General features: G+C 41.6%; 3 protein-coding genes across 6 annotated transcripts in view; all 3 read left to right on the forward strand.

Moving 5' to 3' along the window:
* The window catches only part of TCHH (trichohyalin), a 7,049-nt gene extending 5,338 nt beyond the window's left edge, over window positions 1-1,711 (forward strand). For 3 of the 4 annotated variants that reach the window (XM_040230630.1, XM_040230631.1, XM_040230632.1), the window contains one exon: window positions 4-1,711. In XM_040230630.1, coding sequence (XP_040086564.1) covers window positions 4-687 — 684 coding nt within the window. In that variant the 3' untranslated portion in view covers window positions 688-1,711. The remainder of the gene's footprint in view (window positions 1-3) is intronic. The other variant, XM_040230633.1, reaches the window with a different exon arrangement.
* A 20,624-nt stretch (window positions 1,712-22,335) lies between these two features.
* TCHHL1 (trichohyalin like 1) lies at window positions 22,336-26,249 on the forward strand. Its single transcript, XM_040230641.1, has 2 exons — window positions 22,336-22,488; window positions 23,196-26,249. The coding sequence occupies exons 1-2, from the start codon at window positions 22,351-22,353 to the stop codon at window positions 25,677-25,679; spliced, it is 2,622 nt and encodes an 873-aa protein (XP_040086575.1). The 5' UTR covers window positions 22,336-22,350; the 3' UTR covers window positions 25,680-26,249.
* A 26,466-nt stretch (window positions 26,250-52,715) lies between these two features.
* Window positions 52,716-59,834, forward strand: part of LOC120855853 (repetin-like) — an 8,582-nt gene continuing 1,463 nt past the window's right edge. Inside the window, exons 1-3 of the mRNA XM_040230642.1 lie at window positions 52,716-52,775; window positions 57,375-57,539; window positions 59,134-59,834. The exon at window positions 59,134-59,834 is cut by the window's right edge and continues 1,463 nt beyond it. Coding sequence (XP_040086576.1) covers window positions 57,399-57,539; window positions 59,134-59,834 — 842 coding nt within the window. The 5' untranslated portion in view covers window positions 52,716-52,775; window positions 57,375-57,398. The remainder of the gene's footprint in view (window positions 52,776-57,374; window positions 57,540-59,133) is intronic.

Consider the following 59,834-nt stretch of genomic DNA (forward strand, 5'->3'; position numbering starts at 1 on the left):
AAGTTCCGTGAGGAGGAACAGCTCCTGAAAGAAAGCGAAGAACAGCTCCGCCGCCAGGAGCGCGACAGGAAGTTCCATGAGAAAGAACACCTCCTGCGAGAAAGGGAGGAACAGCAGCTGCGCCGTCAGGAACTTGAGGGGGTCTTCTCCCAGGAGGAACAACTGAGGCGCGCCGAGCAAGAGGAAGAACAGCGACGTCAAAGGCAGAGAGACAGGAAATTCCTCGAGGAAGAGCAGAGCCTCCAGCGCGAGCGAGAGGAAGAAAAGCGCCGCGTCCAGGAGCAGGACAGGAAGTTCCTCGAGCAAGAAGAGCAGCTGCACCGCGAGGAGCAGGAAGAGCTGAGGCGCCGGCAGCAGCTAGACCAGCAGTACCGGGCGGAGGAGCAGTTTTCTAGGGAGGAGAAGAGGCGTCGTCAGGAACAAGAATTGAGGCAAGAAGAGCAGAGACGCCGCCAGGAGCGGGAGAGGAAATTCCGGGAAGAAGAACAGCTCCGCCGCCAGCAGCAGGAGGAGCAGAAGCTTCGCGAAGAGCGCGACTTGCAGCAGAGCCGCCGCCAAGTGTGGGAGGAAGACAAGGGCCGCCGGCAGGTCCTGGAGGCTGGCAAGCGGCAGTTTGCCAGTGCCCCAGTGCGCTCCAGTCCGCTCTACGAGTACATCCAAGAGCAGAGATCTCAGTACCGCCCTTAAGAGATGCTGCCCAATCCCGACACCTGCCGAAGCTTCGAGCAAAGGAAAATGAGAATCACTAAGTACCAAATGACTCTGGTTGTGGGAAAACTCTGGTGTTAGAATAACTCTTTTTTACAGAATCTTAATCTGTACTTTTTCATGTGCTTTGTACTTCTGCCTTTTATTCTTCCGTAAATAGTTCTTTAGGATGTCTTTGCTCTTTGGTGCAGATGTGGTGTGCATTTTTAAAAAACATAAAAGCCATTTAATTTGTTTAAGGAATTTTGTTTGGGAAACACGTTCATTCATTGCTTTCAGAAGTAACAAAAATATTGTGTCCATTTGAGATTCAAAAGAATGGGTCAGCTTTTTTATTGTTGACCCATCTTATAGAGAGCTCAGATATTTTTTATGTTCAAGTTGATATTTCTTCCTGGGCCTAAATTATGTTAATATTTATCTCCAAATAGCCTCCCACTTTTTGTGGCATAATTAGCACAGATTCTGCAAGGGGACCGAATTTTTCCAAGAACACCTGAATAGTGCAGGAGGAATGGCTTCTCCAGAAAAAGTCACTGAATTCAGCCCATAATTGGAAGAAATATCTTTAAGACTTGGAATTAGATTTCTTTTACATTTAATTCCATAAATACTTAAAATATCATGAAGCAAAAAGCAAGGCGTTTCTCAAACAACTCCAGAGTTCAAACTTTAAAACCATGTCTGCTGTAGTCTGTAGCATTCAGTTCCTTTCCCCCAGTCTTGGATGAGCTTGAGAATATTACTGCCTTTGTTAATTTTAGCTGAGAAGGGAGCTGCTCAGGATCCTGTAAACATCTGTCTTGCTCTAGAGCCAACAAGAAATCACAGAGCATTTGGGGGTGGGGAAAAGGGAAGTTTTGTGGACAGAAGGGCAAGTCCCTAGAGGCCTTTGACAAGCCCTGTCAGCCCACAATCCTTTGAGCCCTACTGATACTACCTTGGAGACATGTTAAAATAATTGGACTGTGTAAAAACTTAATAATAAATATTTTGGCAATTATTTTTGTCTGTTTTAACTGTGCATCAAACTGTAACTCAAGATTTAATGGTCTGGGAACTGACATAACTTTCCAGTCATTTAAGGGTATTTGGTTACTATTATTGATGTCTAATTGTGAAAAAGAAAAAAAAAAACTATTCTCCACAACCATTTTTTTCTCTATTAGAGTGAATGCTATATTATTTCCACCCTCAAGTTAGGATTCTTTTTCCAAGTATTTTTATTCTTGACTCTGCAGCTGTCTTTGTTCTTTTGAAATGGAACATGTCCTACCTTTTGCCTGTGGAAAACTTTGATCAAAGGAGTTTAATCAGAGAAATGAGAACACATAGAAACAAAGGACAACAGTCAAAGGAGACCAAATAATCATAAGGTAGTCAATAGGTCAGTTTTCATTCCAAGCCAAAGAAAGGCAATGCCAAAGAATGTTCAGACTACCGCACAATTGCACTCATCTCACATGCCAGCAAAGTTAATGCTCAAAATCCTCCAAGCCAAGCTTCAGGTCAGTTCAGTTCAGTTGCTCGGTCGTCTCCAACTCTTTGCAACCCCATGAATCGCAGCACGCCAGGCCTCCCTATCCATCACCAACTCCCGGAGTCCACCCAAACCCATGTCCATCGAGTCGGTGATGCCATCCAGCCATCTCATCTTCTGTTGTTCCCTTCTCATCCTGCCCCCAATCCTTCCCAGCATTAGGGTCTTTCCAATGAGTCACCTCTTCACACAAAGTGGCCAAAGTATTGGAGTTTCAGCTTCAGCATCAGTTCTTCCAATAAACACCCAGGACTGATCTCCTTTAGGAAAGACTGGTTGGATCTTCTTGCAGTCCAAGGGACTCTCAAGAGTCTTCTCCAATACCACAGTTCAAAAGCATCAATTCTTTGGCATTCAGCTTTCTTCACAGTCCAACTCTCACATCCATGCATGACCACTGGAAAAGCCATAGCCTTGACTAGAGGACTTTTGTTAGCAAAGTAATGTCTCTGCTTTTGAACATGCTATCTAGGTTGGTCATAACTTGTCTTCCAAGGAGTAAGCGTCTTTTAATTTCATGGCTGCAGTCACCATCTGCAGTGATTTTGGAGCCCAGAAAAATAAAGTCTGACACTGTTCCCACTGTTTCTCCATCTATTTCCCATGAAGTGATGGGACCAGATGCCATGATCTTCGTTTTCTGAATGTTGAGCTTTAAGCCAACTTTTTCACTCTCCTCTTTCACTTTCATCAAGAGGCTTTTGAGTTCCTCTTCACTTTTTCTGCCATAAGGGTGGTGTCATCTGCATATCTGAGGTTATTGATATTTCTCCCGGCAATCTTCAAGCAGGGTGACAATACTTGACGTACTCCTCTTCCTATTTGGAACCAGTCTGTTGTTCCATGTCCAGTTCTAACTGTTGCTTCCTGACCTGCACACAGGTTTCTCAAGAGACAGATCAGATGGTCTGGTATTCCCATCTCTCAGAATTTTCCACAGTTTATTGTGATCCACACAGTCAAAGGCTTTGGCATAGTCAATAAAGCAGAAGTAGATGTTTTTCTGGAACTCTCTTGCTTTTTCCATGATCCAGCGGATGTTGGCAATTTGATCTCTGGTTCCTTTGCCTTTTCCAAAACTAGTTTGAACATCTGGAAGTTCACAGTTCATGCATTGTTGAACCCTGGCTTGGAGAATTTTGAGCATTACTTTACTAGCATGTGAGATGAGTGCAACTGTGCAGTAGTTCGAGCATTCTTTGGCATTGCCTTTGGGATTGGAATGAAAACTGACCTTTTCCAAACCTGTGGCCACTGCTGAGTTGAACCAAGAACTTCCACATGTTCAAGCTGGGTTTAGAAAAGGCAGAGGAACCAGAGATCAAATTGCCAACATCCACTGAATCATAGAAAAAGCAAGAGAGTTCCAGAAAAACATCTACTTCTGCTTTGTTGACTATGCCAAAGCCTTTGACTGTGTGGATCACAATAAACTGTGAAAAATTCTTAAAGAGATGGGAATACCAGACCACCTGACCTGCCTCCTGAGAAATCTATATGGAGGTCAAGAAGCAACAGTTAGAACTGGACATGGAACAACAGACTGGTTCCAAATCCAGAAAGGAGTATGTCAATTTGTGTATTGTCACTCTGCTTATTTAACTTGATGCAGAGTACATCATGAGAAATGCTGGGCTGGAGGAAGCACAAGCTGTAATCAAGGTTGCTGGTAGAAATATCAATAACCTCACATATGCAAATGACACCACCCTTATGGCAGAAAGTGAAGAGGAACTAAAAGGCCTCTTGATGAAAGTGAAAGAGGAGAGTGAAAAAGCTGGCTTAAAGCTCAACATTCAGAAAACTAAGATCATGGCATCTGGTTCCATCACTTCATGGCAGATAGATGAGGAAACAATGGAAACAGTTAAGAGACTTTCTTTTCTTGGGTTCCAAAATCACTGCAGATGGTGACTGCAGCCATGAAATCAAAAGATGCTTGCTCCTTGGAAGAAAAGCTATGATCAACCTAGACAGCATATTAAAAAGCAGAGACATTACTTTGCCAACAAAGGTCCATCTAGTCAAAGCTATGGTTTTCCCAGTAGTCATGTATGGATCTGAGAGTTGGACTAAAAAGAAAGCTGAGTGCTGAAGAATTAATGCTTTTTAACTCTGGTGTGGAGAAGGCAATGGCACCCCACTCCAGTACTCTTGCCTGGAAAATCCCATGGACAGAGGAGCCTGGTGGGCTGCAGTCTATTGTGTAGCTAAGAGTCGGACACGACTGAGCGACTTCACTTTCACTTTTTACTTTCATGCATTGGAGAAGGAAATGGCAGGCCACTTCAGTGTTCTTGTCTGGAGAACCCCAGGGATGGGGGAGCCTGGTGGGCTGCCATCTATGGGGTCACACAGAGTTGGATACGACTGAAGCGACTTAGCAGCAGCAGCAGCAGCAACTCTGATGTTGAAGAAGACTCTTGAGAGTCACTTGAACTGCAGGGAGATCTAACCAGTCCATTCTAAAGGAAATCAGTCCTGAATATTCATTGGAACGACTGATGCTGAAGCTGAAGCTTCAATACCTTGGCCACTTGATGCGAAGAAGTGACTCATTGGAAAAGACTCTGATGCAGGGAAAGACTGAAGGCAGGAAGAAAAGGGTACGACAGAGGATGAGATGGTTGGATGGCATCACTCACTTGATGAACATAAGTTTGAGTAACCTCCAGGAGTTGGTGATGGACAGGGAAGCCTGGTGTGCTACAGTCCATGGGGTCACAAAGAGTCAGACATGACTGAGTGACTGAACTGAATCATGGTCAAGGACCTTTAATTCCTTCTCAAGAGTTTTAGATAATATTCTGAGCCATATCCTGTGAGCTGTATTATAGATACCAAAATCCCCACCAGGTAGAGAGGTTAACTACATGATGACCAGACTTTAGCCATGACATAAGGTGCCACAATTCTGACAACTGCCCTCAAAGAAATGGAAACAAAGGGATCCTGGATTTGAAGATAACTGTATCTAAAACAACCAGCATGATGCTGGTCAGACCATCAATGCCAATTTGAAGATGACTGTCAGAGATGACTGTGCTGTTCTGCATATACTCCCCTCACCCCTCACTTCTTCTATAAAAGCTCTTGCCCCAGTGGTTGCCAGTGGGGGCAGTCGGCCTTTGGACAGATGTCCACCACCACCCCCACCCCCCCGCCAGTTGCCAGAATCTGAAAAAGAGCAAAGTTTGCTTTCTACCAACCTGGCCTGTTTATTGGCTTTTAAGCAGCAAGCAGCCATATCTCACATACCTTTTAGTAACACTTTCTGGTGGTGACACACTGCTCATGACAAATAATAGTACTCCCAGTATTTGTTAATATTTCCTTCTAAGAACACAGCAGCTTCTTGGCCTCTGACGTCTGATGAGCCAACAGAAGAAAATGGCCTGAAACTTCAGCTCGGCAATACAAAAATTAAATGACCTCTTGATTTAAGCAACACAATCCATGAGGTGACTTAGTCAGAAGGTGCTTACTAATAATCAGGCCAAAAGCATCAGACTGTCATCTAAAGATCCAAACACCCCTGTTCCACCTGCTGGAATCTATATTTAATAGTCACACCTTGGTAACTAGGAATAAACCCAAGAAGGCCCTGATGTAATTAGTATCATTTCTAATTTTGAGGGTCATGGTTGAGAAGATTTCCTAAGATAGACACAACATTTTGGTCAATGGTGGAGACAAGAAAGCTAAGCCTTTGGCTCCTGAGTATCATTCTGATAGAGTAAGGTGGCACTTTTTTCAAGGAGCAAGAGCTTCTCTCTCACTTTAACACAAATAGCAGATGTCCACTAAAGACAAATCTTGGGAATCCCCTCGTACTATCTTGGAGCACCATCTCGTTCAAATGATTTCTAACTACAAAAGTACTTTCCTCTTAAGTGTATGCTTTTACTTACTAAGAATTGAAGAATCTAAGCTACTCCATTTTGTTAACAGAAAAACCCCATTTTGTAAGGTTCCAGGAAAAGAGCCTTTGGAAATCCCCTGACCTCACCCCATCACCCACGAGCCAATTGGACCGCAGACCAGAATCTCCTGACTTAACGTTCAGAAACTTGTGGTCTACCTAGGTATAGGGACCAATCAAAACCAACACACAACCCTTCGAAAAAAAGTGACCAATCAGACGTCCCCCTACCTAGAAATTCTTTTTTTTCATGAACACTCCCTAAATAAGCAATGTAATCCAAAACCCAGGGCTCCTCCCTATAGCCGCTGGGTCGGTAATGGTGGGAGCCCCTGCTCGAGCTTGGTAATAAAGACTCTCTTGCTTTTGCATCGGATATCGGCTCCGTGGTGGTCACTGGGAGATTTCGTGACTTGGGCATAATAGAATCTTCACAGAAACCCTGGAAAGAGCCTCACTGGCTTTCCCCAGGGTCCTCTCAGTAGACACTCATTCCAGAGCCTCCTTATAAATCCCAACCCCAGAAGGCTTCTGAAATACACACTCATTATCTAAGTGACAGTTTAACATAATAACCATAATAAAAATAATCAAAGTCCTTCACACTTCTTGCAGCACTTCACAAGATGAGGAAAGAGCCAATTTCCAAAGAAGAAAGTATTGTTTCACAATTGTTTCACAATTATAAAAGCATGTACTTTAAAACAAAAATCAGCCAGCCTATGCCCTATGGCTCTTATTTTAGCATACTGACAGGAGAACATGCTGGTAGGCAACCCTCCTGCTCCACCAGGATAATGTACATGCATGGGAAGAACCTTGAGGCTTTTGGGAAATTGGCTGCTTAACTGATAGCTTCGGAGAAGGCAATGGCACCCCACTCCAGTACTCTTGCCTGGAAAATCCCATGGACGGAGGAGCCTGGTAGGCTGCAGTCCATGGGGTCAATAACAGTTGGACACAACTGAGCGACTTCACTTTCAATTTTTACCTTCCTGCATCGGAGAAGGAAATGGCAACCGACTCCAGTGTTCTTGCCTGGAGAATCCCAGGGACAGGGAAGACTGGTGGGCTGCTGTCTATGGGGTCGCACAGAGTCGGACACGACTGAAGCGACTTAGTAGTAGTAGTAGTAGTAGTAACTGATAGCTTAAGGTGAACAGCTTCAGATTCCTGAACTCCAAATAAGATTTAACTTCGGGACCAGGGACCAGGCTTGATCACTCAAGAGCTTTTGTATAGCAAAGTTTTATTAAAGTATAAAAAGGGACAGAGAAAGCATCTGACACAGACATCAGAAGGGGGATGGAGAATGACCCCCTCACTAGTGTTAGCTAAGGGAGTTATATACTTTTTAACTAGTTATTACAATAAATCAAAAGAATGTCTCAAGGTTGTAAAGATCTTACTAGACCCACTCCCATAATTTACATTTTAAGATAACAGGATTAGCCAGAAGGTTTTCAGGAAGGAGAAACTGTCCTCAAGCAGGATACATTGTTTTTACATAATCCTTAGTACAGAGTTTAAAATGAGTTGTTTGTTTTGTAATCATCAGTTCCTGGCTTAAAGAAAAAAAAAAAAAGTTTTATGTGACTAGGACTAAGGAACATAGAGAAAAAAATGTTTGTCCTTTCCTTCTCCTTGAGAATTCCAGACCCCTATCTCCGCTTTGAGAGCCCCAGACCCCTTTCTCCTCCTCGGGGACCCCGGACTTATCAACCTGCTTTAAATTGACTCTTATTAACTATAAACTGGGAGCTCTATTAACATCACCTTGGCTGACGCTGGAAATGGGGTTGAGGGTTTATTATGCTGTGTGATGGAAAAGTTGGTCTCCATGTTTTATGAATTATGTCCACCCACCAAAGTTTCGAATGATGAAGTCCCAAGCTTCAGTGCCTTAGAATCTAACCATATTTGGATATATAGTATTTAAATAGTAATCGAATTAAAGTGAGGTCAATAGGTGGGGCTTAATCCAATATGAATATTGAGTGTCCTTATAAGAAGGGGGAAAATGGACACAGACAAAGGGAAAATGATGTATAGACACAGGAAGAAGATAGCCGTCTACAAGCCAAGGATCAGTCAGTCAGTCAGTCATTCAGTTCAGTCGCTCAGTCGTGTCCGACTCTTTGCCACCCCATGAATCGCAGCACACCAGGCCTCCCTGTCCATCACCAACTCCCGGAGTTCACTCAGACTCGCGTCCATCGAGTCAGTGATGCCATCCAGCCATCTCATCCTCTGTCGTCCCCTTCTTCTCCTGCCCCCAATCCCTTCCAGCATCAAAGTCTTTTCCAATGAGTCAACTCTTTGCATGAGGTGGCCAAAGTACTGGAGTTTCAGCTTTAGCATCATTCCTTCCAAAGAAATCCCAGGGCTGATCTCCTTCAGAATGGACTGGTTGGATCTCCTTGCAGTCCAAGGGACTCTCAAGAGTCTTCTCCAACACCACAGTTCAAAAACATCAATTCTTTGGCACTCAGCCTTCTTCACAGTCCAACTCTCACATCCATACATGACCACAGGAAAAACCATAGCCTTGACTAGACGGACATTAGTTGGCAAAGTAATGTCTCTGCTTTTGAATATGCTATCTAGGTTGGTCATAACTTTTCTTCCAAGGAGTAAGCGTCTTTTAATTTCATGGCTGCAGTCACCATCTGCAGTGATTTTGGAGCCCCCAAAAATAAAGTCTGACACTGTTTCACTGTTTCCCCATCTATTTCCCATGAAGTGATGGGACCAGATGCCATGATCTTCGTTTTCTGAATGTTGAGCTTTAAGCCAACTTTTTCACTCTCCTCTTTCACTTTCATCAAGAGGCTTTTTAGCTCCTCTTCACTTTCTGCCATAAGGGTGGTGTCATCTGCATATCTGAGGTTATTGATATTTCTCCTGGCAATCTTGATTCCAGCTTGTGTTTCTTCCAGCCCAGCATTTCTCGTGATGTACTCTGCATAGAAGTTAAATAAGCAGAGTGACAATATACAGCCTTGACCTACTCCTTTTCCTATTTGGAACCAGTCTGTTGTTCCATGTCTAGTTCTAACTGTTGCTTCCTGACCTGTATAAAGATTTCTCAATAGGCAGGTCAGGTGGTCTGGTATTCCCATCTCTTTCAGAATTTTCCACAGTTTATTGTGATCCACACAGTCAAAGGCTTTGGCATAGTCAATAAAGCAGAAATAGATGTTTTTCTGCAACTCTCTTGCTTTTTTGATGATCCAGCAGATGTTGGCAATTTGATCTCTGGTTCCTCTGCCGTTTCTAAAACCAGCTTCAACATCAGGAAGTTCACGGTTCACGTATTGCTGAAGTCTCGCTTGGAGAATTTTGAGCATTACTTTACTAGCATGTGAGATAAGTGCAATTGTGTGGTAGTTTGAGCATTCTTTGGCATTGCCTTTCTTTGGGATTGGAATGAAAACTGACCTTTTCCAGTCCTGTGGCCACTGCTGAGTTTTCCAAATTTGCTGGCATATTGAGTGCAGCACTTTCACTGCATCATCCTTCAGGATTTGAAATAGCTCTACTGGAATTCCATCACCTCCACTAGCTTTGTTCATAGTGATGCTTTCTAAGGCCTGCTTGACTTCACATTCCAAGATGTCTGGTTCTAGATGAGTGATCACACCATCATGATTATCCGGGTCGTGAAGATCCTTTTTGTACAGTTCTTCTGTGTATTCTTGCCATCTCTTCTTAATATTTTCTGCTTCTGTTAGGTCCAGACCATTTCTGTCCTTTATCGAGCCCATGTTTGCATGAAGTGTTCCCTTGATATCTCTAATTTTCTTGAAGAGATCTCTAGTATTTCCCATTCTGTTGTTTTCCTCTATTTCTTTGCACTGATCGCTGAAGAAGGCTTTCTTATCTCTTCTTGCTATTCTTTGGAACTCTGCATTCAGATGCTTATATCCTTCCTTTTCTCCTTTGCTTTTCGCCTTTCACAGCTATTTGTAAGGTCTCCCCAGACAGCCATTCTGCTTTTTTGCATTTCTTTTCCATGGGTATGGTCTTGATCCCTGTCTCCTGTACAATCTCATGAACCTCATTCCATAGTTCATCAGGCACTCTATCTATCAGATCTAGGCCCTTAAATCTATTTCTCACTTCCACTGTATAATCATAAGGGATTTGATTTAGGTCATACCTGAATGGTCTAGCGATTTTCCCTGCTTTCTTCAATTTAAGTCTGAATTTGGTAATAAGGAGTTCATGATCTGAGCCACAGTCAGCTCCTGGTCTTGTTTTCGTTGACTGTATACAGCTTCTCCATCTTTGCCTGCAAAGAATATAAGCAATCTGATTTCGGTGTTGACCATCTGGTGATATCCATGTGTAGAGTCATCTCTTGTGTTGTTGGAAGAGGGTGTTTGCTATGACCAGTGCATTGTCTTGGCAAAACTCTTATTAGTCTTTGCCCTGCTTCATTCCGTATTCCAAGGCCAAATTTGCCTGTTACTCCAGGTGTTTCTTGACTTCCTACTTTTGCATTCCAGTCCCCTATAATGAAAAGGACATCTCTTTTGGGTGTTAGTTCTAAGGTCTTGTAGGTCTTCATAGAACTGTTCAACTTCAGCTTCTTCAGCGTTACTGGTTGGCGCATAGACTTGGATTACTGTGATACTGAATGGTTTGCCTTGGAAATGAACAGAGATCATTCTGTCATTTTTGAGATTGCATCCAAGTACTGCATTTCGGACTCTTCTGTTGACCATGATGGCTACTCCATTTCTTCTGAGGGATTCCTGCCTGCAGTAGTAAATATAATGGTCATCTGAGTTAAATTCACCCATTTCAGTCCATTTTAGTTCGCTGATTTAATATTGGGCACCTACTGACCTGGGGAGTACCTCTTTCGTATCCTATCATTTTGCCTTTTCATACTGTTCATGGGGTTCTCAAGGCAAGAATAGTGAAGTGGTTTGCCATTCCCTTCTCCAGTGGACCACACTCTGTCAGACCTCTCCACCATGACCCGCCCGTCTTGGGTTGCCCCGCGGGCATGGCTTAGTTTCATTGAGTTAGACAAGGCTGTGGTCCTAGTGTGATTAGATTGACTAGATTTCTGTGAGTATGGTTTCAGTGTGTCTGCCCTCTGATGCCCTCTTGCAACACCTACCATTTTACTTGGGTTTCTCTTACCTTGGGCATGGGGTATCTCTTCACAGCTGCTCCAGCAAAGCACAGCCGCTGCTCCTTACCTTGGATTGAGGGGTATGTCCTCCCGCTGCCCTTGCTGACCTTCAGCATGGGATGGCTCCTCTAGGCCCTCCTGCGCCCAGGCAGCCACCACTCCTTTACAAGCCAAGGATAGAAGCAAGGAACAGACCCTTCCCTTATGGCTTTCAGAAGAAATCAACTCGACTAACACCGTAACTTTTTATTTCTAGCCTCCATAACTTTGAGAAAATAAATTTCTGTTGGTTAAGCCAACCAGTCTTTGGCACTTTGTGATAACAGCCCTAGAAAACTAACATACCATGGAAAGTGAGATTATATTTCTAGGGAAATCTACCTATATTGTGATACTCTTTATCCTTTAACACTGTGCAGGTACAACCAGGTCCTGCTTGCTCAAAGACACTCTTTTTTAATTAAATCTCCCATAGTTTATATGGTACAGTGGAATGATTGCTACAAGGAATCAGAAGCCTGGGGTTCATTCAGTTATTAGTTGGGCAAATATTTAGGGAGCATTTCCTATGTGCCAGGCATCATAAGCAATATGCATACAGTGGTGAAGTAGTCATTCCGGTCTGTTTCTTCACTTTACTATCCATGTGTTCTCTTGCAAGCCACTTAAGTTGTCTGGGCCTCCACTGTTTCATATTCCAAACTATGAGACTGAAATAGCCACCACCAAGGTTATTCTCAGGACTAAAAAAATTACTTTTATTCTAACATTTGGCTTATTCAGCTGTAACTCTCAAAGCAACTCAAATAATCCCTCATCCCAACATCTACCTTTAGCTAACAGAAAACAGGGAAAAGAATTAACTGATGAAGGTGATCATTAGACCCTAATTTCAGCATCAAGTTCTTTTCTTTCTAGCCAGTCAGAACTGATCTCTCATTTGTTTCCCATATTCTTCCAGAGCACCTTCTTATCATCCCAGGTTTATTCAATGAGGGAGAAGACTCTAAACCTACCCCCATTTTCTGTGACCCTAGTACTACCCAAAATTATTGTCCCCTCGTTTATGAAATTTACATATGCATTTAATTAATCCCACTCTTTTCTGAGAAAACAAAGTCCTGGAACTTGGTTCCACTCAAACTAAAAGTCAGTGGCCATTAGTTAAATATAAAGCTATCTGTGCTCCATCTTTTGCACTAACTACACATTGCTAATATTTTCATTCAGTCATATTAATTATGAGTTTGTTCAGCAAGTGTACTGGGACTGTAATCTGCTGAAGATTGTGATCTGTGTAATATGTAATAAGCACTTGTTTACTTGTTAGTAAAAGAGCTGACAGTCACATGCAATAATCTGGAATTAACCCAAGAGGTAGATTTCTGAGCGAAGTGAAGTGAAGTGAAGTCGCTCAGTCGTGTTGGACTATTTGCAACCCCATGGATTGTAGCCTACCAGGTTCCACCATCCATGGGATTTTCCAGGCAAGAATACTGGAGTGGGTTGCCATTTCCTTCTCCAGGAGATCTTCCTGACCCAGGGATTGAAGCCAAGTCTCCTGCGTGGTAGGCATTGTAGGCAGACGCTTTACCGTCTGAGCCATCAGGGAAGATTTCTGAGTAGGTTATCATTTTCTGAACCCTCGTGACGTCAATGGCAAGCACTCAAATCACCAAAAATTTTAAAAGTCTGATTTATGTTTGTCATCACTCCCCCTTTTTTAAAAATATTGGCATTTTCTGAAAGATAAAATCTGAGGTCTTCAGCTTGGCCTTAAGGCTTTCCACATTCTAGAGATAAGCCACCTTTTATACTCTGACCCCCACAACACTCCAAGAGCTAACCGTATGTTAAACCAGACTAGACTATTTGTCATAATTAGGACATCCTATAACTGTCCTTACTTTAGAGACTTATTAGCATAATTTTATCTGTTTGGAATGCCTGTCTCCTTTCTGTCTACCTGGATAATTTCTATTCAGTTTAAATTAAGATAATTTCTACTCAGGTTTATTCCCACATTTTCCCTAAATCGTTCCTAATCTCCCCAACATACATGATCTCTCTCTTCATTGATTATAAGACTTTTTATATTTACTCCTCATTTATTGATTATAATAGTCTACCTTAGTTGGCTTTATATTTGCTTCATCTGCCAAATTGAAAATATCTTGAAAACAGAGACTACAACTTGGGGTTCTTTATTTTGTATATTCTTTCCATAACAGACAAAGAGTGATAGAGTTCTACGATATGCTGATGGAATATGTGGACTGTCTTGCTAGAAAAATAAACACTCTCAAAATTTTGCCTAAAATTTCAAAAGTTCCTGGGGCCTATGAAGCCTTCTGAACTGCATGCAAAGAAACTTGGTTCAAGGAGCTGTGAGAACTAGATGTATAATGTAGGCATTCAATAACTATTTAGTAAATGAATGAATTAATATAACCTTAAGAGCTCTTTTTGTCCAAGACCCCTTATCCCCATCTAAAACGCCATCTCCCCCTTCTGAATATTGAAGCCCTAAGTCCTTTCTTATATATTGAAAATTCCTCAATGTTGGGCATTACAGAATTTCATGATTCTTCCCCCTCAATTTTTTCTGATGCTTCCCTGGTGGCTCAGAGGTTAAAGCATCTGTCTAGAATGCAGGAGACCTGGGTTTGATCCCTGCATTGGGAAGATCCCCTGGAGAAGGAAATGGCAACCCACTCCAGTACTCTTGCCTGGAGAATCCTACAGAGGGAGGAGCCTGGTGGGCTACAGCCCATGGGGTCGCAAAGAGTCAGACACGACTGAGTGACTTCACTTCACTAGTTTTAGTATCTGTCAGTGACCCTAGTCGGATAAGAATGCACGGGTAGGTCAAGGGAAAGGCAGATGGTGGTCCCATGGTGCTGGGGGTGGGGTGGGGAGATGTAGTGAGAAGCAATGGTGAGATTCCCATTTAAGGCTTTGGCTGGTTTTCTCATAGGCATTTGAATTCAAATACAACTCATCAGCATGAAGATTGTTTTCATTTTGAAAGCCTCCTTCTCTGGTATATGAATCAACTTTATTCTTCCTATTACCATTACTTTGAATCTATTTCTTATCAAATAATAACCTTGACCTTATTATGCTGAGTGCCTGTACCTCCCTTTTTCCTGTACCTCCCTTTTTCCATGGAGCACCTTACAAAATGTCCTCACATTAGTTTCATGAGTTGGTCATGACCAAGCCAATCCCCAGATTTCATTTCTGACCATGGGTGAGGAGAGAAGATGGTTAGAAGTGGGAGAAGGAAACAAGTGTCAGACTTTCTGCTCTAAGTGCTAAGGTCAGGAAAACACAGTTTATGAGAACAGCAATATCTTCTTACTCTGTTTAGCAGGATCAAGAAAAGCTTTCCCAAGGGAACTGATGTTTAAGCTGGAACTTGAGAATAGTTAGGAATCTATCCCACAAAGAGGAAAAGAAATAGCTTTCCAGATAGAGTGAAATTCTTATTCAAAGACTGGAGGCAAGAGAGAGTACTATGGGTTCAAGGAAGTCAAATTAAATCTGACTAGAACTTAGAATCCCATGGACGGAGGAGCCTGATGGGCTGCAGTCCCACCAGGGGTCGCTAAGAGTCGGACACGACTAAAGCGACTTAGCAGCCGCAGCAGCAGAACTTAGAATATCAGGGATAAATGGTAAGAGATAACGCTAGAAAGGTTACAAGGGCTTGGTAAGCCATATTGTATTTATCTTGAGAACAACAAAATATTATTGTCTTTTTAAGCAGGGGAATGATGAACCAGATTGACAGTTTATAAGAATCATCTGGCTCACATCTTTTTAACCCCAGTCCCACTCCTCAGAGAAAAAAGTCTCTTAAATATATTTTTAAGATATTTCTGGCAGTAACTTCTTGCATAAAATTTATCAGTTTTAAATGATATTTCCACTATGAGAGGTGATGATTTAAATGATTTCACTACCTTTCTTCTCCTCTCCCTTTGTCATTATTTAATATTTTCATTATTCTAATTCCTGTTACCTTTCCAATAAAAGTATGTTTCTTTTTCTAGCAGCTTTTGACAGTATCACTTACACTTTTACATTTCTGGTGTTGGTGGTATTAGTCGCTCAGTCATGTCCAACTCTTTGCGACCCCATGTATTATAGCCACCAGACTTCTCTGTCCATGGGATTCTCCAGGCAAGAATGCTGGAGTGGGTTGCCATTTCCTTCTCCAGGGGATCTTCTGGACCCAAGGATCAAACTCGGGTCTCCTGCATTGCAGGCAGGTTCTTTACCATCTGAGCCACCAGGGAAGCCCACCCTTAACAATAACTGAGTCTGCTAACCACAACCAAATAGATCATGCCTTTTACATATACAGACTCTAACACTTGCGAATGTCTACATTGTTATGTCAAGCACACAGGTATAGTAGCAAGTTTGCCTGAAAGCAAAAACTGGGTTTACCACTTACTAGCTTCGTAGCCTTGGGCAAGATACTGGACCTTCCTTTTTCTCCTCCTTGGTGTTCTAAAATTTCCAAGGATATATGTAGATGAATATTTTGTGGCTCTTTTAAGATCTGAAGTCTCTACAAAATCTATTCATTCCTTGACATATTAATCTTTTTTTATGTCTTATCTTTCTGAGGTTCCTATTAGTTGATAGTGGGATCTCCTGAGTTGATTATGTATATTTCTTTTCTTCCACTGTTTACATTTCTTTTTTTATTTCCATGCTTTATATTCTAAAACTATATTGTCCAATATAGTAGTCATGAGCCAAATGTGACCATTTGTGTTTAAATTTAAAATTATGAAATAAAATCTAAAATTTAGTTTCCCAGTCACACTAATCATATTTTGAGCTACATATAACTAGTGGTTATCAAATTGGACAGTGCAAATATCTAAAGTTCTGTTAGATGATGCTATTCTAGAAGTTTTTGTCAACTTGAGTTCTTAGTTTTATTGCTTTTTGTTCATCTAAAAAGTTATAATTAATCTAAAATACTTTTTATTCTCTTATTTTTGTTTTCTGATTGGTATTCAGAACATCCTAATCTAGTTTCATTTAATCTCTTAAGAGATATTAATTAGCATTTTTAACTTCTCTTTCACTTCCTGAATTATTATCTATTTCCTCTGGGGTCAGTTTGTCTGTTTATTTCCTTCTTTCTCTTTTGTGCTACTGATTTATTCATGGCTTCCCTTGTAGCTCAGCTGGTAAAGAATCCACCTGCAATGTGGGATACCTGGGTTCAATCCCTGGGTTGGGAAGATCCCCTGAAAAAGGTAATGGGATTTATTCATATGCCTAAATGTTCTTACTTACCCCTTTATATCAATAAAATCTTCTTTTGCATAAGTAGGTCTGTTTACACACCAGCTCTCTTCCTTGAATGGAAATTTATGGCAGGATAGAGGAGAAGCCTATCAATTTGCAAGTAAACGGCCATCAGACTGCACTCAATCCCACCCCTCAATACAAATGACAACTCAATCCCACCCCTCAATACAAATGACAACATTTTCCTGGAGCATTAATTTTTGTACTAGACATTTTAGCTTTCAGTCTATTGAGTCAACAGATATCAACAAAACATCTACTATAGTCCAGGTACTCTTACAGCTTCTAGAGATAAAGTGGAAAAGTAGATATAGAGTCCTGCCCTCAAGGAGTCTACATTTATGGAAGTTTGTTCAGTTTCTTTAGAGACCAATCATGTAGGGTTTTGCTAGGAAGATAGAGCAATATATGGCCAAATGTCTATGCTCTATGTTTTAAATTGGAGGAAGGGTATGGGAATGACTGCTGGGACATAAGTTCCTTACATAAACATTCAATTGCTTTCCTGTTTAAAGCCCTACTTCTTACCCCCACCTCCTTTATTCCTACTAATTCCGAGTGCAGAGTTTCCCATATTTGGACAGTCAGATTTGCCATCACTGCTTCAAAACACATTCTGGGGAAGGAGAGTGGCCAAGATGGTGGAATAGGAAGACCCTGAGCTCACCTCCTTCCACTAGCACACCAAAATTGCAACTATTTACAGAACAATTATTGGTGAGAATGACAGGGTAGGCAACTGACAAACAGGAGGATAATCAGAACTGCAGAGGTTCTCTCCAAGGAGCAAATGGTCTCAGACCCATGTCAGGCTTCCTAGCCCCAGGGTCCTAAACCAGGAAAATGAGCCCCTAGAGCATAGGGCTTTAAGACTAGCAGGGCTTACTTTCAGGAGAGCCAGACAACTGTGGGAAATAGATAATTCACTGCTAATAACCACATCCCAAATTTCACATGCTCCAGGACCCACAGCAGAAGCAGTAATTTGACATGACCCTGGATCAGACCTTCCTGCTGGTCTTAAAGAGCCTCCCAGAGGGGCAAGAGGCAACTGGAGCACAGCCTGGGGACATAGACACTGGCAGCAGCCATTTGGGGGTGCTTGTTCTAACACAGAGACACTGGTGCTGAGAAGCACTATCTTGGAATCCTCCCTCTAGCTTATTAGCTCTGAGATCCAGCCCCACTCATTAGCCTGTTGGCACCAGTGCTGGGACCCCTTGGCCAGCCTCATTTGTCAGTGGGCCAGCACTAGCTCTGGAACATCCTGACCCAACAGCCAAGATGGTCTCAGGAACCGGCCTCACTCACCAGCAAGCTGCTGACACTGGATCTAGGAACCCTGGCCCCACAACTACCCACTTTAGAACCTGGCTCTACCAACCAGTGGGTTCTATAGCTGGCTGCTTCATGACACACTTCCAACCAGCTTATGGCAGCCTTCACACAAGGCAAGGCCAACCAGACCAAGGACTTGCAACAGCTACCAGACCACCCATAGCAGTCAGCCTGTCACACCAGAAGGACCCATGCAGCCCACATAGGGACACCTCTGAGCACATAGCTCTGATGACCAGAGGGGAATGTGCCTCTGGACACATAGGACATTTCCTACAAAAGGCTGCTTCTCCAACTTCAGGAAACATAACCAACCTACCAAACACAGAGACAAAAACAGCAAATTAGACAAAATGAGGCAACAGAAGATAGACTTCCAAAGAAGAAACAAGATAAAACCTTAGAAGAACAGCCCAGTGAAGTAGAGACAAAGAGTTCAAGTAATGATCATGAAGATGTTCAAAGAACTTGGGAGAAGACTAGATGAACACAGTGAGAAGTTAGAGGTTTTTAACAGAGTTAAAAAATATAAAGAGGAACAAGGATGAAGAATACAATAACTGATCATCTCTGTTTGCATCCACATTGCTTTAAATGGCATTATTTTGTTCTTATCAACTATACTTCAATTTAAAATTTTAAATTCAATAACTAAAATAAAAAATACACTAGAAGGAGTCAACAGTAGATTAAATGATACAGAAGAACAGATGAGTGAACTGGAAGACAAAGCACTGAAAATCACTGAACAGAAGGAAAGAATAAAAAGTAAAAAGAAATGAGGACAGTTTAAGACACCTCAGGGACAACATCAAGCATACTAACATTCATGTGTAGGGGTCCCAGAAGGAAAAGAGAGAGAGAACGGGGCAGAAAAATTATTTGAAGACAAAATAGCTGAAACTTTCCTAACTTGGGAAAGGAAAACAGACATCCAGGTCCAAGGAAGCAAAGAGAGTCCCAGACACAATCAACCCAAAGAGGACGACACCAAGACAAGGCATACCCAACCCTGATTTTCCAAATAGAAACTGTAACCTAAAACCATAGACATTTAGAGTTGGAAGAGTTCTGTGTCCTTCACTGTACGCCACTTCAGCCTCACCTCTTCCTTTGGCAGGATTTCTCCTAAAACTTGGTCAGTGGATTATGATAATACCTCTATTCAAATAGGTCTAGTGGCAGCAATCTCACTACTTTATAGGCAGCCTACACCATTGTCAGACAACTACCCCTTAAAAAGTTCTTAAGAATTAAGTCTGCTTTTTTAAAATGTTATTTTATATTGGAGTGTAGTTGATTAGGGGCTTTCCTGGTGGTGCAGTGCTAAAGAATCTGCCTGCTATTCAGGAAACCTGGGTTTGATCCCTGGGTCAGGAAGATCCCCTGGAGGAGGGCATGGCAACCCACTCCAGTACTCTTGCCTAGGGAACCCCACGGACAGAGGAGCCTGGTGGACTATAGTCCACAGGGTCACACAGAGTCCGACACAACTGAGGCAACCATGCAGCAGGCGCAGCATAGTTGATTAACAATATCGTGTTAGTTTCAAGTGTACAGCAAATTGATTCAGTTATACATATACATGTATTTATTCTTTCTCAAATTATTTTCCATTTAGGTTACTTCAGAATATTCAGCCGATTTCCCTGTCCTATACAGTAGGTCCTTGTTGGCTCTCCATTTTAAATATAGCAGTGTGTACATGTCAATAAAGTCTGCTTTGTAGAAGGTTTCAACCACTGATTCTAGTTCTATTATTCCCTGGCATTACACAGAATAAGGAACTCAAGATGATGGAGACAGCACAGGCTCAGAGAAATTTAGTCTAGAAGGGCTTCAACTCTGATTCAGGCTTTGCAATTTACTTGGTACGTGACCATGTGCAAGTTACTTAACAACTAAGAGTTTAGCTTCTTTTTCTGTTAAAAGAGGATAATGACTACCCAAAAGGACAATGACGATTACGTAAAACAGCCCATGTAAGCACCTGACGGGTCATAAGTGTTCAGTGAATGTTAGTTCCTTTCTGTCCCTCCCCATTTCTCATCCCTATGGAAATATTTCAACTATTTCAAAACAGTTATACTTCCTCCCCCAAGTCTTCAATTCAGCCTTGAACATAATGTTTCCTTGAATCCTTTCTCATGAGGCTGGCTCCTGAACTCCAGGACAGGGACATAAAACTTACTCAACTTAAAATACCCCAGTGGCTGGCATAGTGTCAGAAACAGCTGGTACTCAGGGGATGTTGACTGATCAGAATTAAGATGACATTTGCATGACCTCCCAATTCTTAGTAGAATTCTTCTCCCTTTTAGGGGAAAATGCTAATAAATACTTTTTATAGGTAGAAACTATCAGTATGGATTTGTTTCAACCCAACATTTTTGCCTTGTTTATCTTGCTTGCCGTGTTTATGTTTAACATTCTCCCTTGTACTTGTCTTGTTTATCAAGAAAATCAGAACAAGGTTTTGCTCAATATCAATGCTTGCCTTAGCCTCAGTCTTCTCTTATAATTATCTCTATCTCCACCTTTCCATTATCTTGGGCTTTGTCCTTTACACTTGTTTACATGAATCTATTTCTAAAATCCTTTTGCAAGCAGAAAGAGTGTTTTAAAACATCCTCTATTCTCTTTTTAAGTATCAAAAAAGCTGAACCCAGTTCTCCTGTTAAATAAGTAGTCTCCACTAAGAGGGATGCAGATATAGGAGGTAATCCCAAATTTGCCAGCTTAGCATCTTGGGCTCTCTCCTACCTGTCAGCTTGATGGTTTCTGTCTCCCTTTCCCTTTAACAGAAAGAACACAGTAATATGGATGCTCATTTCTAAGTTCCTTGGATTGTAAAAGTGCCTTTAAAGAGTAGATATCAATCACATTTTTAAAATAGCACATCTTAGGTAAGCAAAATTCTGCACACTCAGATTTTTTTCTAATGCTGCCTTTGGGCAAGGAGAACAGAACTAGAAACATCTAATTCAACTGGTATCTCCACTTTTGTCATATGGCGAACTGGAGCCTCTATTTTTAAACACATGATTGACACTCATATGTCCAGGGTAGGTCAGATACAGTCCATCCTGTGGGCAGAAAGAGGAATCATGACTTCTGAGGTCCGTGCCAGCCCTGTGATTTGTCAAACAGAAATGTAATTGTGTCTTTAGGTTAAGAAAAATAGCCAACAACCACCCCAAAGATTCCCCAAAACTATAACCTGCAAAAGCCAATAAACAAAACAAGATAATACCCTTTCCCCTTCCTTCAGATGAGTCTAAAACCATTACTTAACTGAAGGTGCCTAAAGAAGAAAATAAAAATAAAACAAGTCGAGAGTAGAGAAGGAGGGGAGACTGGGTTTGGTGGTGATGAATCAGGGCTTTAGACCCGGAGGGTGTCTCCTTCCTAACTGTGCAATTAGAGACTCAATAAAAGGTTTGAGCACCTCCTGTCAGCTCACAGCCACTGCCCCACATTCCACTTGCTCTCACTCAAGAACAAGGTAAGTCTCAGAGACTATCTGCTTGACCATATTTAGAATCTCGGCTGCTATTCTTGTATGAGATTGTATGAGAATTTCAGAAGAAATACACTCAACTCTAGGTTGACAATTATTAATAATAAACTGAGAGCTCCAGATACCCAAATGCATTTTTTTGCCTCAAGAGTTTCATAGATTATTTTCATTTTAAAAAACTATAAACTATTTGTATGACATAGGTATGAATACAATTTAATAAGACACAGGACTCAGACCTATATTAAAATATAGGGTCATTTAAATGATGGGTAATGACTAAGGGGTTGAGACTCTGTTTTACCAGTGAGTTCATGGAGCCACATCTTCTTGGTAAAAACATGTTGCTTAGCCTGCATAAATGGAGGCTGATTTTCTGTGTTACTTCTCTTTCCTCTGGAAGTTTTTCCTAACTTAAAAGTTATACTTTCCTACAATGAGGAGCTAGATTGAGCCAAGGTGGGAGGAAAACAGGTAGCCAGTCTCAGATGATGCTGAAATGATTAGTACCACTCTGTTGGCTTCATTTGTACATTTTAGTACTTATATTTGAGTTCTTTTTCTACTCTCCTTTTATAATAAAGCTTTCTCTGAGCACATGAGTGTCTTTATTTTCTGCAGGGTAGAGAGAAGTATCTCTTCTAATATTTATCTGTGCAAAAATCCTACCTCACCACATTATCTGGCATAAATTTTAAAGAATAGAACAGACGATGTCAGTGGAGCTGGGGGAGGGACAGAAGGAAGGGCGATCTGGTATCTCCTTCCTGAAGGACCTATCCTAGAAAGTGGGTTGTGTTTGTTCTTTCTTACAGTCTCCTGAATTTGTAAAGATGCCTCAGCTCCTGAGAGACATCCTCTGTGTAATTGAGACATTCCGCAAGTACGCCAGGGAGGATGGTGATGCAGCGATGCTGACCTGCACAGAGCTGAAACAGCTCATCCAGAGCGAATTTGAGGACATTTTTCAGGTGAAGTGCTCTTGGAGCTAAGGAAATTCTTCTCTACTTGCCATTTCTCCAAAATACAAGCAAGATGGGCATATGTAATCCCTCCCCATTTTACATCTGGTTACCAGCTTTCAGTACCCATTGACTTTTGAACAAATTTTTTTTCAATCTCATTTCCCTACTCTGTGCAATTGCTTGGTCATTAATTCTAGGAGGAAATGAGGTTTTCAACACTGGGACTATTGCTTCTGTAAAGTAGGCATCTGAGAGGAGTCATGAGCTTAGATGTATCTAAATGCAACTCACAATTCATATGAATGCTCCTTCTTAATGATAGTTCTCTGATCAAAAATGGTAACAAGAATCAACCTTCTTTGGGGAGGGTCTTACCTTCTTTGAGGAGGGTCTTCCCAGGTGGTGCTAGAGATAAAGAATCCACCTGCCAATGCAAGAGACACAAGGGATGTGGGTTTGATCCCTGGGTAAGAAAGATCCCCTGGAGTAGGAAATGGCACCTCACTCCAGTATTGTTGCCTGGAAAATTCCAAAGGAGCCTGGCTATAGTCCATGGCATTACAAAGAATCAGACATGACTAAGCACACACAAACACACATTTGGAGGAAATTTCCCAAGTTCATGAGGAATAGAAGCAAAAAAGAGGGTTCTTAGAAAACATGCACACACTCAGGGCACTTGACCACTGATTTTTCATTGTGTTTCCATGCAGCCATGTGCCACCCATGCTGTGGAGAAAAACTTAAATCTTCTGAATATTGACAGTAATGGTGCCATCAGCTTTGATGAATTTGTTCTTGCAATCTTCAGCTTTTTGAATTTCTGTTACCTTGACATACGGTCATTACTAAACTCGGAACCAAGACAAGTATCTGAACCAGAGGGGATGCCACATGGTATGGGTCTTCAGGTGATGAATGGAACTGACCAGTGGACAGAAAGAACTTCACAAACTCAAGACAAAGTGGTGCTTCCTTCAGGAACGGCATCATCAACTCATCTCAGCCTTAAAGAAGAGAGAGCAGTTGAACACAATAGGGTGGACCCACAGGGACATACCACAGCTCACAAACTACCAGTAGAAACGTCTGAACACAGTGACTCTAAGAACCGACATCTGAAAGGAGATGAACAGAGCCAGAAAGTGGCCCAAGAGGTATCAGCAACAGGTGACAGTAGAACCCAACCTGAGACAAGTAAGCCAATGGCAGGATCAGAACAGATCAGCAGTCGCACAAAGGGGGAGGGACAGAATAAGGAGAGTCTCCAGAAGGGAGATACACTAGCCAGGAAACAAAGTGGCACTGAGACAGGAGAGTGGTTTGGAGAAAAGGAAGGGAGCTTGGGAACCCTGCATTCTCCACTGGAAGAAACCACACAGAGGCCAGGTGGATCATCTGAGAATCAGGAAGCTGCAGGAGAGAAGGGTGTTAAGGAACACCCTAAAGCACAAGAACCATCAGTACAGGGAAAAGATGAGCCCAGTTCAGAACGGGTCAACCTGCCAAAACAAGCTGCTGCTTGGAAACCATCTCAGACACAGAAATCAGCTGCTCCCGAGGATGACAGTAGAACAGCTGAGACTCCAGAACCACCCATACAAGAAAAAGAATATGAAACAAGGGACTTGTCAGTCCAAAGGGATAACAGAAATGTTCCAGAAACACCCATGGTTAGAGTCAAAAGGAAAGATGTAAGAGGTCCAGAGGTCCATCAAACAGTAGGGCAGAAACAAATTGAGGAAAAAACTCAGCCACCAGCTCTGGAAGAGCCAACGGAAGATAAGAAGTATCATGAACTCCAGGAATCATCGAAAAAAAAGAATGCTGGAGAAGATTCTGAGACACATGAGTTAAACTCAGAAGGAGGAGTACAGAAAGATTCTGAAATTGAAGGAGCCATCAGCCCAGGAGAAGAGGCACGACATGCTGAGGAAGGCACAGCAGAAGCACTTGTGAACAGTAAAAATGCCCCTGAAGCAGAAGGGACACCAAGAACAAGAGAAAGAACACAGGAGTTGACACCACCTGAGAACCAATCTGGAGAAAAAAATAAGATGATCACCAAGATTCATGACAAGCTGGTCAAGGAAGATGATGGCTACCAGGGGGAAGGTCCTGAGCCAGTGGCCACACAGAATGATGAGAGGTCTCCTGAAATCCCCAACAGCCTGACTGCAGAGGATGGTGACAGCAACTCAGAGACAAGTGATCTGTTTGTGCAAGGGGATTCCCAAAGTCAAGCAAACCCATTCAGAGGGTCTGTGCAAGGAAGTGACAGTAATAACCCAGAAACTCAGAAACACTTAGCACTGAGTAAGGAAAAGAGAATTCAGGAGGCAGCAGTGCTGGCAGTCAGAGGAGAGGATAAGCGGGTCACGGAGGAACATGCACAGAAGCACAAGGGTCAGGGCTCAGGGACCACAGGCCGAGGCCCAGCTGTGGAGCCCAGGGGACACCCCGACACACAGGTGCTCATAGGGAGAGATGAAAACAGAAGGTCCCTGGAGCCAGAGATCCCAGGTGCCCCAAATGCAGGCTTCACTAACCAGCTTTCCGTAAGGCAACTCCCTACAAAGAAAGACAGTAGAAAAGAGCTAAAGGTCCAGAGCCCAAGTACCAAAGAAGAGGAAGACGGAGCTCTAGAGACCCAGGAGGATTTAGTAAAAACTCTGGATGAGAACAATGCAGTCTCCCCAAAGACACGCCCTACAACATTGGAGGAGGAGATTGAAAGCCCCCAACAGCTGACAGGAGAACAAAGTCTATCTACAAAAGATCCTTCAGTCTCTGAGTCAGGCCTTGAAGAGAGGATGCAGAGAGACCAAGAGCTCTGTTTGGTGGAGAGAGGTGCAGAACATTCTGGTCCCCTGTACGAGGTCTCACAGGAGAAGATGCTGCAGCAAACAGACGTAACCCAAGGGGAGCATCAAAATCAAGCTCAGACAGCCAGTGTATCAAGCACAGAGATCCGCAGAAACCAGTTGAGTGCATCCCTCACCAATGACAGCTCAGATTGTCTTGTCTTTTTTATTGACAGACAAGCACTACAAAAGTACATCAGGGAGTTTCTGCCTGATGAGGATCCTACTGGTGCACAGCAAATATCAGCTCCCCAGGCCTTGGAAGATAAGCAGGGTCGCCCTCAAAGAGAGGAACTAGAACCACAAAAGGAAGCAAGCACCTCAAAGCAATGAGTCATTGTCATCATCCCAGGAGAAGTTCCAAGGAAACTCATACATCTAAACAGGCCCCAGACTTCTTCCCTCCCAGTCACTCTCAATGTTCAAACTCACACATTCAGAGGAAGATTAATAATCCCTTAAATCCTCTTCCTAAATTTCTGCTGTTGTTGTTGTTTAGCCTCTAAGTTATGTGCAACTCTTTTGCGAACCCATGGACTGTAGCCTGCAAGGCTCCTCTGTCCATGGGATTTTCCAGGCAAGAATATTGCAGTGGGTTGCCATTTCCTTCTCCAGATCTTCCCAACCCAAGGACTGAACCCAAGTCTCCTGCATTGGCAGGTGGATTTTTTACCACTGTGCCACCAGGGAAGTCCTCCTAAATTTCTACAAGAGAAAATTATAAAATATTCATCAGCAGAAGCTACCAACAAAGAAATGTCATAACAAACAAACATTGCACCACGTGAAGCTACTTCTAAGTACAAAAACAGACATTCTCATGAAACCATTTATCACAATTTACCTGTTTACTATAAATAGAAAAATATTTTCCAAATCTTTAATAAACATCAAATTCTTCAATTGATTCATTGATTTTTTTATGATGTGACTGTAGAAAGTATGAGGCTGCGCTGTCTTATAATTATAAAATATCTTAAATTCATAGATGTGTTATTGTGCATCGTGACATTTCCTACATAAATTTCAAGTTTATCTAAAAATTTTATCCCTCAAAATAATCCTTTATCATCATAACTTAAAATAATTATGATTTCCTAACACCCAATTAAACTAGATTGCTGACTCTTTGCTCCTGTCCAAATGCAACTAAATCTATGCCATAGATTCACTCATTCATTTACTTATTGAGTAAATTCATTAAATTCTATTCCTCAACATATCCTTTTCACAGTTTCTGGCTCAAATAAGCAATCAGAATAATTATGAAGAAGAGAGAGAATACAAATCCAAAATATACTTGATTCTGTAAGATGTTCTTGTAAACAACCATGCACTAATTTTACAAAATGCTTATCCATATGGTTTTCTGAGGGCATTGTATTAAAATTAACAATTAAATAACCGGATGAGCAATATCTTTTGTTGGTTCATTTTTTTCTTTCATTCTCCACCTAGCCTTGGAGGCACTGATCAGAAACAAAAACAATCTTAGTGATTTCTGTTTTTTTAAATGACTAATTAAAGGATTATGCTCACAGAGCTTAGTAATGACCTAAGAAAGGCATAAAATAGTCATCATTTAACATTTCCTGTGGCAATAACACCCCATCTCCATTGCATTCCATTCCTTCGAGGCTCAGTTTTCTTGCATTTCAAGTCATACTTCTTCTGGAATCTATAATTCCCCTAAACTTCTTCCCCTTCCAACATTTTCAGATCTTTTCATTCTACTTTCAAACATGAATGAATATCCCTACCTGAAAAAATATACCTTAAATGAAAAACAAACTCAAGACAATTCACAAAAATGAAAAATGTATCCTAGAGCATAAATTAATCAGCTCTTTTGGCAAACAACTTGGCAATATACATCTGGGACCATGAAAATGACAAAGGTTATGAATAATATATTAATCAAAGACGCTATACTGATGACCAATAAATGTATGAAATCTTCACTAGACTACAAAAAAAATGTAAATTTAATGGCTTTTTTGCTTATCAAGTTAGTATAGGTTGTTTGTCTGTTTGTTTTTAATAACCACACAGTGAAACTGAAAGTGTGGGGAAACAGAAACACTGAAATACAGCTGATAGAAGTATAAACAAGCACAACCTTCCCAGAAAGAAATTCAATAATATGCATAAAATATCTCATAGCATATTTTGTATGTGTGTGTGTGCGTTTAGTTGCTCAGTCATGTCTAACTCTTTGCGACCCCAGCCCAATAGGTTTTTCTGTCCATGAAATTTTTCAGGCTAGAATGCTGGGGCAAGTTGCTATTTCCTACCCCCAGTTATCTCCCCAACCTAGGGATCGCATCTCTTGTGGCTTCTGCATTGGCAGGAGGATTCTTTACCACTGCACCACCTATAGCAAAAACCAGAAATAACCTAAATATCCATCATTAGAAGGATGATAAATTAACTTACGGTTACTAGATACTGTGGAATGCCAAAAACCATTAATAATTATGAGGTAACATATTATTTAATTAAATGAGGATGGGTTCATAAGATACTAAACTTTCAATGATTATAAAATAGTAGATAATGATTCCATTCAAAGATTAAGAAATGAATGAATAGGCAGAGCATGAGACCAATATTTCAACAGTAGTTATCTCTAAGTAGGACAACCACAAACAATGTTTATTTTCTGTTCTGACATTTTCTTCATTTTCCAAGTTTTTTATAATGAAAATATACTACATTTGTAATCAGAAAAATAAGCCAATTAATAATCTTTAATTATTAAACCTATTTTTTTATTATTTTTCTTTTTTAAATTTATTTATTTTAATTGGAGGTTAATTACTTTACAATATTGTATTGGTTTTGCCATAAATCAACATGAATCCACCACAGGTATACACGTGTTCCCCATCCTGAAACCCCCTCCATCCTCCCTCCCCGTACCATCCCTCTGGGTCATCCCAGTGCACCAGCCCCAAGCATCCAGTATCATGCATCAAACCTGGACTGGCGATTCGTTTCTTATATGACATTATACATGTTTCAATGCCATTCTCCAAAATCATCCCACCCTCTCCCTCTCCCACAGAGTCCAAAAGACTGTTCTATACATCTGTGTCTCTTTTGCTGTCTCCCATATAGGGTTATCGTTACCATCTTTCTAAATTCCATATATATGCATTAGTATACTGTATTGGTGTTTTTCTTTCTGGCTTACTTCACTCTGTATAATAGGCTCCAGTTTCATCCATCTCATCAGAACTGATTCAAATGTATTCTTTTTAATGGCTGAGTAATACTCCATTGTGTATATGTACCACAGCTTTCTTATCCATTCATCTGTTGATGGACATCTAGGTTGCTTCCATGTCCTGGCTATTATAAACAGTGCTGTGATGAACATTGGCGTACACGTGTCTCTTTCAATTCTGGTTTCCTCAGTGTGTATGCCCAGCAGTGGGATTGCTGGGTCATAAGGCAGTTCTATTTCCAATTTTTTAAGGAATCTCCACACTGTTTTCCATAGTGGCTGTACTAGTTTGCATTCCCACCAACAGTGTAAGAGGGTTCCCTTTTCTCCACGCCTTCTCCAGCATTTATTGCTTGTAGACTTTTGGATCGCAGCCATTCTGACTGGCATGAAATGGTACCTCATTGTGGTTTGATTTGCATTTCTCTGATAATGAGTGATGTTGAGCAACTTTTCATGTGTTTGCTAGCCATCTGTATGTCTTCTTTGGAGAAATGTTTAGTTCTTTGGCCCATTTTTTGATTGGGTAGTTTATTTTTCTGGAAGTGAGCTGCAGGAGTTGCTTGTATATTTTTGAGATTAGTTGTCAGTTGCTTCATTTGCTATTATTTTCTCCCATTCTGAAGGCTGTCTTTTCACCTTGCTTAGAGTTTCCTTTGTTGTGCAGAAGCTTTTAAGTTTAATTAGGTCCCATTTGTTTATTTTTGCTTTTATTTCCAATATTCTGGGAGGTGGGTCATAGAGGATCCTGCTGTGATTTATGTCAGAGAGGGTTTTGCCTATGTTCTCCTCTAGGAGTTTTATAGTTTCTGGCCTTACATTTAGAGTAATCCATTTTGAGTTTATTTTTGTGTATGCTGTTAGAAAGTGTTCTAGTTTCATTCTTTTACAAGTGGTTGACCAGTTTCCCCAGCACCACTTGTTAAAGAGATTGTCTTTAATCCATTGTATATTCTTGCCTCCTTTGTCAAAGATAAGGTGTCCATGGGTGCGTGGATTTATCTCTGGGCTTTCTATTTTGTTCCATTGATCTATATTTCTGTCTTTGTGCCAGTACCATACTGTCTTGATGACTGTGGCTTTGTAGTAGAGCCTGAAGTCAGGCAGGCTGATTCCTCCAGTTCCATTCTTCTTTCTCAAGATTGCTTTGGCTATTTGAGGTTTTTTGTTTTTATACAAGAAAAAATTTAAAATAGAAAAAATTTTCCTCACAAAGATGTTCACAACACCATTGTTTACAATAACAAAAAGTAGAGAAAATCAAATTTCTAATAATAGGGGGGTAGGTTATATAACAGAGAAGGCAATGGCAACCCACTCCAGTACTCTTGCCTGGAAAATCCCATGGACAGAAGAGCCATGAGGTCTCAAAGAGTCGGACACGACTGAGCGACTTCACTTTCACTTTTCACTTTCATGCATTGGAGAAAGGAATGGCAACCCACTCCAGTGTTCTTGCCTAGAGAATCCCAGGGGCAACGGAGCCTGGTGGGTTGCCATCTATGGGGTCACACAGAGCTGGACACAACTGAAGCGACTTAGCAGCAGCAGCAGCAGCAGCAGGTTATATAAATTACTAACCCTTGATGGTTATTACATAGTCTCTAGAATGTGCATTTATGAAGCATCTGAATTCATACAGAAAACTCCTCATGTGGAAAAACAGGACAACATCTGTGCTTTCAGTATAATATCAACTATATTTAAAGATAGTTATATAAGATGGAGAGGAAATATATCTAGATATCTACAATGCTCATCTCTTGCTGGCAATTATAATTTATCTTCTTCCCTTCTTTCTAAACTTCTCTATTTTTGAATGTTTTATGTACTAGCATATTTTATTTATTCTCCTAATTGAAAAAAAATCAAAAAACTAATAACAGCTTTTAAACATCCTCTTTTTATTCTATTCCTAACACAGGGCAATTTTTTTTCCCACCATCCTATATTCTTTGAAGATGATATTGCTCTTCACCCAACAAGCCTAAAGATTTTTAACCTCCATGTTTTTGGCAGCTGACACTGATGATTGCCCCCCAACCCCCGAAATGCTCACTTCACTGGTCCTTCCTTCCTCTCTTGTGGGTCTTTCTCATCCAGATTGCAGATTCTTTATAGAAATAAGATATTTCCATTCCTGGACTTTCTCCCTCTAAGAACATATCCTTGACCCAAGTTATTATTATATCTTACACACTGGTAAGTCTCAGTTCACCATGTTCAGATTTGACTGCATCCCAACCCAATCTATGCAAGTGCTCACAAGATATAATCCTTGAGATTGCCAACCATTCCCCAATAACCTGGCTTGTCTTCCAGGCAGTATACTTCCACTACAGTATCTCAATAGAGTCTTCCTTAAACCCTGGTGAATGGAACAGGCATGGGCCCTGCCCTCATGAAAGATACAGTCCTGCATAAGATAACTAAATTATAAAGTCCTACAAAGAATTATTCAAAGGCAAGGTGTCTAAGTGAAGTAAGCCAGACAAAGACAAATATCATGTGATATCACTTATATATGGAATCTAAAAAAAAATTATACAGATGAATTTACTTACAAAACAGAATAGACTCACAGATGTAGAAAACAAATTTATGTTTACCAATGAGGAAAGAGGGAACGGATAAATTTGGAATTTGGGACTAAGATACACAAAACTTATATATATATAAGTTATATATATATATATATATATATATATATATATAAAATAGATAAACAACAAGGAATTACTGTATAGCAAAGGGAACTATGTTCAGTATCTTATAATAACCTATAATGGAAAAAATATGAAAAAGAATATGCATATAACTGGATCACTTTGCTGTATACCTTAAACATTGTGAATCAACTATACTTCAATAAAATTAACTAATTATAATTGGGCTCCCCTGGTGGCTCAGATGGTAAGGAGTCTGCCTGCAATGCAGGAGAGCTGGGTTTGATCTCTGGGTTGGGAAGATCCCCTGGAGAAGGGACGGCTACCCACTCCAGTATTCTTTCCTGGAGAATTCCATGAATAGAGGAGCCTGGCAGGCTGTAGCGTTACACTACATTTAATTAATGTAAAAGTTAGTTAATTTTTAAAATCAAAGGCAAGGTGCTGGTCATATTATTTCCGTCTCCATGCCTCTGCTGTTGAGGTTTACCTTTCCTGAAACACATGTTCGTTTTCTCTCTATTCCTCAATCATACCTGTCCTTAAAATCCTAGACTAAACCTTACCTCTACCACTGATCCTTTAACTACTGTATCACTTACTGGCTAGTATTATTAATTGTTCTCTGAGTGTTACTTCCCTAACTAAATAAATTATAAGCCACTGGACATAAAGAAGAATTGTTATACTCTAATACTCCATGTGTCCTTGGACAAGATATTCAATCCCTTGACCTCAGTATCTGCCTGTAAGATGTCATTATGCCAACTCACAGAGCTGTTGTGAGGGTTTTTAAAAAAAAAAAAATAAAGACCAGAATTTTGTCAATAAGTAGCAAACAACCTAATTTCTTTTCTAAAAAATGGTGTAAAATGTAAAGTTACTTCAGAAAAGAAGATATCAAAAAAGCCAGTGAAAAGGTACTGAATCTCATTAGAGTACCAGGTAGAAGTGAAGTGAAGTCGCTCAGTCGTGTCCGACTCGTTGCCAACCCAATGGGCTGTAGCCTACAAGGCTCCTCTGTCCATGTAATTTTCCAGGCAAGAGTACTGGAGTGAGTTGCCATTTCCTTCTCCAGGGGATCTTCCCCACTCAGGGATCGAACCCAGGTCTCCCACATTGTAGACAGATGCTTTACCATCTGAGCCACCAGGGAAGAGTACCAGGTTAAACCACAGTGAAAACCACTCACATGCCAATGTCTGAGATTAAAAAGTGATGATATCACGTGCATGCAGAAAGACAGAGCAACTAGAATTCTCACATCAGTAGCAGGAGCATAAATAAATATAACAATCATTTTGGAGAACTGTAGGGCAATACTGACTAAAGCTGAACATATGCAAACCCTCTGGCCAAGTAATTCCATCCCAAGTATACAACTGAACAGAAATGCACCAAAAGGCAAACTCAAAAGTATTCGCAGCAGCATCATTTATAACAGCCCCAAAGAGAAGATAAACCAAAGATCCACCAACTAAGAATGAAGCAGTAATTTGCACTATATTCACATAAAGGACTATTATACAGCAAGAACACTAAAAGAACTACAGCCAGTAATGTGCAACATTGTGACTATAGTTAATAATATAGTATTGCACGTTTGAAAGTTGCTTAGATAGTATATCTTGAAAGTTCTCATCACAAAAAAAAAATTTGTAATTATGTGTGGTGATGGGACTTATGGTGATCAGTTCAGTTCAGTCACTCAGTCATGTCTGACTCTTTGCAACCCCATGAACCGCAGCATGCCAGGCCTCCCCGTCCATCACCAACTCCCGGAGTCCACCCAAACCCATGTCCGTTGAGTTGGTGATGCCATCCAACTGTCTCATCCTCCGTCATCCCCTTCTCCTCCTGTCCTCAATCTTTCCCAGCATCAGGGTCTTTTCGAATGAGTCAGCTCTTCACATCAGGTGGCCAAAGTATTGGAGTTTCAGCTTCAACATCAGTCCTTCCAATGAACACCCAGGACTGATCTCCTTTAGGATGGACTGGTTGGATCTCCTTGTAGTCCAAGGGACTCTCAAGAGTCTTCTCCAGCACCACAGTTCAAAAGCATCAATTCTTCAGCACTCAGCTTTATTTATAGTCCAACTCTCACATCCATACATGACTACTGGAAAAACCATAGCCTTGACTAGATGGAACTTTGTTGGCAAAGTAATGTCTCTGCTTTTGAATATGCTATCTAGGTTGCTCATACCTTTCCTTCCAAGGAGTAAGCGTCTTTTAATTTCATGGCTGCAATCACCATCTGCAGTGATTTTTGAGCCCCCAAAAATAAAGTCTGACACTGTTTCCACTGTTTCCCCATCTATTTCCCATGAAGTGATGGGACCGGATGCCATGACCTTAGTATTCTGAACGTTGAGTTTTAAACCAACTTTTTCACTCTCCTCTTTCACTTTAATCAAGAGGCTTTTTAGTTCCTCTTCACTTTCTGCCATAAGGTGGTGTCATCTGCATATCTGAGGTTATTGATATTTCTCCCGGCAATCTTGATTCCAGCTTGTGCTTCCTCCAGCCCACCGTTTCTCATGATGTACTCTGCATAGAAGTTAAATAAGCAGGGTGACAATATACAGCCTTGACATACTCCTTTTCCTATTTGGAACCAGTCTGTTGTTCCATGTCCAGTTCTAACTGTTGCTTCCTGACCTGCATACAGGTTTCTCAGGAGGCAGGTCATTTTACAGTATACAAATATCAGGTCATTATGTTGTATACATGAAACAAATATAATGCTATGTATCAGTTATACCTCAACAATGAAAAATTTTTGCAACAGAATTTCTTAAGTTTGGTAATTTTTAATATATATTTTTTATTGAAGTATAGTTGATTTACAATGTTTCAGGTGTACAGCAAAGTGAGTTAGCATACACACACATATTATTTTTCACATTATTTTCCATTATAGGTTACTACAAGATATTGAATACAATCTCCCATGCTATACAGTAAGCCCATGTTGCTTGTTATGTATCTATTTTATATTTAGTAGTATTTATCTGTTAATCTCATACTCCTAATCTATCTCTATCCACTCTTTCCCCTTTGGTAGCCATAAGGTTGCTTTCTATGTTAGTAAGTCTATTTCTGTTTTATAAATAAGTTCCCTGGTATCATTACTTTAGATTCCACATATAAGTGATATCATATGCTATTTATCTTTCTCTGTGGGACTTACTTCACTCAGTATGATCTCTAGGTCTATTCGTGTTGCTGCAAATCACATTATTTCATTCTTTTTATGGCTAAGTAATATTCCATTATATATATATATGGGATTTGATTTAGGTCATACCTGAATGGTCTAGTGGTTCAGGTATGACCTAAACCAAATCCCTTATGATTACACAGTGGAAGTGAGAAATAGATTTAAGGGACTAGATCTGATAGATAGAGTGCCTGATGAACTATGGACTGAGGTTCATGACATTGTACAGGAGACAGGGATCAAGACCATCCCCATGGAAAAGAAATGCAAAAAAGCAAAATGGCTGTCTGGGGAGGCCTTACAAATAGCTGTGAAAAGAAAAGAACTGAAAAGCAAAGGAGAAAAGGAAAGATATAAGTATCTGAATGCAGAGTTCCAAAGAATAGCAAGAAGAGATAAGAAGGTGTTCCTCAGCTATCAATGCAAAGAAATAGAGGAAAAGAACAGAATGGGAAAGACTAGAGATCTCTTCAAGAAAATTAGAGATATCAAGGGAACATTTCATGAAAAGATGGGCTCGATAAAGGACAGAAATGGTATGGACCTAACAGAAGCAGAAGATATTAAGAAGAAGTGGTAAGAATACACAGAAGAACTATACAAAAAAGATCTTCATGACCAAGATAATCACGATGGTGTGATCACTCAGCTAGAGCCAGACATCCTGGAATGTGAAGTCAAGTGGGCCTTAGAAAGCATCACTACAAGCAAAGCTAATGGAGGTGATGGCATTCCAGTTGAGCTGTTTCAAATCCTGGAATATGATGCTGTGAAAGTGCTGCACTCAATATGCCAGCAAATGTGGAAAACTCAGCAGTGGCCACAGGACTGGAAAAGGTCAGTTTTCATTCCAATCCCAAAGAAAGGCAATGCCAAAGAATGCTCAAACTACCAAACAATCGCATTTATCTCACACGCTAGTAAAGGAATGCTCAAAATTCTCCAAGCCAGGCTTCAGCAGTATGTGAACCGTGAACTTCCAGATGTTCAAGCTGGTTTTAGAAAAGGCAGGGGAACCAGAGATCAAATTGCCAACATCTGCTGGATCATGGAAAAAGCAAGAGAGTTCCAGAAAAATATCTATTTCCGCTTTCTTGACTATGCCAAAGCCTTGGACTGTGTGGATCACAATAAACTGTGGAAAGTTCTGAAAGAGATGGGAATACCAGACCACCTGACCCGCCTCTTGAGAAACCTATATGGAGGTCAGGAAGCCACAGTTAGAACTGGACATGGAACAACAGACTGGTTCCAAATAGGAAAAGGAGTACATCAAGGCTGTATATTGTCACCCTGCTTATTTAACTTCTATGCAGAGTACATCATGAGAAACGCTGGGCTGGAGGAAGCACAAGTTGGAATCAAGATTGCCGGGAGAAATATCAATAACCTCAGCTATGCAGATAACACCACCTTATGGCAGCAAGTGAAGAGGAACCAAAAAGCCTCTTGATGAAAGTGAAAGAGGAGAGTGAAAAAGTTGGCTTAAAGCTCAACATTCAGAAAACGGAGATCATGGCATCCAGTTCCATCACTCCATGGGAAATAGATGGGGAAACAGTGAAACAGTGGCAGACTTTATTTTGGGGGGCTCAAAAATCACTGCAGATGGTGATTGCAGCCATGAAATTAAAAGACACTTACTCCTTGGAAGGAAAGGTATGAGCAACCTAGATAGCATATTCAAAAGCAGAGACATTACTTTGCCAACAAAGTTCCATCTAGTCAAGGCTATGGTTTTTCCAGTGGTCATGTATGGATGTGAGAGTTGGACTGTGAAGAAAGCTGAGCGCCGAAGAATTGGTGCTTTTGAACTGTGGTGTTGGAGAAGACTCTTGAGAGTCCTTTGGACTGCAAGGAGATGCAACCAGTCCATTCTGAAGGAGATCAGCCCTGGGATTTCTTTGGAAGGAATGATGCTAAAGCTGAAACTCCAGTACTTTGGCCACCTCATGTGAAGAGTTGACTCATTGGAAAAACCCTGATGCTGGGAGGGATTGGGGGCAGGAGGAGAAAGGGACAACAGAGGGTGAGATGGCTGGATGGCATCACTGACTCGATGGACGTGAGTCTGAGTGAACTCCGGGAGTTGGTGATGGACAGGGAGGCCTGGCGTGCTGCGATTCATGGGGTCGCAAAGAGTCGGACACGACTGAGCGACTGAACTGAACTGAACTGAACTGATATATATATATGTACCACATCTTCTTTATCCATTCATCTGTCTATGGACATCTAGGTTGCTTCCATGTTTTGGCTATTTTAAATAGTGCTGCAATGAACATTGGGATGCATGTATTTTTTTTTATTTGTTTTGGTCTTTTTCTGAATACATGCCCAGGAATGGGGTTGCTGGGTCACATGTCACTCTATTTTCAGTTTTTAAAGGAACCTCCATATGGTTCTCCATAGTGGCTACACCATTTATATTCCCACCAATAGTGCAGGAGGATTCCCAAGCGTAGAATAATTTTATAAGCATGATGTCAAGTAAAATAAGGCCAGACACAAAAAATTCCTACTAAATGACTGTATTTATATAAAGTTCAAATAGTAGGAAAACTAATCAAGGTATTAGAAGTCAGAATAATGGTACTACAAGACAGGAGGGAGGGGTTGAATATGGGCAAGAGAGTAACTTCTAGAGCACTGTGTGTGCTCAATCACTCAGTTGTGTCCAATTCTTTGTGGCCCCATGGCTGTAACCCAAAAGGCTCATCTGTCCATGGAACTTTCTAGTCAAGAATATTGGAGTGACTGCCACTTCCTACTCCAGTCTAAGGCATTGGTTATGCTCTATTTCTTGATTTGGGTGGTGGTTACATGGGAGTGTCTACTTGTGATAATTCATCAAGTACACACTTATGACTTAGATGTTATACTTCAGTGAGAAGGTTTGTTTGAAAAGCATACATGGAATAATATGCATGAAAGTGCCCAGCAAACTACCTGCCATTAGTAAGTACTCAATACATGTGTATTACTTACTATTTGTCATTGGACTCACAGTAGTCCAAATCCATAGGAGGCACTTTGTTCATCTATCAAGTCTATAATTAATCACCTACTGAACTATGTATACAGGGTACAGAATGATGAGCAAAACAGACATAATTCTTAACCTCAGAGAGTGTAGAGTCTGATAGAGGAAGAGAGTCATTTTAAAAATTAACACAAAACAATGCATAATTACAAACTGCAATGAGTGCTATAAGAAAAAAATCAATAGGGAGAACTAATTTAAATTGAGGGGTCTCTGAGAGAGTGGCATATCTTCATGAGTGATTACTGAATCCTAGGACAGCAAGTCTTCCCCATAAAGCACTTGAAAATGTGTCTATACCAATCAAGGTGCATTACTCCTACTAGTTATTATGGGAAAGGTCAATAAATATCTGCACTTTTTCCTCAAAATACCAGGAAAGAAGTATCTAAGAAGTGAGGAAAGTGAAAGTGAAAGAAGCTCAGTAGTGTCCAACCCTTTGTGACCCCATGGACTATACAGTCCATGGAATTCTCCAGGCCAGAATACTGGAGTGGGTAGCCTTTCCCTTCTCCAGGGGATCTTCCCAACCCAGGTGCCCCACATAGGAGGCAGATTCTTTGCCAGCTGAGCCACAAGGGAAGCCCAAGAATACTGGAGTGGGTAGCCTATCCCTTCTCCAGCAGATCTTCCTGACCCAGGAATCAAACCAGGGTCTCCTGCATTGCAGGCAGATTCTTTACCAACTGAGCTATCAGGGAAGCTCAAGAAGTGAGGAAATGAAGGATAAAGGCAGAAAGGGATGTGGTTAAGAATATGGACTCAGGAGACAGGCTGTGTCCAGGTAACAATCAACCCTAGGTCTGCCACTTACTTACAGTATCTTCTTGGGCAAGTTACTTAACCTCTCCATGCTTCTGTTTATGCCTCTGTTAAAAATGTTGCATAGGGACTTCCCTGAGACTCTGGGCTCTCAACACAGGGGGCCTGGGTTCAATCCCTCATCAGGGAACTAGATCCCACATGCCATAACAGAGAGTTGGCATGCTGGAACTAAAGATCCCACACGTTGCAACCAAGACCTGGTGCAGCAAAATAAATTTTTTTTAAGTTGCATAAAATCTCAGGAAGTTCACCAACTAGTCCTGCACACAGGTTAGGAACACCTTTCTAGGGATTCCTTACCCTCAGACAAAGAGGTCAGCTCATAGTCTGTAGAAAGGCTGAGTGAGACCCAGCAAAATATGATGACTTTTCCAAGGTCACTTAGCTTCTGTTAGGAAAGGCAGTCTTGGGCACACAGCCTTTCAACCTCCACTCAGCTACACAAGAACAGACCTTGGGCCTTGAAACACTTCATTACCAAGAGATAAAGAGCCCACAAGCCTGTGCTGGACTTATTATCCTGTGTGGGACCATCTTCCCCTGTTTCAGACTCAACGCATACTCCTTGGTTCTGCTTAAGTATGTTCATCATATGATATCTGGCCCACTGGTATATCTGTCCCCTGCAAGGACGGATACAAGGTTCCTCATCCTGTGGCACAGGAGGGGTGCATGTGGACCAATGGCCCTATGTCAGCTGCCACTGGTTTCCTGACCTCCCACCCTGAGCTCCTTCCAAATCTCTGATTTTGGCTCCTTAGGCATAGAATCCTGCCTCCTGAGAAATGTGTATGCAGGTCAAGAAAAAGAACTGAACATGGAACAACAGACTGGTTGCAAATTGGGAAAGGAGTACGTCAAGGCTGTATATTGTCACCCTGCTTATTTAACTTATATGCAGAGTACCTTATGAGAAACGCCAGGCTGGATGAAGCACAAGCTGGAATCAAGGTTGCTGGGAGAAATATCAATAACCTCAGATACGCAGATGATACCACCCTTATGGCAGAAAGCAAAGAACTAAAGAGCCTCTTGATGAAAATAAAAGAGGAGGGTGGAAAAGTTGGCTTAAAACTCAACATTCAGAAAACTAAAATCATGGCATGCCATAGTCCCATCTGCTGCTGCTGCTGCTAAGTCGTTTCAGTCGTGTCCGACTCTGTGCGACCCCATAGATGGCAGCCCACCAGGCTCCCCCATCCCTGGGATTCTCTAGGCAAGAATACTGGAGTGGGTTGCCATTTCCTTCTCCAATGCATGAAAGTGAAAAGTCAAAGTGAAGTTGCTCAGTCGTGTCCGACTCTTAGCGACCCCATGGACTGCAGCCTACCAGGCTCCTCCGTCCATGGGATTTTCCAGGCAAGAGTACTGGAGTGGGGTGCCATTGCCTTCTCCAATAGTACCATCACTTCATGGCAAATAGATAGGGAAACAATGGAAACAGTGAATGACTCTATTTTGGGGGGCAAAAATCACTGCAGATGGTGACTGCAGCCAAGAAATTGAAAGACGCTTGCTCCTTGGAAGAAAAGCTATGACCAGCCTAAACAGCATATTAAAAAGCAGAGATATTACTTTCCCAACAAAGGTCTGTCTAGTCAAAGCTATAGTTTTTCCAGTAGTCATGTATGGATATGAGAGTTGGACTATAAAGAAAGCTGAGCACCAAAGAATTGATGCTTTGGAACTGTGATGTTGGACAAGACTCTTGAGAGTCTGGTGGCCTGCAAGGAGATCAAATCAGTCAATGTTAGAGAAAATCAGTCCTGAATATTCATTGGAAGGACTGATGCTGAGGCTAAAACTCCAATACTTTGGCCACCTGATGTGAAGAACTGACTCATTGGAAAAGACCCTGATGCTGGGAAAGATTGAGGGCAGGAGGAGAAGGGGACGACAGAGGATGAGAGGGCTGGATGGCATCACTGAGGACATGAGTTTGAGCAAGCTCTGGGAGTTGGTGAAGGACAGGGAAGCCTGGCGTGCTGCAGTCCATGGGGTCGCAGAGAGTCAGACACGACTGAGCGATTGAACTGATGAGGCACAGAATAAATCAGCTTACTTCATTGTTAAATCCCTGGGAGACCATTCACGTCTGAACCCATAAATCTAAATGGTACACAAATCAAAACACAGAGTAACCTAAAGATTCAGCACCACCCCAAGACACACCGTGCTGAGTCATGACTGCACCTAGGTGCTGCCAGGAATTGAGGATCCACTGAAGGTGCCCAAGCCTTGAATAGTGGTCCGGAACAAAGCCTTCAATAGAGAAGAAGAGCCAGTTTCCCCAAACCAGCCAGAATCATCTTTTAATTAAGTCTAATACCCATTCTACTTGTCCCACTGATTCACATGAAAGCACACGCTGCTTTCAGTCATCCTGACACTGATGACAGACTGCAGTAGCTCAAGGATTCTACTAATTAAGAGAAAAGTGCCCTCATAGACCATCTCCCTGTAGAGACGTGTGGTCTCTACCCAGGTGAGAAGATGGCTTTGGCACCTTGTTTTATGGTAACATCATCCTGCCTAACATCTGCCCTCTGGTTTGTAGAGTATGACGCCCCACCATTCTTAGCATTGCCAAGAACCAGCATGCTGGGCTCATCCAGGATGAGCTAGATTGGAGCTGGATGGCTCCTGCCAACAATGATGTTGGCAGATCATTGTGTTATTGTTCAGTCACTCAGTCGCGTCCAACTCTTTGCAACCCCATGGACTGAAGCATGCCAGGCTTCCCTGTTCTTCACTATCTCCCAGAGTTTGTTCAAACTCATGTCCATTGAGTCAGTGATTTCATCTAACCCATCTCATCCTCTGTTGCCCCCTTCTCCTCCTGCCCTCAATCTTTCCCAGCATCATAATCTTTTCCGATGAATTGGCTCTTCGTATCAGGTAGCCAATGGAGAAGGCAATGGCACCCCATTCCAGTACTCTTGCCTGGAAAATCCCATGGAGGGAGGAGCCTGGTAGGCTGCAGTCCATGGGGTCGTGAAGAGTCAGACATGACTGAGTGACTTCACTTTCACTTTTCAGGTTCATGCATTGGGGAAGGAAATGGCAACCCACTCCAGTGTTCTTGCCTGGAGAATCCCAGGGATGGGGGAGCCTGGTGGGCTGCCATCTATGGGGTCGCACAGAGTCAGACACGACTGAAGCAACTTAGCAGCAGCAGCAGCATCAGGTAGCCAAAGTATTGGAGCTTTAGCTTCAACATCAGTCCTTCCAATGAATATTCAGGGTTGATTTCCTTTAGGATGGACTGGTTGGATCTCCTACAGCCCAAGGGACTCTCAAGAGTCTTCTCCAGCACTACAGTTCAAAAGCATCAATTCTTCAGTGCTCAGCCTTCTTCCTGGTCAACTGTGTAAGAAGCACTAATTCCCACTCCTCAGTTAGCACAAATTCTACCCCTGGCCTGAGCTAAATCCCAAGAAGGCCATATAAGGAGACCACATTTGTCTATGCTTCAGAATTGCCCTCACAGAGTTATGTTTTAAAGCCACATGCCCAATTTTTTAATACCCATCAAATAATAACTCCCATCACATCCTCAATTTTGGTCAAAACTGCAAGAAACAGACACGTGGGAAAAAATCACTGCTTTGGCTGCCAAAACGCAGTTGAGGATTTTGTCCATTTCATCATGAAGTGAACACCTTCATAAAGTCCCACATGAGATGCATTTTTTTTATAATTTAAATCTAAGAAATACTTTATTTTCTCATAAAATGACTGACAGTTTTTGACAGTGGATGACAGTTTACTTTACAATCATGAAGACCATATTTTTGAACTGACACCAGAAAACCTCAAGTATAATAACAGCAATTGTACTGTTGGTGTCTTTGAATTCTTCCTTTCCATTAGTTCTAATTTTCTACTTTAAAAAATCACTAGTTTATTCTTTATGTGTTTTATTACAAACAGCTTTAAATCTATCTGAGGAAACAGTGGAAACAGTGTCAGACTTTATTTTGGGGGGCTCCAAAATCACTGCAGATGGTGATTGCAGCCTTGAAATTAAAAGATGCTTACTCCTTGGAAGGAAAGTTATGAACAACGTAGATAGCATATTAAAAAGCAGAAACTACTTTGCCAACAAAGGTCTGTCTAGTCAAGGCTATGGTTTTTCCAGTTGTCATGTATGGATGCACAAGTAGGACTGTGAAGAAATTCTTCAGCTGAGCACCGAAGAACTGATGCTTTTGAACCGTAGTGTTGGAGAAGACTCTTAAGAGTCCCTTGGACTGCAAGGAGATCCAACCAGTCCATCCTAAAGGAGATCAGTCCTGGGTGTTCATTGGAAGGACTGATGCTGAAGCTGAAACTCCAGTACTTTGGCGACCTCATGCGAAGAGGTGACTCATTGGAAAAGACCCTGATGATGGGAGGGATTGGGGGCAGGAGGAGAAGGGGATGACAGAGAATGAGATGGCTGAATGGCATCACCGACTCGATGGACATGGGTTTTGGTGGACTCCGGGAGTTGGTGATGGACAGGGAGGCCTCGTGTGCTGCGATTCATGGGGTCGCAAAGAGTTGGACACGACTGAGTGACTGAACTGAACTGAAGAGGCTATACATAAATAAATACACTTAAAAGGGAAGAATAATTTCCTCTCAAAGGTTATAAATAGAGAAAAAAGACATACTCTGGTTTATATACAGTGATATATATTTCCAATTTTACAACCACTCAGTAACAGGAATATGTTTATCAAAACTTAGATTAGGATGGAGGAAGGAAGATCCAAGGACACTGAGACATCAGTCAGAGATGTCACACTGCTTCAAGCAGGAGCCTGAATTTCACATAAAGGACCCAAATGCAACTTCCAACAGCTAAATCCATTCTGTTGTTAGGGTCAATTTAACCCCACCAGGAGCTGCAATTCTGATCAGTCAGTCAATAAGCAGTTGTTGACTACACACTATGGCTCTGCATTCAGCAACTTTCAATCCTTTTGTGGAACAAAAGAGTATGGAAAAACAAATGAATAATTAGTGATGGAATTCAACACCATTTCAAGTGTTGAGTCGTTAAGAACAACAAAATTTGACTTCTATACCCAAGAAGCTGGCAATATAATTCAGGAGATAAGATGTACTCAGGAAACAGCTAGAAAATATGCAGTGATGAAGGTCCAGATAAGGCATCATCATTCAATTTTTGCCAAGTGCCTTAGCACAGGCCTGGCTACACACAACACAGACAATTGGTATAGACATTATTAACAAGGGCAAGATTATGATACTTAAAAGCACTGTCATAGGTAGATTTGCCTCATGTAATCAGAAACCCCTAGCCATATTTTTTCTATTTAACCCCAGATTTGTAGATCTCACATAACACTGGTTTTTACATAATAACGTCTTTAATAAGAGGGAAAAAAGAATCACTAATTTATTCACTCAATAAATATCTGCTGCATGTGTCTACAACCTAGTAGGCACTTTCTGGGTGTTGGGAATAGAGCAATGAACAAAACAGATCAAGTCATGCCCTCACGGAGCCTATATTCTAGGCAGAAAAATAGAAGATAAATAAGCAACTATATAGTATGTTAGATGGGATCAGTGCTAGGGAGAGTAGAGAGCAGAGTGGGGGAGTAGGCAGGAAAAATGAGAGTGCTGTCATAAGCAGGGGGTTGGGGGGTGGGAGTTGCAGGAGGTGAGGAAGGGAAGCAGGCTTGGTCACTAGGGGAAGAGAATTCCAGCGGAGGGAACAGCACGTGCTAAGGCCCTGAGATGGGCTTGCCTAGCGTGTTCAAGGAGCAACAAAGAAGGCAATTTGGCAGGTAGAGGGAGCAATACTAGACACAGCAGAAGATAAGGCCAAAGGCAGTGCAGTCTCAATCAACCATGTCACCAGGGAATGGTCCCAGGGAGAAAATGGAGTTCAGGCAGAAGGAAAGTCAGCTCATGCTCTCAGGTGAAAGGGAGCACCATGAACAAAGGCTGGGAGGCAGGGAAGAGCGCAGGGAGCATGTGTAGCCCTGAGAGCCTCGTGTGTGAAGTCAGTCAGGTTCCAGATGCGAAGTGTAAAGTATATAGCTAGTGGTAAGCTGCTGTATAGGACAGGGAGCTCAGCCTGGTGCTCTGTGACGACCTAAAGGGGATGGGATGGAGAGGGTGGGAGGGAGCCTCAAGAGGGAGGGAATATATGTGTACATACAGCTTCCCTGGTGGCTCAGATGGTAAAGAATCAGCCTGCAATGCGGCAGACCTGGGTTCGATCCCTGGGTTGGGAAGTTTCCCCAGGAGGAGGGCATGGCAACCCATTCCTGTGTTCTTGCCTGGAAAAATATCTTGATTTCTTGGGCATCCCTGGTAGCTCAGATGGTAAAGAATCTGCCTGCAATGCAGGAGACCCAGGTTTGATCCCTGGGTCGGAAAATTCCCTGGAGAAGAAAACAGCAACTCACTCCAGTATTGTTCCCTGGAGAATTCCACGGACAGAGGAGCTTGAGAGGCAACAGTTCATAGGGATGCAAAGAGCCAGACACGACTGAGCAACTAACATACACACAACCAATTCACTTTGTTGTACAGCAGAAACTAATACAACATTGTAAAGCAATTATGGTGGTGGTTTAGTTGCTAAGTCATGTCCAGCTCTTGCAACCCCATGGCCTGCAGCCTGCCAGGCTCCTCTGTCCATGGGATTCTCCAGGCAAGAATACTGGATTATACTCCAATTAAAAAATTAAATTTTAAAACTTTTCAGATGTGAGTAAACATGAGAGAAGTTTGAATGGTGGGCAGGGGCCTGTGATGAGAACCAGACTCAAGCCTTATTTCTCGGGAGCTTTCCAGAAAGCATGCAGGCAGGAGTAGCAGCCCCAGCAGTCATCTCCACTGGGACCCGAGAGGGGCTCCTCTCCAGGCACTGCTTGGAAAAGAAAAAAAAAGTCGAAAGAATATAGAATGGTTTGATGAAAAGACAGAATTCTTCCATATGTTTACTGCTGCTGCTAAGTCGCTTCAGTCGTGTCCAACTCTGTGCGACCCCATAGACGGCAGCCCACCAGGCTCCCCCGTCCCTGGGATTCTCCAGGCAAGAACACTGGAGTGGGTTGCCATTTCCTTCTCCAATGCATGAAAGTGAAAAGTCAAAGTGAAGTTGCTCAGTCATGTTTGACTTAGAGACCCCATGGACTGCAGCCCACCAGGCTCCTCTGTCCATGGGGTTTTCCAGGCAAGAGTACTGGAGTGGGGTGCCATTGCCTTCTCCCCATATGTGTTTGGTGGCACATATTGCCTATAGGAGCAATGAGGGTCCCAAAAATGTTAAGGCTGTTCCTGAAACTGCCATGAAACATCACAAAGATTTTCCTCTGCTCTCTATAAACCATGAAGGAGAAACTGAGGAAGGTTTCAGAGCCCAAGCTGAGATCAGCTGACGAGGCACTACCACCTCTGAAGAGACAACTCCTTCCAGAAAGCAGAACACGAGAACACCGAGAGGCATGGACGGTGTGGCATGAGGCAGGTGAAGAAGCTACACAAAGGCTCTTTTCATCACAATGCTTCAGTTCTTTGCAGAGAGACTGAATATATGTTAATTCCTTTGGATCAAGTGTAAAGCTTCAAGTATTGTCAAACTCCAGGAGAGAACAGTTCAGTTTCCCACTGGGTGAGGAGCAGTGGTTTTGAAACAAGGAATCTGGATCTGTTCCTAACTTTGTAACTAACTCTACTGCAGTAAAACGCTGTATAATCATTTCTCTCAAACAATAAGATTTTAGTTAACTATTCCTCACCAATACACACACACACACTACCGTATAGGCTTGCAGGGAGGCGGAGTCAGATCAAACAGAAGATATAGTTTCTGGTTCAGGAAGCATACAATCTGCTTCAGGAGACAAGGCTAAACCATAGGGGGAAATATGTGGAGACCTGTATCCACATCCTTCTTGGTTTCCTCTATCCATAAAGATGAACAGGCAAATATATATATATATATCTGAAAGAAAAACACCAAACTGATCACAGTTTTTACCCCTGAGAAGGGAGAAATAGGACCAGAAGGAATGGTACTTTCAAATAAGTCTTCGAATGAATAAGTAATGTTTTAATGTTTTCAAGAATCAAGAATTCATACATGGTATTTAAATAAAAATTACTTTGAGCCTTCCACCATGTGAGGACAGGGCAAGAAAATGGCCATCCAAGAACCAGGAAGCAGGTCCTCACCAGACACCAAATCTGCCCATTCCTTGATCTTAAGACTTCGCAGCCTCTAGAACGGTCAGAAATAAATTTATGTTGTTTATGAACAAAAAGATTTACTTTGAGATCTGCAATGACATCCACATGTTTAAACCATGAGAAAGAAAATCATACCCATTACTATTTGTTTTAAAATCCTTCACAATCATAGTTTCAGAAATAGGTCCTCAAATATAAGAAGAGTACTAAAAAGCAGAGACATCACTTTGCCAAAGGTCTGTATAATCAAAGCTATGGTTTTTCCACTAGTCATGTACAGATATGAGAGTTGGATCATAAAGAAGGCTGAGCACTGAAGAAGTGATGCTTTCACACTATGGTGCTGGAGAAGACTCTTGAGAGTCCCTTGGACAGCAAGGAGATCAAACCAGTCAGTCCTAAAGGAAATCAACCCTGAATATTCACTGGAAGGACTGATGTTGAAGCTGAAATTCCAGTACTTTGGCCCCCTGATGGGAAGAGCTGACTCATCGGAAAAGACCCTAATGCTGGCAAGGACTGAAGGCAAAGGGAGATGGGGGCAACAGAGGATGAGATGGTTAGATAGCATCACCAACTCAGTGGACATGAATTTGAGCAAACTCTGGGGGATAGCAGAGAACAGAGGAGTCTGGCGTGCTATCATCCATGTGGTTGCAAAGAGTCAGACACGACTTAGCGCCTGAACAACAACATAAGGAAAGTCAGCTAAATGTACCTGTTGTTTGGCCACTGAGTTTATGATCTTCTATCAAGAAAGACACAAGGATAAGGATTTTCTGGCTTTTTCCATTTTCTGATCAAGAAAAGTTTGACTCAGCTGAGCAAGGGCACATCAGGAATCTCGGCATCCCCCTCATTCTCCAAGTTCATTCCTAATTGTGAACATGTTTGGGGAAGTCTTAAATTCTGTAATTACTGGCCCAAGTGTATTTAAAGGAGCCTCATTTAGATAGAACAAAAGCTTCACATTTCATCATGCAAAACCCCATATTTAACATAATAACTGGGATTTGTATGAGCTTTTCCTCAGAGGAGCTTAAACCACACCACAATACAGCATTCCCTTGAGCCGCAAGGTACCCTAGGGGCACACCCAGGAGGTGATGACCACTTGATCTTGCTGCTGAGCTTCAGAGAGATTTCCTAAGTTGTCGGGCATAGCATAGCAGGCAAGGTTAGAATGGGACCTAGGGTCCCAGAAGGCATTTAGAGATCTCAGTGCCAGGGGGCATGACCATATCACCATAAGGCTGTCACAGAAAGAGCTATGCTTACACCATTGGACCATGGACTCTGGGTCAAAAAATGTTGTCTCCATAGAGGCAGGGCGGGGTAGAATGGGGGGAGCACGGACCCTGGCAGGAAGCAATCCTGGGCTGAAGACCAGCTCCCCTGCTGTGTGACAGGCTGTCTATCCCCCTGGGGCTGGCAGAGTGGGCACTCAGTAAATGTCACTGTCCCTTCTGATAGCAAGAACCAGACATGTCAGTTAACAATGTGCTTTGCTTTTATTTTCCCTGATAGAAAATAATAAATTTTTGATCAAGAGGATGAAAGAGAAGACCAACATGAATGGAGATTTCAAACATTCTGGAGTGAATAAGGTGGGAATGGGGAGGTGGAAGACACAGAAGATAAGAAAGGAGAGGAACAAAAAAAAAAAAATAGAAAAAGGTTGAAAGGAGGGGAAGCCAAAAGGAAGACAGAAAAGAGACCATCAGAGTATGAGAAAGATGGATAAGGAGGAAAGCAAGAAGACTCCAGGCAGGGACTTCCTTGATGGCCCAGTTACTAAGAATCTGCCGCCCACAGTACACTCTTTGACATAAATCACAGCAAGATTCTGTCTGACCCACTTCTGAGATTAATGGCAATAAAAACAAAAATAAACAAAAGGGATCTAATAAAACTTAAAAGCTTTAGCACAGCAAACTATAAACAAAATGAAAAGACAACCCTCAGAATGGGAGAAAATAATTGCAAGTGAAGCAACTGGCAAACAGTTACTTTCCAAAATATATATGCAGTTCATACATCTCAATATCAGAAAAACAAACAATCTAATCAAAAAATGGGCAAAGGCCTAAACAGACATTTCTCTAAAGAAAACATATAGATGGTAAATAAACACATGAAAAGATGCTCAACATCGCTCATTATTAGAGAAATGCAAATCAAAACCACAATGAGGTATCGCCTCAAACTGGTCAGAACAGCCAACATCAAAAAATCTACAAACAATAAGGGCTGGAGAGGATGTGGAGAAAAGAGGGAAACTTCTTACACTGTTGGTGGGAATGTAAACTGATACAGCCCTTATTGAAAACAGTATGGAGATTCCTTTGAAAACTAGGAATAAATCTACCATATGACCCAGCAATCCCACTACTGAGGATATACCCCGATAAGCATTAGTCACTCAGTCATGTCCAACTCTTTGTGACCCCATAGACTGTAGCCAGCCAGGCTTCTCTGTCCATGGAATTCTCCAGCAAGAATACTGGAGTGGGTAGTCATTTCCTTCTCTAAAGGATCTTCCTGACACAGAGACTAAAACTGGGTCTTCCCACGTGGCAGGCAGATTCTTTACCATCTGAGCCACCAGGGAAGCCCTGAGGAAGGCACAATTCTAAAAGACACATGGATACTATTGTTCATTGCAGCAATATTTACAATAGCCAGGACATGGAAGCAACCTAGATGTCCATCAACAGAGGAATGGATAAAGAAGCTGTGATACATATATACACAATGGAATATTACTCGGCCGTAAAAAGGAACTAGTTTGAGTCAGTTGTAGTGAGATAGATGAACACAGAGCCTCTTAGAGTGGAGCAAGGCAGAAAGAGAAAAAACAAATATAGTATATTAACACATATATATGGAATCTAGAAAAATGGTACTAATGAAACTAGGAGAGAACAGATTTGTGGACACAGCAGGGGACGATGAGGGTGGAACAAATTGAGAAAGTGGCGTTGACATATATACACTACCACGTGTAAAATAGTGGGAAGTTGCTCAGTAACATAGGGAGCCCAGCCCGGCACTCTGTGATGACCTAAAGGGGTAGGATAGAGGGAGGGGAAAGAGGTTCAGGAGGGAAGAATGTATATATATAATTAAGACTGATTCTCATTCTTGTAGGACAGAAACCAGTGTGAACTTGTAAAGCAATTTTTTTATTAAAAAAAATAACAACTTTTTGAAATAAATAAAAACCTGTCTTCCAATGCATGGAACAGGGTTTCGATCCCTGGTCAGGACACAGCCAATAAATAAATGAATCCGCTTCCCAGAATTTCCATTAAAAAAAGAGAGACGGACAACCCCAGGCATAAAATAATCCAAATGCAGAAGTGAAGGTGGTTAGAGCCTATGCAGCAGCACCAGCAGCCCCAAGACCACACACAAAACCCAGAGGCAGCACGCCTGGCTGCCGAAGGCTGACTTGCCAAGGGTGGGAAGACATTTACACAAGGAAGTTCCTTCAAAAGCAAGAATTATTTGTATTACTATTATTAATCACCTCAACGATGGTAACTCATGGCCACAGGAAGCACGCTCAGCAGATCCCTGCCCTTTACACACACAGGGTCAGCAGCTTCTCCATAGTGGGGATCATGGCCTGTGTGAGGCTGGGGGGATCCAGCCACCCCCTCACCCATCTTCAGTAGCCAGGAAACACCTCAGCCCACACCTGGGAGCCCTCTGAATATGGGCATAACGTAGTTTTCTACACACATTCAAAAATAATGAAATATTATTGAGTCAAGTATCTGGAATGCCTCTTTACAAAAACCTTTTTTGTTTTGCTTTATTTTGCTTTAATAAAAAAGTATACTTTCAGCATTCCCAGAAATAAATTGCCCAGTGTGTGCGTGCTTAGTCATTCAGTCAAGCCCGACTCTTTGCAACACTATGGACTATAGCCTGACAGGCTCCTCTGCCCATGGATTCTCCAGGCGAGAATACTGGAGTGCCCTGCCCTCCTACGGGGAATCGTCTTAATCCAGAGATCAAACCCACATCTCTTTATGTCTCCTGCGTTGGCAGGTGGGTTCTTTACCACTAATGCCACCTGGGAAGTCCCTGAGCCACCAGGGAAGCCCCCAAATTGCCCAAGGCTGCAGGCATATTCACCTGCAAGGAGATCAAACTAGTCCATCCTAAAGGAAATCAGTGCTGAATATTCATTGGAAGGACTGATGCTGAAGCTGAAGCTCCAGTACCTTGGCCACCAACTCATTGGAAAAGACCCTGACGCCTGATGCTGGGAAAGATTGAAGGCAGGAGGATGAGATGGTTGGATGTCATCACGACTCTATGGACATGAGTTTGAGCAAGCTCTGGGAGGTGGTGCTGGACAGGGAAGCCTGGCATGCTGCAGTCCATGGGGTCACAACGAGTCGAACATAACTGAGCAACTGAACTAAATTGAACAGGCCATATTCAAGGGAGAAGCTGAGTAGAATTGACATTTCATGTTTTTGCTACAGACTTTGTGAAAAAACTCAAAATGTCTTTATTACACACAACACAGGAAGTCACGTAAGTGACTTAAACAAACCAAATTGGAGGTAAAACAATTTGGGGTCTAGGTCTGTGATTCATTATGTTACTGTGGGAAATGTAACATACAACCTCTTGTGTTCTCAGTATGTCCTTCTGTGAAATGGAGATGAAAGTGTCTGCTCTTGGAGATATTCTCAACATCAGTGTAGCTAGCAAAAAAGGAACTATTATGTTCCCTGGAAAATAAATTCACCTGTACTTACTTTAACTGATTTTATAGTTCTTATCATATCCACAGGACAGAGGTTTCTTTAATGCAGTTGACCTTGTGGTTGTTGGGCTTCCCAGGTGGCTCAGTAGTAAAGAGTCCATCTACCAGTGCAGGACCCACAGGAGGTGCAGGTTCAGTCCCTAGGTTGGGAAGATCCTCTGGAGGAGAAGATGGCAATCCACTCCAGTATTCTTGCCAGGATAATCCCTTGGACAGAGGAGCCTGGTGGGCTACAGTCCATGGGGTCACAAAGAGTTGGGTGTGACTGAGCACACACACACACACACACACACACACACCTTGCAGCTCTTAAGACTAATGAAGACTAGCTGTTTCTAAGTCTCCAAAATTTCTGCAATAAAGATAAGCAGACATTTTTTATTGTCATAAAAGATTCTATGAGAGTACATCCACCTATACATAATTTCTTTAGAAACTAAGGAGCAATTTGTAAGCTGGTGAAACTGAAAACAGTTTTTTAATAATAATGAAAAAAATCCTTCCTTCCAGGCTTATGATCGTTAAAGTGAATGAGTGAGGTTGTGTGCTCAGTGGTGTCCAACTCTTTGAGACCCCATGGACTGTAGCCTGCCAGGCTCCTCTGTCCATGGGATTTTCCAGGCAAGAATACTGGAGTGGGTTGCCATTTGCTTCTCCAAGTTAAAGTGAATAGAACCTAAAGAAAAGGGTCCCAGGTTTGCAAAATTCCATAAAAGCAGTAAAAGCACAACAGACCACCAATACTGTAGCTCACAGATTCTCTCCTGGGTCCAACATTATGCTGCTATGATCATCAAAAATAAGTGTATTCTCTTTAGTCCTTATGCTTTGATGGCAAATGAACACAGAGAGAGGGGTCGTGAGGAGCAGAGTCAGCAGCATAGGGAAGAGGCCAGGCGGGAGTTAAGACAGACAGTATTTGTGTTTAATCACCACATGGCAGCAAGCCTCGAATGTAATCGGACACTTCAGTCTCAACAAAGCCAAATCAAATGTACTGTTGTAAACTGTGCAAGAGACCTTGTTTGAGATTGAAATGGTTCAGATTAAGAATGCATATATTTTATTTCATCAGGAGATGAAGCCACTGTTGACTCACAGGGTTTTTCTGGAGACCAGTTCAGCACATTGACAGCACATTCTGATGAGGCTCTGGTCACACAGTGGGTGTGAGACGGAGCTGTCCCTCAAGAGAGAGAATGCAAAACAGGAGTGGTGTTCAAGGAAATGCTGAGATAAAAGGCCCGCTGGAGAAGAAACAGGCGGAATGGGGTTTGGCTGGCCATGAATCAGTCCATTATACACCTGGGGCGTTGTCTGCAAAAGACGTATAGCTAAAAGGTGCGATTAAAAACCCCTATATAAGCACTGGGATCCCTAAACCCAGTATCACAAGCTCTCAGCCTGAGTCCTCCATTTCTCTTGGCAACTCAGGTAAGTCCTTCAAGAAAAAAATCTATTTCTGTTTTTCTAAGAGTTTCCTTTTCTTGGTACTCTCACATAGACAGACTGTGCTGTTGTAGTTTTGCCTTTCTGGAGAATTCTATGACACTGCCAACAAAGACATGTTCTTTTTAGAATGAGAGGGACAAAATCTTAGTGTACTTTGCTAAAAAGCTAATATTTTAAGAATATTCCTCTATTGTCTTCAAGAAGGGTGACATCTGATGGACAGTACCTATCTTGGTCTCCAGTCATTGCTTGGTGCCCACTATTGGGCCTGAATGCGACAACCCTGTATCTCCTCTTCTAGCCACTGCGTCCCTTGAGAAAAGGAACTGTTTCTTATTAATCTCACATTTCTAGAACACACCACAGCAGTGGCACAAAAGAAATAGTTAACAAATGCTTGTTGAAATGGTTAATTTATCACTATTGCTATCATAAAATCTTCTGGCTGCCAAAGGACCTCAGAGCTGAGGTAGTCATTGACTCTTGAAGTTGCATCAGAGTCAGCCAGGAACAGTTTAAACGTAGACTCCAGGGTCCCACTACTTACCTACTGAGTCACTATTTTTGGAGGGAAGACCTGGAGTCTTTATGTCTCTAAAGGTCCCCCCGGTGATGGTTTCTTTTAAATTTGACTGTGTCGGGTCTTAGCTATGGGATCTAATTCCCTGACCAGGGATCCAACCCCAGTTCCCTGCACTGGGAGTTTGGAGTCATAGCCACTGGACCAGCAGGAAAGTCCCTCCTATTGGTGAATTTCAAGTACACCAAAGGAACCACAGAGCTAGTCCAAAAAATGCCTTAAACTAGGAATTATTCATCTGTTTATCTATTCATTCATAGAACACTTATTGAACTTCTACTATGTTCTGTGGTTGTTATTCAGTTGCTAAGTCATATCTGACTCTTTACAACCCCAAGGACTGCAGCACACCAAGCTCTTCTGTCCTTTACTATCTCCTGGAATTTGCTTAGATTCATGTCCATTGAGTCAGTGATGCTATCTAACCATCTCATCTTCTGCTGCCCCCTTCTCCTTTTGCCTTCAATCTTTCCCAGCATCAGGGACTTTCCCAGTGAGTCAGCTTTTCACATCAGGTGGCCAAAATACTGGAGCTTCAGCCTCAGCATAAGTCTGTCCAGTGAATATTCAGGACCGATTTCCTTTAGGATGAGTGGTTAAATCTCCTTGCTGTCCAAGGGACTTTCAAGACTCTTCTCTAGCACCACAATTCAAAGGCATCAAATCTTTAGCGCTCAGCCTTATTTGCAGTCCAACTCTCACATCCATACATGACTACTGGAAAAACCATGACTATATAGACCTCTGTTGGCAAAGTGATGTCTCTGCTTTTTAATACTCTATGTTTGTCATAGCTTTTCTGCCAAGAAGCAAACATCTTCTAATTTCATGGCTGCAGTCACCGTCTGCAGTGATTTTGTAAGTGAAAGTGTTAGTCAATCAGTGATGTCTGACTCTTTACCACTCCATGGACTGTAGCCCACCAGTTTCCTCTGTCTGTAGAATTCTCCAGGCAAGAATACTGGGGTGGGTTGCCATTCCCTTCTCCAGGGAATCTTCCTGACCCAGGTATCAAACCTAGGTCTCCTGCCTTGCAGGCAGATTCTTTACCATCTGAGCCATCAGGGAAGCCTAGAAATTTTGGAGCCCAAAAAAATAACTGTCAATGCCTCCACATTTCCCCCTTCTGTCTGCCATGAAGTGATGGGTGTGGACGCCATGATCTTAGTTTTTTGAATGCTGAGTTTTAAGCCTCTCTCCTTTAACCCTCATCAAGAAGCTCTTTAGTTTCTCTTCACTTTCTGACATTAGACTGATATCATGTGCATATCTGAGTTTGTTAATATTTCTCCCAGCAATCTTGATTCCTGCTTGTGATTCATGCAGCCTGGCATTTTGCATGATATACTCCACATATAATTTAAATAAGCAGAGTGACAGTATACTGCTTTGTACTCCTTTCCCAATTTTGAACAAGTCATTAGTTCCAAGTCTGGTTCTATTACTTCTTGACCAGCATACAGGTTTCTCAGAAGACAGGTAAGGTAGTCTGGTATTCCCATCTTTTTAAGAATTTTCCAGTTTGTTGTGATCCACATAGTCAAAGGCTTTAATGTAGTCAATGAAGCCGAAGTGGATATTTTTCTGAAACTCCCTTGCTTTCTCCATGAGCCAACAAATGTTGGCAATTTGATCTCTGGTTCTTCTGACTCTTCAAAACCCAGCTTGTACACCTGGAAGTTCTTGGTCCATGCATTGCTGAAGCCTAGCTTGAAGGATTTTGAGCATTACCTTGCTAGCATATGAAATAAGCCCAATTGTACCACACTTTGAAATTCTTTGGCATTGCCCTTCTTTGGGACTGGAATGAAAACTGACCTTTTCCAGTCCTGTGGCCACTGCTGAATTTTCCAAATTTGCTGGCATATTGAGTACAGCACTTCAACAGCATCATCTTTTAGGATTTGAAACTGGAATTCCATCACCTCCACTAGCTTTGTAGGAACGCTTTCTAAGGCCCACTAGGTTTCACATTCCAGGATGTCTGGCTCTAGGTGAGTGGACATATTTTTCCCTTTCTCCCTTGCCTTTCACTTCTCTTCTTTCCTCAGCTTTCTTTGTGAAGCCTCCTCAATTTCTTTTTCTTGAGGATGGTTTTGGTCACCATCTCCTGTGCAATGTTATAAACCTCCGTCCATACTTCTTCAGGCAATCGGTCTACCAGCTCTAATCCCTTGAATCTATTTGTCATTTCCACTGTAAAATCGTAAGAGATTTGATTTAGGTCATACCTGAATGATCGATGATTTTCCCTACTTTCTTCAATTTAAGCCTGAATTTTGCAATAAGGAGCTCATGATCTGAGCCACAATCAGCTCCAAGTCTTGCTTTTGCTGACTCTATAGAACTTCTCCATCTTTAGCTACAAAGAATATAATCAATCTGATTTCAGTGTTAACCATCTGGTGATGTTCACGTGTAGAGCCATCACTTGTGTTGTTGGAAAAGGGTGTTTGCTATCACCAGTGTGTTCTCTTGACAAAACTCTGTTAGCCTCTGCCCTGCTTCATTTTGTACTCCAAGGCCAAACTTGCCTGTTAGTCCAGGTATCTCTTCACTTCCTACTTTTTGTATTCCAATCCCCTATGATGAAAAGGACATCATTTTTTGGTGTTAGCTCTAGAAGGTCTAGAAAATCTTGTAGGTCTTCATAGAGCCATTCAACTTCAGCTTCTTCAGCATCAGTGGTTGGGGCACAGATTTGGATTATTGTGATGTTGAATGGTTTGCCTTGGAAACAAATTGCGATCACGCTGTCATTTTTGAGATTGCACTCAAGTACTCCGTCTCAAACTCTTGCTAACTCTGAGGGCTACTCCATATTTTCTAGGAGATTCTTGCCCATAGTAGCAGATAGAACAGTCATCTGAATGAAATTTTCCCATTCCCATCCATTTTAGTTCAATGATTCCTAAGATGTTGATGCTCACTCTATTTATCTCCTGCTTGACCACATCCAATTTACCTTGATTCACGGACTTAAAATACCAGCTTCCTATGCACTATTGTTCTTTACAGCATCAGACTTTACATTCACCACCAGACACATCCACAACTGAGCATCATTTCCACTTTGGCCCAGTCGCTTCATTCTTACTGGAGCTTTTAATGATTGTCTTCCACTTTTCCCCAGTAGCATATTAAACACCTTCTGACCTGGGGGCTTATCTTCCATATCTTTTTGCTTTTACATACTGTTCATGGGGTTCTTGTGGCAAGAATACTGGAATGGTTTTCCATTCCCTCCTCCAATGGACCACATTTTGTCAGAACAAATAATATGTCCATCTTGGGTGGCCTGGCTAATAGCTTCACTGAGTTACACAAGCCCCTTCACTATGACAAGGCTGTGATGCATGAAGGGGTATATATTCTAGGCACTAAGATAAATACAAGTAGATACGATATGGTCCTGGTCCTCACAGACCCCAATTTCTATAGAAGTGAGATAAGAAACAGCAATTAATATACAATGTGATATGTATCATAATAGGATTAAGTACAAAGAAATAGATAATTTAATGCAGATGATTCTCTTGATCTGCTTTTTACTTCCTGGGTCAGGCAGTACAGTGTTGACAGCCCTTCCCATGAGCACTATCCACAGGGGATGGAAGCAGAAGTCGTATATCTTCATTCCAGGCTACTTCTATGCAGTGTATTCATGACTACAGAGCCAAGGGATCCTGTTCAGTTTCTGTCCTCTTCTGTTTAGGGATCATAGTAAAAGCATTATCATTGCAAGTGAAATATTGGGTTGGCAAAAAAGTGTGGTCGGGTTTTTCTGTAACATCCTATGGAATAATCCAAACGAACTTTTTGACCAAACCAATACAAACTAAAAATGCCAAATTTCACAAATTCCCAAAGCCAGCTATACATCTGAAATTACAAATAGGTCAGATCTTTACATTGTAATCTGCTTCCAAGATATGGAGAAAGAAGAGATTAGAGCAACTCAAGAATATGAAACAAGCTGGGAATTCTTTGCCCCATTCCAGGTGCACTCCAGTTGGCTAAACAAGATGACTCACCGTCTTCTGAGAAGCATCATCAGTATCATTGATGCTTTCCTCTCTAATGCAAAGAGTGATGGAGACGGTCAGAGGCTGAATAAGACAGAACTTAAGAAACTTCTCCAAGAAGAGTTTGGAAATGCTCTGGAGGTAAGGACCATCTACGCTGTTACTTGAGACTGTTTTATTGGATCCAATGGCATTACCCTCTCTTGGTTTTCCTCCTACTGGTCCAGCTATTTCCTCTAAGGATTATTTCAAGTTCCTCTTCCTCTGTCCATTCCTTAAGGCTTGATATTCTCTGGGATTCTCATCTCACTTCATGCATTCCCCTCAGTAATTTCATTAACACTCTTTGTTTCAACCACTGTCTGTATGTTCAAGATTTCAGTCACTTCATCAGTTCAGATCTCTCTCCTGAGCTTCAGATACACTGAGCATCTCCCTTGGATATTGCATAAGCATTTAAATTCAACCTTTGCAAAACTCAAGATTTGATCCTGGTCAAACTGGGCAATTGCTTCTACCTGTGATATATCAAAGAGATGTCACCAAAGCAGCGGAATGTATAAGTATGGAGCTCAAAAGAGGGATCTGGTCCAAGGACAAAAATCTGATTATCATTTTCTGATTGATGGTATGAAACCACAGGAATGCATGATAATGTTAAAAATAGGGTAAGAACAATGTCCACAACTAAATTCTGAGCAACTCTAATACTTAGAGATGAAGTAGAAAAGGAGAAATGAAAATAGGAAATGGAAAGGGAGGTTAGAGATATAGGAGGAAAACCAGGAGAGTAGGATGGTCATGGAATCCAAGAGAAGAGAATGTTTCTAAAAGAAAAATTAATTATTTGTGCTAACTGAAGCTGAGGGGTTAAATAAAATGTGGGTTGAAAAGTGTCCATTGTGTTTGGCATTAAGGAAGACACTTGGTGTGGTGGTAAATGTGGATGCAAGGATGACATGGATTAAAGGGTGAATGAAGAGCAAAGAAGTGGAGATATTTGCAGATAACTTTCATGAAGCTTGGAGATAAATGATAAGAAAAGATAATGGATGGTAGACAGAAAGAGATGTGGAATGTGGTATATAAGAAGATTTTTTAATATGGCAGCTAATAAAGCATACTGTTATAGTATGATAACCAGTGAAGACTAAAATATTTAAAAGTCAAGAGAAAGAGGGATTATAAAAAGCAATTCAGACTTCCAGAAAATAAAGGAATTAACTCCAAAGTATACATAGATGGATTTGTCTTTGACTGAAACAGGTGAACTTCCTCTATTGTCTTAGGAAAATGATGAGAGAGTTCTACTTTGGTGACTTGTACCTACTTTTGAATATGAGTCTTCAGTAAGAGTTGGAGAGAGAGAGAGGCATTAGTGATAATATATATAATAAATATATAAATACATAATAAAAATATATATTTAAATGTTGTGCTTTTGTAATACATGTTAGGAATAAATACTTTATTCACTGTGATTCCAAATTACAAAACTATACATAATACTGTCATGGAAAACATTATTAAATGAGGTAACTAATAAAAAGAACAAAAAAATAGAAAACAGAATGTTTACGTGTCCCTTAAGAAATTTTCTAGGTAACAAAGAAGGAATAAGAAAAAAATAATAATAACAAATGATGAACATACTACCTCTTTTCTTGTTTTTCTTTCTTTTCTTTTTCTTGTTTTCTTGTTGCTGTGTGTGTTTGTTTGTTTGTTTCTCTCATAGGAATCAAATAATTCTGAGACAATAGAAAAAATCCTCCAGCAGCTGGATCAAGATGGTGACCAAACAATTGATTTCAGTGAATTAATTTTGCTCATGTTTGCAGTGACAACAGCCTTCTATGCACACATAAAACCTCTTCTCTATCCCAAAGTAAAAGAAAGGGACATAAGATCTGTAACTCAAGAAAAACAAGTAACAAAACTAGAAGGCAAGCAACTGCAAAAAGAAAACTTCCAAGAGAGAGATCAGGGCGAAGAGTCCCAGGATGTGGAGAGACATAAAGTGAGAGAGCAGAGACCAACACCCAGTGATGGAAACACTCATGGAGCGAGAGACCAAAGCCTAGAATCACAAGATATTGGAAGGCACCAAGAGAGAGACCAGATTCCAAAACCAAAGGACGTTGGAAGGGATCAAGTGAGACAACACAGCCCAGACTTCCAGTATAATGCAAGACAACAAAATAGGGAGCGGACATCAACACCAAAAGCTGGAGGGTGCCATCAAGGAAGGAATCAGAACCCAGAACAAAGGAACAGTGGGACACAGACTGGAGAACATAAATCTTCACCCAGAAGAAATGAGACACAAGAAATTAGTGATCAGACCTCAGCACCAAGAAATGAGAGAAGATACCCACAGGGAGAACTAAGTCCACCAAGGGATGAGAGGAGACTCCAAGTAAGAGATGTGAGACCTGA

This window comes from Oryx dammah, unplaced genomic scaffold, assembly GCF_014754425.2.
Source record: "Oryx dammah isolate SB20612 unplaced genomic scaffold, SCBI_Odam_1.1 HiC_scaffold_28, whole genome shotgun sequence".
NCBI lineage: Eukaryota > Metazoa > Chordata > Mammalia > Artiodactyla > Bovidae > Oryx > Oryx dammah.

Coding starts and splice junctions, on each gene's coding strand:
- TCHHL1 (XM_040230641.1), top strand. CDS start 22,351: ATGCCTCAGCTCCTGAGAGACATCCTCTGTGTAATTGAGACATTCCGC. Junction 22,489..23,195: donor AATTTGAGGACATTTTTCAG/GTGAAGTGCTCT, acceptor GTTTCCATGCAG/CCATGTGCCACCCATGCTGT.